The sequence below is a fragment of the Antechinus flavipes genome, chromosome 4 (genome assembly GCF_016432865.1).
Source record: "Antechinus flavipes isolate AdamAnt ecotype Samford, QLD, Australia chromosome 4, AdamAnt_v2, whole genome shotgun sequence".
Lineage (NCBI taxonomy): Eukaryota > Metazoa > Chordata > Mammalia > Dasyuromorphia > Dasyuridae > Antechinus > Antechinus flavipes.
The window spans coordinates 218,593,694-218,654,641 of record NC_067401.1 but is presented as its reverse complement, the minus strand read 5'-3'; the positions used below and the strand labels follow the sequence as shown (position 1 = coordinate 218,654,641).

At 35.8% G+C, this 60,948-nt stretch overlaps 1 protein-coding gene across 1 annotated transcript; it reads right to left on the bottom strand.

Annotated features, from left to right (window-relative positions):
* Nucleotides 1-298: 298 nt before the first annotated feature.
* On the bottom strand, nucleotides 299-33,616 carry TMEM14A (transmembrane protein 14A). The gene is made up of 7 exons (XM_051996698.1): nucleotides 33,522-33,616; nucleotides 15,697-15,793; nucleotides 15,308-15,657; nucleotides 10,564-10,649; nucleotides 6,710-6,811; nucleotides 5,164-5,251; nucleotides 299-931 (listed from the first exon to the last, which is right to left on the bottom strand). The coding sequence occupies exons 1-7, from the start codon at nucleotides 33,614-33,616 to the stop codon at nucleotides 892-894; spliced, it is 858 nt and encodes a 285-aa protein (XP_051852658.1). The 3' UTR covers nucleotides 299-891.
* Nucleotides 33,617-60,948: the final 27,332 nt, after the last annotated feature.

Here is a 60,948-nt window from a genome sequence, read left to right as displayed (position 1 = left end):
AGTGGAAAGAAATGACATTTATACTAAAACAAACAAAAAGACTTGCTTAGACTCAAAGAATATCAGAAATTTAAGGAAATTGAGGCAAACAGATTTAAGTGACAGCTAATGTGTCTGAGGTAGATTCAAACCCAGGAAGATGAATCTTCCTGACGTTAGGCCCAATATTCTATTCATTTCATCCTTTAGCTGTCCATTATTATATTTAAGGCAGAGTTATTATTTTTTTCTCTTTTTAACCAAACTCCTCTCATATTGTAAATTATAACGTATCTCATACAATAATGACAGAAACAGATTTAAAATAGAACTTTTATTTGAATATTAGTTACACTCTGTTCCTATATCCAGTGTCTGCAGAGGGTGGAAGAAAATTTTAAGTTCAGGTCAAAAATAAGTACTTCCTATGCAGTTTGTAAGACAAAGAAAGACTAGGACAACTGGTTAGTATTTTAGTCAAATATCATATAAGGCATCTTATTATCAGACAAGTTTTACTGTTATGTAAACTTTAGTTTGATGACATCAGTGTTTGAAATTTTTGGTAAACAAATATAAAAGACTTTTAAAATTTTTATGATGGTGGACAATAACTATATACCTTCTAAACTGAAAAATAAAAGATGGGGAAATAAGAGTTAATGAGGAATGATTCATTAAGTACCTTTTAGGAAACAATGTTTACCAACCGGAAAACAGTTGAAAAAAAATTTTGGCATAAAAAAGCTTGCAAACAAAAGCTAATATGAGAAGTGTCAGTTTGTTAGGTGTTATTTTTTTCCTTACAGATGCTTGAAATTTCTTGTTGAAACTTATCTTTCAAGTATAAAGCATATATTTAGTCTGCTGTGGTGGAGAGATGAGAATTATGTCCTTGGTAGCTGATGATTCTTATACAAGCATCAGGACGAGTCTCAAAATCATCAAGAGGCTGTTTCAAAAGAAAAGAAATTCAATATAAGGACAAATAATTGACACAAAACATGAAGACAAAAAAATAAGTCTAGAGACAGGTAGCACAATGGATATAATGCCAGACTTGAAATATAAAGTACTTGTCAAGGGCTTTGTAAATCTTAAAGTACTTTATACACACTAGCTCTCTATGTGTTATATATATCTAAGTTGTAATATGCTATATTATAGGTGGATTATATATAATATAGGATATATACATAAATACATGTGTATATATACATATGAGGATATAGATGTATGTGTGTATGTGACAAAATGGAAATACATAGGTGACATATACTATATGTATAGTATATTATACTAGATAGATTATAAATAAGACATATACAAAATAAATTAGAGGTGATTAGTCAGGCCTTTACTATAGATATCTTGTTGGAACATAGTTGTTTGCATGTTATCTCCTTCAATACAATATGAGCTCCTTGAAGTCAGTGACATTTTGCTTTTAAATGTTTGTTGACTGTAAACTGATAGACTGCCAAGGGAGAAATCAGGTTTCACAGACATGGAAGAACCCAGACTTCATTAGCATACTGGTATAGAAAATCTTATGGGAATTTAAAAAGATCATGATTTCAACATTTAGGAAGAAACAGAAGCTATCAACTATCTAAATCCAGTCAAGGAATTCCACAAGAATTAAGGTTTGATCCAATAGCAGGAAATGATCTCTTTTTCCTTCCTGTGAATTTACACATTATTTTGTCTCTTTTCTCTTCTTACTCTAGTGAGTGAGAACACAGTCACTATACAGTAAGTACTCCATGTCTATGAATGTCCTATCACTCACCTGTAAAACTAAATGTCATTCACCTCTCTACCTTCCCTAGCACTTGGTGCTGTGCTTTGTACATGATAGCTTCTTAGTCACTGGCTGAGAACTCAGAAATCCCCCATTTCCAGAACATTTTCTTCTACCTCACACATACCTGGACTTCCCCTAAGCCTCAGCTTAGAGCTCAGTCTCAGTTTCTTTTAATGTTAGTACTCTCCCTCTGAGACTCACCCCAACTTACCTTGTATAGATCTGATATAGACATAGTTGTTTATATGTCATTTCCCCCAAGAGCATTACTTCTTCCTTATAATCATCAATGCATAGAACAACTGGTGCAAAATAATGGCTTAATAAATGTCTGATGACTGAGAAATCCCAGCTTTTTGCTCATAAAATAAATTTTTTTATTTTAGACTATCCCTGTGATTTCCTGGGTACAGAGAGCACTCAAGTGAGAAAATTTCCTCTTAATAAAGATCAGAAACGCTTCTGAAATTCTGTAATCTTAAGAGAATTGGAGGTGGGAAGAAGGGGAAGAAGTGTTAAATGACTTGTCCAATATCCTACAATCATAATATTTAGAAGATCTTGAAACTAGGCCTTCCTAACTCTAAGGCTGGATCTCCATCCAAATAAGAGATCTTATTTTTTTAGAATCCTGGCAATTTTATAGAAGGATCTTAAATAGATTCATCCCTGGACTTCTACATAAAAATATAGTTAATTGTTTGGCTAATATGACATTGAGTTTGCCCTATTTGTTTACAAAAGATGCTCCTAAAAGGGGAAAAGGAACAAGCACCTATTATGTGTCAGGCACTTGGCTAAGTACCTTCCAAATATTATTTCATTTGATCTTCATGAGGTAGTTACTATTCTCATTTTATAGTTGAGAAAACTGAGACAAAATGATTTGGCCAGAGGTATATTGGTATTAAGTGTCTGAGTCTGGATTTGAACTTGGATTTTCCTGATCCTGGGCCCAGTGCTCTAACCAGTTTGTCATTTGGCTGCCTTTGTTCCTAAAAGAAAAAATGGAACCCTCTAAAATTATAAAAATAAGCTTGGCCAAGCAGAAGAAGTGATAAATGCATCATTATCCTTTCTCTGCAGATATAGGGAGTATAGGTGTGGAGTACTGCATATAACATAAGAAAGTTAATGTGTTGGCTGGTTTTTTATAAGATGCAAACTCTTTTTAAAAATTCACATGGGATGGATCTGTGAATCGGGAAAGGGAAAGGAAATGCTCAGAAATTAAGTTGATCATGTATAAGACTGCTTGCCATCTAGAGGAGGAGGTGGAGGGAGGGAAAGGAAAAATCGGAATAGAAATGAGTGCAAGGGATAATGTAAAAAATTACCCAGGCATATGTTCTGTCAATAAAAAGTTATAATAAAATAAAAGAAAGAAATTAAGTTGATATAAAAATGGGAAAGATGAAGGCAGCCAGGTGGATAGAGCACTAATCCTGAAGTCAGGAGAACCAAGTTCAAATCTGGTCTCAAGACACTTAACAATTCCTAGCTGTGTGACCCTGGGCAAGTCACTTAACCCCAATTGCCTCAGCAAAAAAAAAAAAAAAAGGAAAAATGTCAATAAAAATACTTCTAGTAGCTGACAATCAACAAGCTTTCAATTTTCTAAATATGGAACTTCCCAAGTGAGAATTTGAGGGTAACTCATAGACTGAACAGAGAGGTCTATTTGTAACTGCCATACAATTGCCTAGGCTAGGTGGTGCAGTAAATAGTGTTGGGCCTAGAGTCAGGATGACTCATTTTCCTTCCTCACGCATGGCCTCATTCACTTATTAACTTTGTGACTCTGGGCCCGTCACTTAACCCTACTTGCCTCAGTTTCCTGGGAAAAAAAGGAAATGGCAAACCTAATGGGGGTCACAAGGAGTTGGACATGACTGAAATGTCATGAAGTACGTAGGAATACAGATTTAAGGCTAGAAATGACCTTAAAAATAATCTACTCCATCCTGTACCTCCAACTCACGCCCTACCTTATTTTATGAGACTGAAATTATGCAGCTAGTAGGCATCACAAATGAAACTTCAACCAAGTTCTGTGACTCTCGAGGCAAAGTTTGTTCCATTGGGGACTGTGAAGGGAAGGAATGCAAAGCTATATTTCTTATCTTTTTTTTTTTTAAATTTAAAACCTGTGATTTAATTGCTGAAAGGAAATTCCTGAATTGAGAGACACTGTCTACCAATACAAAAGAGCCACTCATCTTACAGTTTTAGAAAGTGGACTGGGACTCTGAGAATGAAGTGGGTTATCCAGGGTCACACTGCCATCTTATGTTAGAGGTTAAGAAACCAGGTTCTGTTGGCCAAGGCTGACCCTCAATTTACTCCATCACTGCTGCCTCTCATACTATATGATCTCTAATGACCAACTATAGATTAAAATACTAAGTAAATATTAGGCTCAAATTATGATACTTAAGAATATAGCAGGGTAAAATCTGATCCTTAGCTGTGAAAATTGTTGATCTTTACTGTAACATATTTAACATGTATTGGTCTACCTGCCATCTAGGGGAGGGGGTGGGGGGAAGGAGGGGAAAAGTTGGAATAAAAGATTTTGCAATTGTCAATGCTGAAAAATTACCCATGCATAAATCTTGTAAATAAAAATTATAATAATAAAAATAAGAAGAAAATTGTTGGTCTTTTTCACTTCACTCATCCCTAGCATCCATGATTCTGAAAAATGTTCATGTATATTCACATCAACATATACTAAGAGCTGGCACATATATTTTGCTTTAGGGCTTCAAAATGCTTTTTATATTCATGACCTCAATGATCCTTTAAAAAAAAAAGAGAGAGAGAGAGAGATACTAGTTTGCTACCTCCTCCTCCAGTTTAATTTACAGATGAGGAAATGGAGGCAAAGATTAAGTGACTTGCCCAGGGTCACACAGCTACTAAATGTCTGGAGTCAGATTTGAACTCAAGAAAATGAATCTTCCTGATTTCAGACCTGGCATTCCACCTAGTAGTCCCTTGATCTTTATTAGTTTGAAAGATTTAATGAATGCTAATTTGAAGCTTGCATAGGCTTCTAGGCTCTTATGAAAATTACATTTAGTAACCTACAAATCTCTCAGAATGGAAATTCCTCCTACCAATGCAGAGAGGTAACTTATATGTAACCTATAGCCTTAGGGAGTTAATTAGGGCACCAAGAGACCAAGTGATTTGTACAGGATGACATCACTAGCATTTGTCTAAGGTGGGACACAAATGTATATCATTCTGATTCAAAGCCCATAATGCCTTCAGGATTACTATATTTGCAAAAATTAGAAACTTCTAATTGCCAAAAACTCATTATTTTTGAATCTCAGCAAAGGAAATTAAGGACAGAAACAAATCCTTACCTGAGGCCAGCCACAATTCCTGCTGGCATTAGTTTCTTGGACCTCTTGAACCTCATGCCCATCATAATGGCCAGAAAAAAGGTAGTGACTGTAAAAGAAATCAGTTCATGAGTTAAAATTACAATGGAGCAATTCTATAGTTACACATGAAAAAATAAGGACATCATCTCATTTGTCCAAAATTCTTCCCCTCTTATAAGTCACAGCAAGTTTTTGTTTTTTGTCCAAACTTTGAACGGCTCCATTCCTCAAAGACATAATATTCAAATACATAACAATTAGGAGGACATTTGTTTTCAAATAGCTAACCAGAAATAATATAACATTTTTTTATGAGACATTTGAAACAACATGAAAGGGACCCTGACTTACCACTCAAACACAAAAAATGATGAAGTTATAGAGGTTTTTAGGAGAATGGTATACCATAAAAAATAATTTTAATTAATTTCAATCTGAAAATGAAGAATATTGATTTTTATAATGTTATAACACTTGGAGAATTTCATGCATGGAGAATAAATAACTTAGCTGCCTAACTAATAGAATTCAGAATATCCAAGAGCCAGGTATTATATACTTTGCAGGCCAGTTGTTTAGCAACTCACATCTCCAGTAGGCTTCATGCAATGTTTATGGTACTATAACAGCACACTTGAAAAACTGCTTTTACACAATTTGCCAAATAACATATCTGTAAAATGACAGAAATATTTGGAAGCAAGTTGCTTGAAAGCACGTAGAAAGAACATTTTAGAAGAACTGCCTTCTTGCAAGGATTATTCTTTCTTTCTTTCCTTCCTTCCTCTCTCCTTTTATTTATTCCTTCTTTCCTTCCTATCCTTCTTTCTTTCCCCTAATTTATTCCTGACATCAGTCACAGCCCCAATTCTCTTCTTCTCCCTATCCCAGATTCAAATATATCATTACTGTGTTTCCTACAAAAAATATAAATTTGTGTTTCAGTTCATGGACAAATTCAGTTGCTTTTTAATGCAATTAAATTGCCATAGAATAATATTAATTCACTTCTTTTCCCAATCCTTCTCTGATTGGATATCTATGATCAAACTGATCCATAAAAGGTGTATAATTGTTTTGTCTATGGTTATGCTTCTATTTGGCATGCATATTCCCACTGGCCTGGAACCAATGATAATATTTTAGATAATTACTATTTTCTTTTTGTCTTCAGACTTTTTTTTTTAATGCCAGGAAAGGGTCTTAATCTTTTTGCTTATTTTCACTATTATAGAAAAATATTTGAAAAGACAAAGAGAAGTAGTGAAAGATTTGGTGGGAAGATTGACAAGGAAAGAACTTGAATGCACATGTGACATGGATGATCCAATTATAATTTCTGATTAGGTAAATTTGAATACTTGAGACTACTTCATGAGATTCATTATTCATACTAATTGAGACCCAACTGAGCTATGCTGATTTCTGGTTTCACAGAACTATTTTACTGATTTGTGAAATATACTGAGAGCTTGATTTTTTTTTAATACTTTCTTTTCTCAATCTAGATCAATAGAATACTTACATAGTGACATTTTGACATCTCTGGAGTCACAGGAGATACGGTAAGCTCCATAACCCGCCAATAAGCCAAAGAAAAGACCAGCAACCAAAGAAACAATGCTTCCTAAAACAACAAAGAAAGCAGAGGATTAGAAACAGAAATGCAAATCAAAGAAATATACAATATGAGGATATCACCCCACTATTTCACGAACCTCTACTGGTGTGGGTTGTCTCTCCATGGAGATAGATCGCAACTCCTTCAATGTACTATCTGATGGACTACAGAAAACAGAGGCACAATCTGTCTCCAGTCCTATTCTCAGGCCCTTTATTCAGCATGGGATAACCTGCCAAAGCTTTGTTCCAGAACAACTACTAAGATCACCTTCTCCCTCCACCTCAAGGCATAAGAATAGAAATTTTGTAGAGAATTTAAAAACATTTAAAGAAAAATAAACTTTCTTTCAAAAGTACCATGAAGAAATGATCAAGCAGCTAGTATTTATTCAATACTTGTATCACATCCATCAGTCTATTTATCACATTGTTCTATCGTCTGTATCTGCCATCTGTCTATCACATCATTCTTGCATCCTGGGTTATTGCCTGGCCACTGGACTCTGGAGGAGAGAGCAAAGGCTGATGACTTTGCACAACTCTGCCCCACTTAAATTCAATTCATGAGCAAGTCAAAGTTTCACCTTTGGGAATGGGGGAACAACAATTCAATATTTCTACAACTCTGGCAGTCCTAGGTGCTAGGGATGCAAATGTTAAAAAAAAAAAAAAATACCCGAAGTAGTTCCATCTCTCAAGAAGCCCAAACTCATCGGGCTTACAGAGAAGTAAAAACACAATATTTATGAAATAAATATAGCATAATTTGGGGAAGATGGAATACTAGTAGTTGAAGGGAATCTTGGAAGCACATTAGATTAATTTATGATCACTCAAAAACAAATGTTCATTGACATCTTTTATTTTTACATCCTCTTCATTATGATTGAAGCTTCACCATGAAGTTCTCATTTATAACAAAGAATTTAAAATAAAGAAGTTCAATAATAAATGGTCCTCATAATCTGATTTTTTAAGGAGAAAAAATATTCAGGTCTCTTGTTCTGTTGTTTCATTTGTATATGACTCTTAGTGATCCATTTGAGGTTTTCTTGGCAAAGATACTAATGTTGAGCTATTTTTTCTTCAGCTCATTTTACAGATGAGGAAACTAATAAATGTCTGAGGGTCAGATTTGAACTCATGAAGACAAATGTTCATGATTCAAGGCACAGTATTCTATCTACTGAGTCACCCAGCTACTCTTAGATCTTTTGCTGTTTTATAACTGAAACGATTTGGAAACTTTGCCGTCTGGGGAAAAAATTTTATTTTTATGAGCAATTCAGTAGAGATGACAACCTTACATTTAAACGGCATTTTAAGTTTTACATATCACTTCACATACACTTTCTCATAAGAGCTTCATAATAACTGGGTGAGGTAGGAGCTATTATTACCTTAATTTTATGGGAAATGAAAAAAACTGAGGGGGTCTGAGAAATTAAGTCAGTGCCACACATCTAATAGGGGTCTGAAGCAAGATTCAAATCCAGTACTTCCTAAAGCTTAAAAAAGTTATTTAACTTGTTTCCCTCAGTTCTTTAACTGTAAAATGGGGATAATAATAGCACTTATTGCCAGAGTTGTATTGAAGATACGATCTCAAAAATTGAGATAATATTTATAAAGTGCTTGGCACATAGTAGGTGATTAATAAAATACTTGTTTTTTTTCCAAGTTCAGCATTCCATCTGATGAGGTCTTCAAGATTAGGTGTGGGTAGCAGAGAATTGATAAAAATTGATAAAAATAAGGGATTACCCTTAGGCAAGCAGGAAGAAGGCTCAAATAAAGTAGATCAGTTTAATTCTTAGGTCCCACCTTCTAAAAGTAATCCAGTCACAAAACCAAGTTATGCCAAGACCTTGAGGCTAAAATTCCTCAATAAAATAACTTATGGCCCAAGGCTTTGCAGCTACCTTCCCTAGGGTCAGCCAGCCATAGCACTCTGCCCTGAGGTATTTTTCCCCTTCCCCTTCCCCCATACCACAAGGTATCTCCCCTAAACTACACTATGCTTCCAACCCCATTTCTTTTCTTTACAGTACTTAACTCTTTTAGGGTACTAAATCCCTTTCAGGATTTAGCCTGCCAGCTAAAGACATGTCCCAACCTCAAGAAGTGCTCCTTTTCTACTGGGTAATTGTGAGTCCCACAGAGGAATTTGTCTTTCCTAGTTCTATTTCATATTTACCATTCCTGGTGTCTATTGTATCCCTTCATTTTGTCCGTAATCTATTCCTTTAAATAAATCTACCTTTTGCCAAAGAAAACGGCCATCGTGAATTCTTCACATGACTGAACCCCAACTTTTGGTGCCTGCCATCACTTGGTGTCAAGCCCACACCATATAGCACAACACATCCACTAAGCCAGGCAAAGGATCTGATTCCTCTGAAGTTCAAAATAGATGATTATCTACGAAGTTTCAAAGTTTGGCAATCATTAACAGGGGTTACATTGGTTTCTTCACTTTTCTAACACCAAAAGAGGAGGAAAAAAGCAACTTTAATCATAACTTACAAGGCACAAAAAGGCCGTAATGGATCATTAGTTTTATTCTATCCCCTTAGCCTCCAGGGGAGAAATGCCTACATTATTGAAGACAAATAGTTTTTCTGCCTTTGTCTTCTAAGAGATCTCTTATTAAAAAGCAAGTTCTTTTTGAACTTTTTGAACTTAAAAAGCAAGTTCTTACAACTAACTTTGGCTAGTTTGTCTTTATTCAAACAAAGTTGTGAGAAAAACAACAAAACAAAAGCCTCAATTTTTCACTATATAGGGGTGAGAAGGAAAAAAAAAAAAGGAAGAAACAATTTGCCTACAAATTTCTCTCCTCCAAGACAATTTGCCTTGCTCAGTTATATACTTAACAGGATAAAAAAGTCAAGGATCTGATCAATGGAGGAATTAGAGAACGTAAGTAATTTCTTTTTCTTGAAATTAAGTAATTTGCCCAAAATCTAAGTTTCAAAGCCTACATGTGAACCCTGGTCTTCCATCTCCCAAGTCAAACTCCCAGACTCCCAACCTCACACAAGAAAGGGGATTTGGAGGGTCTCAGGCTCCCGTAGGCTATTGCTCGGGTTGGCTGGGTTAGAGGCAGTAGATCAGCAGTCCCAAACTCTAACTTTATTACCTCACAATGACTCTTCAAATAATTTCACGAGAATATAAAAAATAAAATTCTGAAAAAAGTAAATTAAAAAAAAAATCTTTAAAAAATAAATTCTACTTCAAATTCTCCAATGAGTTAGTTTTTTCTTTCTTTTGGACACTAGAAACAAGTCAGTTTTTGGCACCAAAGTACTTTTCCTTCAGTCTCATTGTTGGTCAGTGGTATCCAAGTCAACATGGCCCCATAGATTTGCCCATGAGATTTTCTTGGTAAAGATACCAGAGTTGTTTGCCATTTCCTTTTCCAGTGTCCATTTTACAGATAAGAAACTGAAGTAAATTTGAATTAAGTGATTTATCCAGAGTCACACATCTAGTGTTTAAGGCCAAATTTGAGCTCATATCTTCCCTACTCCAGGCCTGATGCTCTATTATCTATTGCATCACCATTTGCTGCACCCTCCCCTCCACCCTCCAATCAAATAACTGATAATTAGGGAACTTAAAGTGAGTTTAGTATTAAAGATGACATTAAAACTAAGAAGTTTCTAAATTTCTTCTTTTGCACAGATCCTTACATCATTCTTGAAAACTTTGATTACTAAATCGTCTTTAGATTTAAATTTTAGAATTTACCTTTGCGATGATATCCCAAAATGCCTCCACATGCTATTATGCTAGCATATCCAAAACCAATCCAGTCAATAGTCATGGTTACACGTCTAAAGAAAGAGAGAAAAGAAATAGGACCAAATAAGGTAAAACTGCAAAAAGATTTTTTTTAAACAGGGAAATATGGATCAGATACATAAAAATTATTAATAAAATAACACAAGCACAAAAAATAAAATCTGTAATTTTTCAAGTCTATTTATCGGAAGAAAAGTGTAGGGAGATGCTTAGGATCAACCCTTCTTTCCTCTTATCTGGCAACATCCAGGAATGAAGTAATGTAAAATATATTTCTTATGGAAAAACTCTACAAAACACATTCTACATTCCTCTGCCTTAATAAGCAGAGCATCCCTCAAGGATCTATGATTTCATCACTGTGGATCTCCCTCTACCAATGCAGATTGTTAGCCCTTCTATGTCTTAGCAAAAGTCTTGTGGTTGGGGAAAAAAAAAAAAAAATTGATCACCCGATGAATGGCCAACTTCAGGATGAGAAGTCTCTCCAGACTTGGTGAGGATGGACATACAGACTGTTTCCAGGTGTGTACTCAAGGCCTTTCCCACTTGGTAGGGATTTGTCAGACCTTGTATCCTACTGACACATTGTTTTTAGAAATCCAGGGTCACTTACATGCCAAAAGGAGGCGTTATCAAAAGACTTTAGTGGAAGAATATCCCTTTAACTTTTCCTTGATTTCTCCAGGCAAACCTTACAACTCTCAATTTCTACAGCAAGCCCTGACACAATAATTCGGGGGCTAAGAAAGCATGAAAGATTTCTGGTCCCTAGAGCAAATTATCCCCAAATAGCTAGATTCTTCTAAATGATATTTCTTCTATTTCCTCTCTTACAGCCGCCTCAACTGTCTGCTCTCCCTTCTCACTACCCACAGTGGTTTTTTCATTTTTGCTACTATTTCTGCTAATCTACCACATCTCTAGTAATATTGTTTTCTACTTTATCCTAGTCCAACAACCAACTAATTACTTCCCAATGTCATCTTGGATGCTTAGCTTTTCCTTAAGCCTCCTAGGTTTTCCTGAATTGAGGGTACCAGAAATCTTAGGATGAGATATAACATCAGGGGGTATTACTGAGCTGGAAAGTTTCTCTTGATTTGGACAAACTGGATGAAGTTTACAAAAGTGGGATGGGATGAAGTGATACAAAATGAAAAGAAAATTACATAGTCAATGTAAATGGAAAGAAAGAAAGAAGGAAAGGAAGGAAAGAAAAAAAGAAAGGAAAGGGAAGAAAGGGAAAAGGAAGGGAAGGAAAAAGGAAAGGAAGGGAAGGGAAAAGGAAATGAGGAAAATTAAAGTGAATGATGTATTATAACAGCCAAATCTAGCCTCTGAAAAAGAGATGTAAGAAGGCATCCTTCCATGTCACCTTGCCTCCTGCTTACTTTCCAGAAGAGGGGAGATTATGGATCCGGAATACTAGCTTGGTTAATACATTAGTTTTTAACTTTTTTAATAAATCCTTTGCATAAAGGATGACTCTCTGGATATGGGAGTGAGAAGAACATTTTGGGAAATGAAAGTGACATAAAACTAAAAGATATTAATTTTAAAAATTAAAACTCTTTAGGTTACTGCTATTATTGCTCAATCATTTTTCAGTCACATCCAACTCTTTGGTGACCCTATCTGGATTTTTCATGACAGAGAAGGGGTTCATTTCATTCTCCAGTTCATTTTACAGGATGAAGTAACTGAGACAAATACAGTGAAGAGACTTGTTAATAAATATCTGAGGCTGAGTTTGAACTCAAAAAGATGAATCTACTTGACTCCAAGCCCAGCAGTCTGTCCATAGTGCCATTTAACTGGGTATTCCTAAACTTTTCCAAATGACTTAGAACACTTAGAGAGCCTTATCAGCCTCTCCACATCTTCTCTACCTTCTGCCACTTATCTGCCATAAGATCCCAAATGGGGATTAAGTGGCCATTAGTACTGGGCACAGATAAAAACTACAACAAACACACTTCCAGGTTCCATTAGTAGGCCCCTAATGTATCTTCCAAGTCTGAAATGCTCTGATTGCATTAAGGCACTAATCCAGACTACCTTTTACAGAAGCTCTCTCAAGGGATCTCCTTCCTCTTCCTACCCAACTTCCAAGGCTCCTTTAAGGCCTATCTAACTCCCTTTCAACAAAGGGTCTTGAAAGAGTGATAATTGTATTCACAAATCCAAACTCTATAATTTCCAGTTATCAGAAACTCTACCAAAAAAAAGTTTCAAGTGCCAATAATATGGCTGAATCTTGGTATATTTAAACATTCTCCCTAAAAATTAACTTTTACTTTAGTAAGGTCAGTCTCATTAGTAAAATATGGTAGGAAGAGGAAAAATATCAAAAATGATTGTAAGGTTTTGAGTCTGGACAATGGTGTCACTGAAACTGGTAAACTAAATAAACTAGGAGGCAGATTTTGAGGAGGAATTCTGATTTAGTTGTATTTAATTTATAAGTAGATTATCTGGGAGGAGATATACAACAGGTTACTGCAAATATAAGACTAGAGCTGCTCAAGGGAGAGGTTGGACCTGAAATAGAGATTTTGGAATTAGCTGCATTATGATGATAATTGAAGCCTTAATTATGGGCTAGATCATCAAAGATGAGAGATGAATGGACAAAATGACATTCATATTTGGGCTATAGGAGAAGACAGAAGTAATGAAGGAAAGTAAGGAATTTTCAGACAGGCCTTAAGAAAAGCAGTATTACAGTGGTCAAAAAAAAAAAAAAAGATAGAATCCAGGAAAAAAAAAAAAGTAGCAATCAAAGGCTACAGAAAGGTCAAGAATTAGAACTGAGGAAAGGTCATTGGGTTTGACAATTTAAAAAGTCATTGACAATATTGGAAAAAAGTATTTCAGTTAAATGGTGGGGATAGAATCTTTGCAAATCTTAAAAGCACTATATAAATATAAGTTATTATTATGATTAATTAGATTAGAGATAATCTAATACATACAATTAATAGAGAAACAGAATTGGAATCTAGGATTGTTTCTTGACCTGTGGTACACAGGGCTCCTTCCATAACACTCATTTATTAGGCACTTCACTATGTATAAAGCACTGTCCTATGAGCTAGGAAAATAAGGATAATTAATAATAATAATTAAGACCTTTCTCTAAGGAACAGAAAGATTATACTCACATTCTCATTCCTCTACCAAATTGGCAAGCTCAACATATTCAAGGCCATTATTTCAGGCAACTGAACCCTATTAGGGTGAGCCTGAGGAGTAAAATCAGGAACTTTCAACATCCTCTTCCTTAATTTAACATTCATATGGTTAAATGCATCCTTGAAGTAAGTTTCGGGTTTGATGTTGAATCTGAAAGCTAAACTTGGGAGAAATGCTGCAAAAACATTTATCCAAAGCGAAGCTCACTTACTCAGTATACTCAGTAAGATCTCTCCTTTCTGGCTCCCAACTATATGGCACCTAAGTGATTTGGAGAGTGATGGAATGGAGTCAGAAATACTTAAGACCAGACACTAGTTATGTAATGCAAGCAAGTCACTTTTACTTCTCAGACTCAGTTTCCTCATCTATAAAATGGGAATAATAATACCTACTTCAGAGTTGTTGTGAGGTTCAAACGGAAAAAAGGGTGTTCTAATAGTCTTAATACAGCTCAAAACTTTAATAGCTTGCAAATTAAACATTTTGCAAATTTTGAATCCCTTTGTAAATGCTAGCTATTATCATGAATGTCCTATTCTAAAGTACAGAGAAATCAAAACCACTGAATTTACTGTTTATTGACTTGGGAACAAAAAACGCCACAAAAACAAGCATCAATTTTCTCCTGCCTTTTTCCCAGTGAAGGGTCACCTGGATACATGTGATTTGCCCAGCAGGCTGCTTTCAAGCATGGTGTGCCTCACGGAGCCAAGTCACCTAAAGAAGGGAAGTTCTGGCAGCACTTTTGTAACTCGGATGCTTTCAGGGAGACCACCTACATTTCTACTGGACGGGAAAATTAAACGGAAGGGAAATTGTTCCTGAAGCTATTTACTTCCTCACCCCTGCAAATCGGCTCATTTCTGCAGAGAACACTCATTCCTTTAGGAATGAAGTTTGCTGGCTTTTTTTTTTTTAATGTCCTTTACACTTTCCACAATAATCCAGCGCAGTTTAGGGTGTGTCGCAATTTGGCAGAGGGAAATTAGCCCGAGGAGGTCTAGTTAATCCGAAGGTGGTTCGTGTCTGCTCCCAGAAGGGAGGGTCGAGGATAAAAAACTAGGAGCAACTAGATTTGCAATAAATGAGTAAGCCGAAGGTCCCCTCTCTGGAAAATAGACCAGGTGTGAAGCTGCTCCCAGGCTGCAGCCGGGAATGGAGGAGCTGGAGGGGACCCTGGAGAACATCCGGTGTGCATCCCGCACAAATCTTTCCGTCCTCCACAAGGGCAACTGCCTCGTTTGCTCCCCACGGAAAAAGCGAGGGGCCGATGCTCTAGGCTCCTTCATTTAAGTCCATCGGCAGTAGAATCAAAGGCTGCATCCCCAGGTGAGGGAACTCTAAGGGGGGACTGGTCAGCTTTCCCAGCCGCTCTTAGCTAACCCCCAAGACTCACATCCGCAGAAGGGACGGGAGCTGCAGTCAGACAGCAAAGGGGCTGCAGAAAGAAAAAAAAAATAATAACTCAGGTTTCCTCTAGGTTGCTTACCTGCCACCGTCCCCGCCTCCGGTACCCTCTGAACTCTCGTCTCCCTTCCTTCTTTCCTCCTCCCGCCGCTCCTCCCAAGCTGTGCGCACGCTCACTTTCCCTCTCTCCTCTGCTTCCTTCCCGCGTGCCTGTCCAGTCAAGGCAGCCCCGCCCGAGAGCGTCCCGTGCCAACGCACGGTCTGTGGAACGTCCCGGGCCCACGCTCGGTCTATGGAACGCTCCGGGCCCACGTCCTGTCTATGGAACGCTCCGGGCCCACGCACTGTCTGTGGAACGCCCCGGGCCCACGTTCGGTCTGTGGAACGCCCCGGGCAGCGTGCTAAGTGTACGGGCAGCCGCGTGCCCACAGTCTTCTCTCAAACCGTGGGAGAAGCTCCAACACATCTTACCGTACTCGACCCTCCAGTCTCGCAGTCAGTCCCGGCCTTCTGGGCCTCAGAGCGGGCGGCCGGGAACAGCGGAGGAGGTGGACGCCACCTGCTGGACCTAATTGGGAGTGGGAAAGAATTGTAGAGGATTATATGGGATTTCTGTGAAACGCAACCGGGACATTCATGAGGGAACTCTGGTTCCAAGTTTGTGCTATAGGCTCTTCCCTTCTCTTATCATAGCATCATGGATTTAAGGCCTTTAGAGATTAGCTAATCCAATTCACTGGTTTTGCAAATGAGGAAACTGAGGCACAGAGGTCACATGAGAGTTTCAAATAAGCATTCAGACCCAGGTCCTCAGACTAGCTGCAGCTCAGGAGGTAGGCCGGGACTCATAGCACAAAACAAAACAAAACCCAACACTCTTAATAGCATGTAGTGCTTCTTTCATCACAGCCCTAATAATGATTTTCATCATCTCTGTCCCCCCTCCTCCCTCCCCCTCATCCCCTGAGAGAGAGACTGACTGACTAATAATGAGTGGAATGAATGACACTCACTTTTAAGTCTTCTTATTCCAAACCCAATGTTCCTTCCCTTACAACCACTCTACCTCTGCCAATGAATTGGTAGCCATTTATTCATCCTAAAGTGGTTCACATAAGCTTCCTAATGCACAGGCCAGCCTATGTCACTTCCTGATTAAAAACCTTCAGTGAGAAGAATTGAACATGTTTCACATATATTAGATTATTTGTGGTCTAGGGGAGGGAGTGGGGGAAGAGAGGGAGAAAACAAAAATTGGAAAACAAGGTTTTGCAAGGGTGAATATTGAAAACTATGCATATGTTTTGAAAAAAAAACTTTAAAAAATAAAACATTCAGTGATTCCTTGCTGCCTTAAGGAGATAAAAACTCTTCAACCTAGCATCTTTCTTGGGGAAAGAAGGAAGGAGGAGGAAGAGAGGGAGGGAAGAAAGAAAATGACAAAGAAGAGGATAAAGAAAAGGAAAGGAGAGAAGGATAAAGAAAAAGGAAGAGGAAAAGAGGAAGGAATAGAAAAAGTAGAGAATAAAGAAAAAAGAATGAAGAAAAAAGGAGGAAGAAAGAAAAAGCGAGGAGGGAAGGACAAAAAAGGAAAGAAAAAGAAAAAAGAGAGGAGTGAAAAGACTATTGCTATCCTACTTGCCTTACTGAGGCATTTCCTTTTTGTTAGGATGACTGTTTTGACAGAAGCCTACATTCCTCATCACTGCCTTTCCATATTCCACACATTCTTTAAAATATGATTTTTTTTTAATTGGCAGAAAATAAATACAAGTGCCTTTCACAACAATGGACAATGGCAAGAGGGAGAATTCTCACTCAAGCTAAGGACAGAGCAGAGCACAAAAAAATAAATCAGATAATTTTGGTTACATGAAGTTGAAAAGCTTTTGCCCTAACAAATCAATATAGTGAGAATAAAAGGGAAACTATTGAATAGGGAAAACCTTTGTCACAAATACATCTAACAAAGATCTGGCATCTAGAAAATGAAATCAAATATGACAGATTTCAAAGGACAGTCTCCAATGGAAATATGGTTAAAGGATATGCTCAGATTATTCTTACAAGAATTGCAAACTATTAACAACCATAAGAAAGACTACTGTAAACCACTAATAGTAAGTGAATGCAAATTAAAATAGTTCTGAGCCTTTACTTCATATCCAGCAAATTGGCAAAGATGAATTTATTGAAGCAGTTCCAGGTATACTAATAAACATTGGGGGAGTTCTGAGTTGATGGGATCATAGGATACATTGATCCAATTATTCTGAAAAACAATTTGGAATTAAGGGCTTTTTTAAAAAGATATTTATATCCTTTAACCTAAAGATTCCATAGTCATATTCCGCAAGGAAGCAGAGACAGAAAGGAAGATCCCACTTACTCCAAAATACTCAAAATAGCATCATTTTTTTTATGATAGTAAAGAACTAGAAACAAAGTAGGTATCTATCAACTTGAGAATGGCTAAATTAATTGTATATGAAAAATTTAATAGCAAGATAGCTACATGAACTGATGCAGAGTTAAGCAAGTAGAACCAGAAAAATAATATATACAATGAGTCCAAAATAGAAAATGAAAAAACAATAAAACAGAATGATATATGATTGTAATGATCACGTTTAAGCTCCAAAGAAAAGTTGAGAAAATATATCTCTTCTTTCATTATAAAAGCAAATTGAGAAAATATGTTTCTTCTTTCATTATAAAAGCAAGAGAATATGATATATCAGTATACAATAATGTCTTGAGTCCAGAAATCAATTATACACATTTAAATGTTACTTTTTGAAGTTCTATATTGAGTTTTTTGTAAAGGCATTCCTGTTTAGTTATGGGTTGAACTAAACAGCCAGTGATCTTATGAATTGTGATTTCACTGTAAGGATATTATTCGTACTTTTTCACATGTTCATATCTTGTTTGCCAACTAGTCTGTAACCTTTTGGAAAGCAAACATCATAACTCCTTTGCTTACCCATAATGCTTTACTCAAAAAACAAGTATTACAAATTATAGTTGGGCATATGCTGAGTTTGAGTTGATAATCAGACAAATGAATATTAATTCATTGGGGAGTTGGACAGAGCAAACTAGAATGTAATTAAAAATTAGAGCTTGGGAAAAAGAATCAAATCATTGAACAAAAATATTCCATACAATGAGTATCTTTAATAAATACAGAATTTTGATGAAGCAAAGAACAAAGGGGAAAAGAGATATGAACAAAAGGTTCGAATCTCAAAGGCAAATTGCTAACGGCATACTTAAACCAAATTAAAGTGAAAAAATTCTAAAGGGGGAAAAACATTTATTAACCAAAAAATACACTACCATTACAAAACTGAATATAGTAATAAAAGCAAAATTGAATTTCCAATTCAGTAGTTTAAATGAAGCCACTTGTTGACTTTCTTGCTTTCCTTTTCCTTGACAAGACAGCAGGTGGCACTGAGATCTCTGTTTTAATACCCATGGCAAGACGGGGTTGTAATCAAAGCATCGAAACATTGCAATAAAACTTAGGTATGGTCTCTGAAAAAAGCGAGGACAAAAGAACAGCTTAAACCAAACTTGAGCAATGAATGGGAAAATTTGTTTATGATTCCAGGTATGAAAAAAATAATAATTTTATGTTCTTTTCCAAAAAATGTCTGCTTCTATACCACAACCTATAACCATAATCATATGCCCTGCTCTAAAGAAGTATCTCTGTCCCAAGTGGATATCAATCAATATATGAACCCCCTGACTTTGATTGAGTAGTACCTATTATGTGCAAGACTCTGTGGTGATATTCTTAAAATACCAAGAAATGGAAAACATGGTTATTGTCTTCAAAGATCTTATCATCTGGTTCCATTCAATTCAACAAACATTAGTACCTACTGTCTAGAGCATTATGTTAGGTACAGGGAGTACAAAATTTGCAACATTTGCTTTGTGATAAATAATCCTTTCAAAAGTACAGATTGTAACCTATCCATACCTTTTCATTGTTTACTAGCTAGCACAAATGGTCAGCCAGAAGCAGGTAAGAAAGCCTTTAACATGCCCTGTGGCATAAACCTATATAGAATAAACACAAACTAAATAAAGATAGTTAAATGCAAGGTAGCTAGGGAGACAGTACACTGCCAAATGAAGAAATAGAGAATATTATGAACAGAGGCACAGAACTGGGAAATATTTGCAGGGCCTGTTCAGTGAATATGCCCATTTGTCTGTTCTCAGTGGTTTCTCCCTCATCTAGTAATTTAAAAAATATCTCCTTTGGAAAAGGACCCACATGTGCAAAAATGTTCAGCCCTTTTTGTAGTGGTAAGGAACTGGAAACTGAGTGGATGCCATATTGGAGAATGGCTGAATGGTCTATGAATGGTATGGAATATTATTGTTCTGTAAGAAATGATCAGCAGGATGATTTCAGAGAAGCCTGGAGAGACTTACATGAACTGATGCTAAATGAAGTGAATAAAATGAGGAGAATATTATACACTGTAACAAGATTATAGGATGATCAGTTCTGATGGACTTGACTCTTTTCAACAATGAGGTGAGAGCCATCAGCACCCAGAGAGAGGACTGTGGAGATTGAATGTGAATCACAAGATAGGATTTTCACTTTTTTGTTGTTGTTTTCTTGCATTTTGTTTTCTTTCTCATTTTTTTTTCCTTTTTGATCTGATTTTTCTTGTGCAGCAAGATAATTGTGGAAATATGTATAAAAGAGTTGCACATGTTTTGCATATACTGTATTATTTGCTGTCTGGGGAGGGGGTGGAAGGAAGGAGAAAAAATTTGGAGCACAAGATTTTGCAAGGTTGAATGTTGAAAACTATGCATATATTTTGAAAATAAAAAACTTTAAAAAATATAAAAAATTTGTCTCCCTTGTCTTCTTGTTTGGCCATTAGGGTGATTTACTGTTCTTTGAGTTAAATATGGTGTTGATTAGGCTTCTTCTAGTTTTTCTAAGTTCTTAGTCTAGCTAGAAGTTCTAATTCCTTCTTACTTATAATGGAACTTATATCTCTGATGGGGCATGGAGATGCAAGGTAGATGCTCCCTCTACAGACCACTACAATTTGGGGGTACAGCCAGATTTTTCCTATTTAAGCCACCAAATGATGAGAAATAGAAGTTCAGAAATGCAATATTATATGATGATCAACTGTGATAGACTTGGCTCTTCCCAACAATGTGGTGATTCAAGACAATTCCAATAGACTTGGAATAAAAAATGCCATCTGCATCTAGAGAGAGAACTATAAAGACTGAATGTGAATCAAAGCATAATATTTTCACTTTTTTTTGTTTGCTTGTTTTTTCTTTCTCATGGTTTACCCACACACACACTTTGGTCTGCTTTTTCTTGCATAATATGATAAATGTGGAAATATTTTAAAAGGATTGTATATATTTAATTTGTATAAGATTGCTTGCTGTCTTGGAAATAGAGGGAGAAAGAAAAATTTGGAACACAAGATCTTCCAAAATTAAAGTTGAAAATTATCTTTACCTGTATTTGGAAAAATTAAGTACTATTGAGATAAAAAATAAAATAACTTCCCTTGCTTGGTAAGCTCTCTGAGTCTCAGTTTCTTCATCTGTAAAAAGAGGCAGCTTTCAAGCCTGAAATGTATACTTTTCTCATTGCTCTCTTAAAATTGCTAGCTTTTTAAAAGACTCAATTCACATGCTACCTTCCGCAAGAGGTCTTACTGATTCCCTTCTGCTGTTAATGTTTTTCCCTTTAAGAAAATCTTGAACGAACCATATATGTATTGTTAAAGGAACACTCTAGGACCCTAAATGAAGAAGTCTGATCCCAGATTACAAAAGTGTTTATTGTCTGAAAAGAGCTTACAACAGGAAATTTGCAAGAAAGCAAAAAGAGAGTTCTCAGTAGCTTAAAAAGGAATGGAAAAAGATGAGATAATATAGTTTCTAGAGGCTTTTGGGCAGGTAGGGAGCAGTATGTTAAGGGAGAAGACATTTGTAGACATAATAAACCGGGAAGCAGGATATTTAGAAAGTCCTGAGCAAGGTCTTGAGTCTGCAGCTGGTGTTCAAGGTTGTCCTTGAGCTGGTCAAGGTTGGTCCTGTGGTTTGATTGCTGCAGGGATCTTCTAATTTGGCCAGAGTTTATTCACAAAGGATCACTGCTAAGTGAAGCAGTTTGGGGCTTCAGAAGCCCTTCTGATTGGCTACTTGTTATAGAATTATGACAGATTAGTAGTCATTACAGAGCTCATATTAACGGTGTCCTGTGTGTAGCTACTTATTGAAAAAGACCCTAATATAGGGAAAGATTGAAGGCAAAAGGAAAAGGGGATGGCAGAAGATGAGATGGACAGATAGTGTCATGAAAATAATGAACATGAAAAATAATGAACATGAACTTGGATAGACTTCAGGAGAATGCTATAATTCTTGGGTCATGAAGAGTTGGACACAATTAAACAACTTATATGTGTATTTTTCCATATTAGAATGTAAACACCTTGCGGGGAGGTACTACTTTTGCTTTTTCTTTATGAATCAATAACTAAGGTGAATTTAATTATATCTTCTTAAAATTTTGTTCCAGAAACACAAAAAAGTTACCAATTTTATATAATAATGGAAACTAGGTATGTCACATGTTCACACACCATAATGAAGATCCCAATCAATCAGCAAGCATGAATTAAGTAGCTACTGTGTGCCAGGCACAGGATGGGGAGATATAAATACAAAGAATGAAACAATTCCTTTTCACAATAATCTTATATTCTAATGGGACAGACAACAACATCTATCTATCTTTCTCTCTATCCATCTGTCTTTTTTTCTTTCCATCTATCTACAGAAAAAATATAAAGTGAGTAAATACAAATGTATACAAAATAGTTAAATTTAAGGTAATTTGGGAAAGAGGACGTTGGACCCTGGTGCTTGAGCTGAATCTTAAAGGAAAAGAAAAATTCTATGAAGCAGACATGAGGAGCAAAAACATTTTAGGAAGGGGAGAAAGCCATTGCAAAGACAAAGAATAGAAAAAATGTTACATAAGAGGAACAAAGAAGATCAATTTGGCTGTGTCAAGAGTGTGAGAAAGGAAATAATATTTAAAAAATCTAGAAAGATCAGTTAGTGCCAAGTTATATATAAACTTTAAAAGCTAAATATATATTTATATTATATATGTTTATGTTTTACATATAAAGTATGTATTTATAAGTATGTATTAATATGTTTTATATATATTTATATACATATATTTTTATTGTATATATGTATATTTTATATCCATACCATATTTATTTTATGTATGTATACCATGGAGCATGATATATAAATAAATAATGCTTATTAAAAATCAACATAGTTACTGATGCCATATAAATTTATTCCATTTTTATCCCTTGATACAACTCGGTGGTTTAATAATTCCTTGTTTGTTTTTTACTTCTGGCATAACAATTGAAGCAAAGTAAGTTTGTGATCATTCAATGATTCTGGACAGAGTAGGACTTAGCTGGGTTCTTAGTTCATTAATTTCTTTTTTTATCACCTCTGTAATGTGCTTTCAGATGTTCAGCATTTTTTTTCCTGATTGAAGTTGCTCTTCATAGTAACCTATGTTTGTACCTAGGTTGTTGTTGTTGTTTTTTTTAATTATTATTCTTAACTGACATATTATATCATGTTATACATTGGTCTAGTCAGTTTTTGAACTTTGTAAAAACTTTCTCAGGGGGTAGCTAGTTGGTGTATTGGGATAGAGCACCAGCACTGAAATTAGGAGGACCTGAGTTCAAATCTAGCCTCAAACACTTAACACTTCCTGGCTGTGTCACTTAACCCCAATTGCCTCAGCAAAAACAAACAAACAAACAAAAACAACTTTCATTGGCTGCTGCTCAGAGACTAAAAGTATTTCATTTGTAATCTTAGCCTTAAGATCATCCAAGAAGTAAATTTTAATGTATACATGACAGTTTTGATGTGACCTCACAAGAAAAAAAATCTATAAAGATACATCAAGTAATGGAGGGGACTAAGCAAAAAGACCTCTTCTATTGAGAAAGTATCATCAAAAACATCAAAAAACTGAAAATACAAGGTAGAATGACAAGATCTCCCATCTTATTAAACTGAAAAACACTTTAAATTTCTAAACTGAATAAGTATAAAAGAGATGAAAATAATCAAGCTTTTAAATGATGGTTGTAGCATTTATTTATACATTGAAAAGTTATTTCAAGGGGATCTGATCTGGGTGTGCTTCTAACATCCTATCTTTTCCTACTATGTGGTGTAATTGCTTCTTTTGATTGGTTGCATCTTTAAAATTGGTCAGACTGATTTAGTCTTTCTTCCTCCTGTGCACTCTTTCTTGCTGCTCTCATGAGGTGAAGATTACAATTTACTCCCACCATAGGTGCCATGAATTGAATTGAATGAAAGGTTTCTCCTTTCCCCTTTCTCATTTTAATCCTTCTGGCTGAGGTATTTGTTTTCATTCTGTGACATTTGTCCTCAGTTTCAGATGCCAGTGGTGATTATCCTAGACCTGGGAGTTCAAGCCATGGTGATTTTAGAGGCAGTATTCCAGGTAGGATATTGCTGATAACTCAATGATCAGGGAAGCCTGGAGAAGCCAGAGTACCTGAGAGTGGGTCCCCAGAGTGGTTTTGGATTTGGAACAGTAATTTTGCTATATAAGAAATGGGCTAGGTTACAAATGTTGCCCTCCCAGGAGAGTAGGGTGGTACAAAAGAAATAGGGATTTGGTCCTTTATATTGGGAATAATTTGTGATTATATCTTTTGTAAAAGGACTGTTAGTGGTTTGCTGGAACTGGGGTGGAAGCGTGCATTCCTTGTTCTTGAGGAAACATTATCAAAGAGAGCTGGAGTCATTTGCAGAGAGCCTGATTATCCTGAACTTTAAAAGTGTTAAGAGAATCCTTGGAAAGGAGTATAATATAACCTACTTGGTTTTCAGAAAGTGAGGGTTAGGATAATTATATTACAAAAGCTTAAAATTGTACTAAAATTTTTACATTATTATGTAAACTTTTTGTGGGCAAAGATCTATTTTGCTTTTCCTCTATATCTTTAAAGTGTAGTACAGTGCTTCTACATAGAAAATGCTTAATAAATGTGCATTAATTGATTAAACCCTGATCTGCCTGGGTTTGAAACTTTAAGACCATCTCTCTATCCATTCCATCACTTTGGAAATTACTTAACTAAGGTGAATTTAACCACTTTGTGTCAAAAACACAAACGAAAAATGAATAATTTTATATGAAAAATTATGAGTACCACTTATTCAGATACCATGAGGATCTCAATCTATGAAACAACATTTCTTTATATATGGGCACCATACAAAGCACATAGATACAAGTACAAGAAATAAAACAATGCCTACTCCCAAGGAACTTATATTTTACTGAAGAAGACAACAAACACATACATAAAAACACATAACATAAAACATATTGAAAGAACAGATAAGATGGCCAAGTTTCTATATTTGTGCTCCTTAAGTTTCTTTTTATGGGAACACCTGGCAACTCAGCAGACATAGTCCACTTGAAGGAATCATTGATTTTCCTGAGCTGATAAATCCACTTCAACTTCATGCTAATGTGACTTTGCTGAATACTTCAGAGATCTATGATTTTAGCAAAGTGGCTTGGTTCTTTACTAATTCAGCTCACAGCTTTTTTTTCTAAGCTTTCTTAGACAATGTTATTATCAGCTGCTCTAGTGGGGAAAAAATTCAAGGGATGGTCATCTTTCAGTTGATGAGAATTTGCTAAAAAATAATTCCTAATGAGACAAGTCCTTTAATGATAATTTATGGCCTTCACTCAAAATTTTTTGAGCTTTGTTGTTGTTGTTGAGATGTGTCTACTTTTTGTGATTCTATTTCAGATTTTTTTGGCAATGATACTAGAGTGATTTGCTATTTCCTCCTCCAGTTAATCTTGTTTATGAGGAGCTGAAGTAAACAGGATTAAGTGACTTGTCCATGGGTACATAGTAAGTATTTGAGACTGGATTTGAATTCATGAAAATGAATTTTTTTTATTCCAAGCTCTAACCATTCTGCCTTTTAGTTGCCCAGAATGTATCTTTGAGCTTTTACTCAAAGGTTTTCTGATTTAATAATGTTAGAACTTGGACTCCTCAGATAAATTCAAGAGTGTTTTTTGACTATAGAGTGAACCTCCAAAATGGGATTTTAGTAGAGGTATCCCAGAAAAGCACTTATGAAAAGATGAGTTTCTTATATATTGTATACAAAGTACTAGCAAAATTGTGGGATGATCAACTATGAATAACTTTGCTATTCTCAGCAATACAATGATCCAAGACTACTCTGAAGGACTTATGATGAAGAATGCTATCTATACCTGGAGAAAGAAGTGATTGTGTCTTAATGAAAACTGAGATATACTCTTTTTGTTTTATACTTTATTTTTCTTGAAGGTATTTTTTGTGGGGAGAGATCTATATTTTCTTTTATAGCATGACTTTCATGGAAATGTTTTGTATAACTTCACATGTGCCTTCTTAATGTGGGGTATGGAGGAAGGGAGAGATTCTGGAACTCAAAGTTTTAAAAACAAATATTAAAATGTTTTACATATAACTGAGGAAAATAATAAATAATAATAATAATAACTATAATAAAAAGATGAGTTTCTTAGTGATAACAAAACCTCCATAATGCATTTTTCAGGGAGACTCAGACAAAAATAAATATGAGAAGCCAGAAAAACATGTTAAGAAGAGTTTGAGGGAAAAAGCTGAGACCAAAACAGGGCATGATACTACATGAAAACATGTAAATAAAGATGTTAAAGATTCATTTATTCGAGAATGCATTAAGGTTGACTATGAGAGATAATATATACAAATTTATTTAAAATTATGAGTCATTGGAGATATTGAGAGACCTTAAAAACAATTCTGTGCCCCAATTGATAAATGATCAAAGGATATATTTGATCCTCGCCATTTTCAGATGAAGCTTCAGTGAATGCTATTGCCAATTCCAATCAGTCCTGGAACCTTTGTTGAAATCCTTGAATTTCTTATATTTAATCTTGCTGCTTCTTCATTCCTGAAGCGAACCAAAATGACATCACTATGTTAGCGTCAAATTAGTGTGTCCAACTTGGCTGATTAGACCAATATGGGCTCAGAATGTTCTGCCACAGGTTGGAAACAATTAGCCAGATCACTTTAAACATCCCCATTTCAACACTCATTTGCCTAAAATCAGAAATAGCAAATACAAAATAAACACAAGTTCCGTGTGTTCATGGACATATTTTGCCCTAATGGGACATAGGCCATCTGCTCTTTCCTGAACCTTGAAGATCAAAACAATCTTCCTCACTTGAAGCAATTCAAGGAAAAGAGCAAAATTGAGAGATAAGCACATTCAGTTCTGGTTTAGCACCTGCTGGGTTATTGATTCTTCCAATTCTATAGTCAACCAGAAGACTTTTCATTATCACACAGCAACAGCCTCTGAAACATTATATCTAAAAACTAACTTTCAAAGTTTTCATATAGTTACTTGAACAAAAGCCAGGCAGGTAATATATGAGCATATTTTAAAGACTAGGCCATCATTGGACAGTCCTCCTATTACATGGTTAGAAAATCAATCCCAAATGGTTTACTTTAAGGAAGGATATCTTTTTAATGAACTTTTATAAAAAGATAAAATGATTTTTGGTATCACTATAATTAGTCACATTGCCAAATGTCTTAGCTGTTAAATGAATGGTTTCGACTTGTTCAGGCCAAAATTCAATCTGTCACCTATTTTTATGCTGCTCATAAGCTAAGAATAGTTTTGACATTTTTAAAAACAAAAATTAAATTATATATTAAAATTATACAATAAATGTCATATATCTTATTAAATTTATTTTATATATTTTGTCATAGAGCATATGTATTACACAAAAGACCACTAGATTAGATATCTTTAAGATCTCTTCTAACTCTGAATCCTACAATACACTGATCTCTGGGGAAAAAAATATGTATATATATATATATATATATATATATATATATATATATATCCTTGTAAATTAAATATTCAACAAGTAGTTATTAAGTGTCTACTACATGCAAGGCATTGTATTGGGTCCTGGGGACATAACATTAAAAAAAAAACAGCAATAGCCACCTTAAATGGTACCAGCACTCAAGAAGTTTACATTCTACAGAGGAAAAACTATGGAAATGGATAAGTGTGAGCGTGATTTTCTAGATTCCTTTACTCTATCTACTCCACCCCACTTAAAGTAAGTAATAAGCTGCTAATCATAGGCTTTAGAATAAGTTCAGAAAGTCTTAGTGAAGTTACATAACATGTATATTCACATAGACTTGGGGAAATTTGGCATACCCCAGGAGTTATCCATAAATTATCAAATTAGAGAAATGGAGTCATGAAGAAACTGGAGCAAGCATGTCTTTCCATTACATTTGTAAGGAGGAACCACCTGGGAGAGAAGGAGCGGCTTCAGCTTTAGTCTCAGCCAAATGTTTCTTACTAATCCCTAACCCCACTCCATCACCTCCTTTCCTGGTGTAGGATCTTTCCACTTTAAAAGAATCAGAAAGATGCTATGTTCCCCATTTTCCTACTGGTACCCTAGCTACATATTGAGATCATATGAAAGCATTATCTATCAAAAAACAGAAGGATGCCGATTTATTATATATAAGGGACCTTTTTAAGGATCTCACAAATGAGGGGAAAAGGAAGTGAGAAGCTGTTCTTCCTTTTGCTGTTAGCTTTCTATTCTTGAGTCCATTTTCCTCAGAACTCTATAAATACTTGTGTGTCCCCAGACTTTTGGAGAAAATATTTTATACCAATTATTTTTACTACACTGCCTGAGTAAATACCCTTTTCTAAAAGCTGCTCAGAGTAACAAACTCAATTATTTTTCAAACGATAATCTTGGGGAAAAGCATACCACTGGGTGTTTAAGCCATTGACCCTAGAGAATTGCTCTTGATTTTTTAGTGATATCCCTAAGATCCTGCAGAAGAAATACAGGTAAACTCTGGAGACATGATTTATCATTGAGAGTAAGAGTTGGGAATGAAATGCTTAGAGTTTAAGCAGTCTACATGAGTAATTAAACATTTCTATAAAGTAAATGCAAAATAATTTCAGAGGAGGATAGAAACATGGGGTACTTTATCTCTGAGGTGGTTCTTGTATTAAACCTTGAAGGACAGTAATTCTAAGGGACAAAGATAACTCTATTCTCTCATCTTTCTCCCTACTTCTTAGAGGAGCTGCTTGTTCTAGCAAGTCTTTTGTGGTGGATCCAAAAAAAAAATTCTTTTGAAAAAGACTATGAACATTAGTGGACTTGTGAGGTAAGCTAAGTGAGGGTGGGGTGAGAGTTTTAAGAGAACGTGTGGCTTAGCCACACTCTTGGCTAAGTCTGCCTTTTTGGCTGGCTTTAATGTGTCATGTTTTTATGTGGAGAGAATTTAGATCAGGAATCTTTTTTGCATATTTCTCCAGTAGCCAAGTAGTTAATGTTGTTGGCTTTGAGGCTTAAGCTTTCAATTAGTGAAGGTTTAAAAGCTCTGAGGCTTGATGAAATGAATAGGAAATGACTGCAGTCTCTCCCTGTTATTGGTCTAGCCTGTAGCCAAGCTGTAACAGGATGCTTCTGTGTCATTCCTTTTCTCAAAGATGTCCCTTCAGACACAACTCTAGCAAACTCCATAGAGACTTCTGAGTTGTCTGATTCTAAAGTCCTGTCTTGGGTTACTCATGGACAGAGATGCTGGCTTCGGATCAAAAGTACAGGCTGACAGACTGGCATAGGATGCCGTGCTGGTGATTTCCATGTCTCTCTGCATTCTCCCCCTGCCGATTTCCATCAATTTGACCCATCACTTCACATAATTAAGTGATCTTCCATAGACAGCTTCAACTGAAAATACAGAATCATACATCTTGAGTTAGAAGAAACCTTAAAGATAATCTATCCTACTCTCTCACATTTTACAGCTAGCAAAACTGAGACTGAAATCTTTCTTTATTCATAATAACTTTCATTTTAAAAAAATAACCTGTGGTACTCTGTTTTGTTGCTTTCCTTTTTTTTTTTTGGTAAAATTAATGTAAAATTAGAGTTTGTGCTAAGAGGGGTCCTGGATTCTGAGTTCCAGTAAGAGACCAATTTGACTTAAACAAGTCAAATAATAGAACTGGTTTTCCTCATCATCCTTATCCCTTTCACACGCTTATCATTCTGAATAAGATTCTCAGAGAAAGTTCTTCTCTCTAGATACATGCCATAACACTATTCTGTCATAGCTTATTAAGGGACTGACTGCAAAAATGGGTCATTGGGCTAGCTGATGCCTTTAGTAAAGCTACCATTGACTACAGATTAACTCTATAGATCAAAGGCCCATCTGTGTAATAGTGGCAAATATTCTAAACAACTAATGGGGAAGCTTTTCTTCTGCTGAATATTGTCTCTCCCTTATCCATTCCCTCACTCATTTTCTGGGCCATTCTCTAGAGTGAGAGAACTATTGGAGTGTGTTAGGTAAACTGGTTTTGTTGTAGCATCTTTGGATCCAGTTGACATCTTTCTCACAACCATTTGATGTCTCACTTTATATCTTTTCCCCCCAAAATTTTATTTTACTTTAAAATTCCTTTTTTATATTTTACTTTTTAAGACATTGATGTTATTTTCTAATATTTCTCCCCCATAAAATGCTCTCTAAACTAAACCAATCAGCATACTGGCTGTGTTTGATGATATATGCCAGGGATTCTTAATCTTTTTATAAAAATTAATTAATTTATTTAATATTTTCCCCCAGTTACATTCAAAACAATTTTTTAAACTTTTGTTTTTAAGATTTTTGAGTTCTGGGGTCTCTCCCTTATCTCTACCTACAATTAAGAAACCACATGTGAAGATAGGCAAAACATTTTTATAAAAAGTAATTTGTGAAAGGAAATATAAATCTCCCACCTTAATAAAAATTAAAACCCTCAAGAAAAATTAAGTTAAAAAGAAAGAGAGAGATAGAGAGAGAAATAGAGAATGTTTTAATCTCTATGCAAAAACGATCAGTTCCTTCTCTGGATTTGGATAGAATTTTTCATCAAATTCTTTCAGAGTAGTTGTGGATGGTTGTACCACTGAGAATAGCAAAGTCATTTACAGCTAGTCATCTCAGAACATTGCTATTACTTTGTAAACAATGTATTGCACCTTGTTCAAGGAAGACTTTCCAGATTTTTTTTTCCTGAGAGCATCTTGCTCATCATTTCCTAGACAACAATAATATTCTATCACAAACACACCACAGTTTATTGAGCATTCTTCAATTAATGAGCATCCCCACAATTTCTATTTTTTTTTTGTCTTAAGAAGAGAGCTGCTATGAATGTTTTTTGTACATATAGGTTATTTTCCTTTTTTTTTCCCCTGTTTTTTTTTTCTGAATCTTTTTTATTATTCAGGCCAAATAATGGTGTTAGTTCAAAAGAGATGCATAAATTTGCAGCCCTTTACGCACAGATCTTTTGATAATTTTTCAATTGGGGCATGGCTCTTTTTTTATATATAAACTTAACTCAATTCCCTATTTTTTTTATAATTACTATTGATAATTGTATTTCCCCCATTTGTTCTCTCTCTCCTTTCATCTTGTCCCTCCTCAAAAGTGTTCTGCTACCGACCATTTCCCCCCCCCCCAATATGCCTTCTCTTTTATCAACCTTCTCTCCTTACCATATCCCATTCCTCTCCTATTTTTCCGCAGAGTTAGAGAGATTTCTATACTCATATTGAGTGTGAATGTTATCTCCTCTTTGAGCTAATTTGGATGAGAGGAAAGTTCACTCACTCTCCCTTTCTCTCCCTCTTACCTTCCACTGTAAAAGCTTTTTTTTTTTTTTTTTTTTTGCCTCTTTTTTTATGACAGATAATTTGCACCATTCTACTTCTTTCCTTCTCTTTATCCCAATACATTTCTCTCACTCCTTAATTTCATCATTTTTTAAAAAGATATTATTCCTTCATATTCAACTCACACCTGTGCCCTCTGTCTATACATATTTCTTATAACTGCCATAATAATGATAACCCATTCTAATGAGTTAACAAGTATCATCCTCCCATATAGAAATGTAAACAGATAAGTCTTTTATGATATCATTTTCCTGATAACCTCTTTATGCTTCTCTAGAGTCCTGTGTTTGGAAATCAAATTTTCCATTCAGTTCTGGTCTTTTCATCACACTGAAAAACCTTCTGTTTCATTGAATGACCATCTTTTACTCTGAAGGATTATATTCACTTTTGCTGGATAGGTGATTTTTGGTTGCAATTCTAGCTCCATTGCTCTCCAGAATATCATATTTCAAACTCTCTGGGCTTTTAATATAGAAGCTGCTAAATCCTGCATTATCCTGACTGTGGTTTCATTACACTATTCTTTACTATAATTTTTTCTTTCTGGATTCTTGCAACATTTTCTCCTTGACCTGGAATTTCTGGAATTTGGCTACAATATTCCTGGGAGTTTTCATTTTGGGATCTTTTCAAGAGATGAGCAGTGAATTCTTTTAATTTCAATTTTATCCTCTGGTTCTAGAGTACCAGGACAGTTTTCCTTAATAATTTCTTGAAAGATGATATTCAGGCACCTTGAAATTATCTCTCCTGGATCTATTTTCCAGGTCAGTCATTTTTTCCAATGAAATATTTCATTTTTTTCCTATTTTTTCATTTTTTGGTTTTGCTTTATTATATCTTGTATTATATTGTATTGTATCTTCCTTACTCTCCCTTTTCCTCTCCACTATAAAAGTTTTTTTTTTCTTCTTTTTCCTCTCTCCTGGATCTATTTTTCAGTCAGTTATTGTTCCAATTAAATATTTCATATTTTTTCCTATTGTTTCATTTTTTGGTTTTGCTTTATCATATCTTGATTTTTCATAAAATCTTTAGCTTCTATTTGCTCAATTTTATCTTTTAAGGAATTATTTTCCTCAGTGAGCTTTTGTACCTACTTTCCCAATTAGCCAATTTTGCTTTTTAAGACATTTTTCTCCTCATTAACTTTTTGTATTTCCTTTTGAAGCTTTTAAAAATTCTTTCCCTAATATTCCCCCCTCTCTCTCTTACTTGATTTTCAAAATCCCTTTTGAGCTCTTCCATGACCTGAGACTAATTCTTGGTTTTCTTGGAGGCTTTGATTATAGGAGTTTTGACTTTGTTAGCATCTTCTGAGTATGTGTTTTGATTTTCCTTGTCACCATAATAACTTTTAGTAATAAGAATTTTTTTTGTTTGTTTTCTTCTCTTTTTCTCAGTCTATTACTCTGCCTTTAACCCTTTGTTAAAGTAGAGCTCTATTTCCAGGATGAAGGGTGCACTGTTTTCAGAAATACTTCTAGAAATCTGATCACCAGTACTCTTTTCTGCACTGGAGCTGCTAGTTATGTACCATCCCAATTGTAGCTGTAAGATCTAGTGTGCTAGTCTGGCCAGGGCTCTACTGACCCAGGTTGTGCTGGGACTGCACATCAGACTCCCATCCCATTGCCACAGACTCTCTCTACTGACCTTCTGGGCCCTCTCTGGTGAATCTGGGCTGAGAGTCTAGAAGCCTCTAGCACTGCTGCTGATTCAGAGGTCCCACTTTGCTGATGCTGGGGTCCCAACTGGAGCTGGAGCTAGGGCTGGAGCTGGGGCTATGGCCAGGACTGCACTAGGATTTTGACTTGGGCTCCCACCCTGGTTCCACAGATCTTTTCTGCTGAGCTCCGAAGTTGATGGAAAATGTTCTACTCCATTTTTTGGGGTATTTTGATGCTCTAAAATTTGTTTAGAGTCATTATTTAAAGGAATTTGGGGGAGAGGTTGGGCAAGTTCCAGCCACCTTGGCTCTGTTCCTATTTCTTAATCTTTTTTTGTGTCATAGGCTTCTTTGACAAACTGATAAAGCCAATGAGCCCCTTCTCATCACAGTTTTTTAAGATACATTAATTTTTTTTTAAGTTTAAAGACCCCAGATTAAGAACCTTTTCTGACTGCCTTATTCTGTCCCTATATTCTATCACTTCTTTTATGAGAGGTAGAAGACATGCATCACAATTAGTGTTCTAATAACAACTGGTTATTATGCAGATTAGGATTTTGAAGTCTTTCAGTGTTTACATTATTGTGGTCATCATATAAATTGTTTTACCTGGATTTGCTTACATTGGTCAGCACCAGCTCATTTAAACCTTTCCAGGTTCTTTTGAATTTTTCATATTCCTCATTTCTTCCAATCAATGCCATTTATTCACAAATCACCATCTGTTCAGTCATTCTCTTTGATAGGAAGCTACTTTTCTTATAGTTCTTTTCTACTATAAAAAAGTGTTGACGTGTGTATGTATATGTTACATATGCATTACATATAACACACACTATACATAGTATAAATATGTATATATATACACACATATATATATATATATACATAAAATATATTTGTATCTTAAAAATATGGGCTATTTCCTTTCCTCCTGGATTTCCCTACAGTTTATGCTTAATAGTGGAGTCCCTGAACCATTGGCCTTTAACTTCTTGGTTTATGTGTTCTGATCAAGCCTGATCTTGCTGCATGTTTCTAGTATATGTTTCCTCTTTCCTTTCTATCTACTGTCCCCTATATGCCAGACCAAAAGAGGTAGTTTTCTAATACTAATTTCCAAGGAAAAACAGAAAATATAAATTAACTAGTTCCCACCCAGGCAGAATGAAGGAGGGATCATATGATACTTCTGGGAATACAAATGGAAATATGACTACATGATAGAGAGAATGCTGAATGAAATTCTGGATACCTGAATAAAAAATTTACTTGAGTCCCTGTTTCTAGGTTCTTATAACCTCAAAAAAAATTATAGTAGATAGATACCTAGATAATCCCTAAAGTTCATGAAAGGCAACCTTATTTCCTTATATTCTAAAAGAAGGAAGACAAATGAATTCACATATCAGACTTATAGTACAGTGAAAACAGTACTGGATTTGGAATCAAGGGCTTTCTTTCAAAATCTATATCTGCCACTTATCACCAATTTAACCTCAGACAATTCATTTTTCTTTTCTGGGTCTTAGTTCTCTCATCTGTAAAATGAAGAGTTTAGATGGCTTCTAAAGTCCCACCCTGTTCTAAATCTATAATTCTAGGATCTTGTAACATAAGAGGGTGAGAAAAGTCTTACCACCAGAATAAGGGTAGATTACACAGGCACATCTTCCCTTGGGAGCTTATCTGCTGCTTCTGTTATGGCTATCACAGTATAATTTGAAGGTCTATGTGTATTTCTGGAAGATTTATAAATTCTAGCCCTGGATGGTGGCTCTCTAAATCATGAGGTATCCAAACCACAAAAAGCCATGAAATACTGTCATTATCTTACCTGCAAATCTGGGGAATAAGGTGATACCAGCTAAATATGATCAGTATATCTTAAATGCCTATAATTGAGAGGCAGTGTGATGTAGCAGACCAAGAGTTGGATTCAGAGTCAGGAAACGCAGATTGGAGAGCTGTATTCTGTGCAATGGTGGACAAATCACAACTTCTCAGTGACCCCAAGCATCTCTATAAAATTATAAATTGTACAATGGATACTTCTTTGCATTAGAAAAATGGTATTTCCTCCTTGAGAGTTCCCTGTACTGATTAACTCATGGATAACATCTGTTTCCCCACTCCCCCCATCCTGAAAAATGAAAAAAATATATAAAGATATAAAGGACCCTAGAGATGATCTAACACAACAGTCACAAAATTAGCAAGAGGCAAAGCCAGGAATCAAAGCCTGTTCTACTGTTCCTAAATCCAGTGGGTTTTCTCCCTATACCATGGTTTTCTTTTTGGTATACACATATATGCTCTCTTCTTCATATGGAGGAAATGGAAAGAATTTTGGACTTGGTATCAGAAAATTCACTTTCAAACCCCAGATCAGCATTATGTGACTTAAAGGAAGTAATTTTCCCCCTCTGAACCTCGATGTCCTCATCTATAAAAGGAGACTTTTGAACTCAATGATCTCTACTTCTTTTCATTTCTAAATCTGTGATACAGTTTTATGTACTTTTAAAAAAAGACTTGATCTTCCTATCTTTTAACCTGCAAGTGCAGGGGTAACTCAAGAATCTGGTCACATATTGATTAGTATAGGAAAATTTACCTTCTTTTTCTGACCTGGAAGATTTCATCTGTCCTAAGGCAACCTGATAGCTCCCTATTTCAGGGGACTCATTGAATCAATGTGAAACTTAGTGGGGACACTTGATTAACTTAGCCCATTGGAGCACAGAATAGATTTTAGACATTGGCTACCACCACACCTGACTTATAAACTCTTTTTCCTAGAAATCCAATATATCTACAAAATCACCTATGAAAGTCAGATTATCATGAACACTTGGTTTCAGTACTTCATCCTGAACACAAAGGAACCAAACCCATATCATGGATAACTGTAGACATTAGATTGTACCTGTCTGTCCAATATGGCAAAATTTCAAGATAAAATCATACTCATAGAACCCAATGATATGTATAAAGTTCGCTAAATTTTAAAAATCATCACCTTATTTTCTGTATTGTTTTTCTCAAAATACTTTAAAATAATGAGAGAAAATGAGGACTAGACAGTAAGATCTCCAGTTTTATTCTATTCCCTTACTTTATTGAAGTGTACATCTTCATCTTTCTGGATGCTAAACTTGCAGCCGAGAAGTCTCAAGTTTAATCTTGCCTTAGGCACTGAGTTTTCTTATCTGTATAACCCAACTCTGGATTAACATGTTGACTGAATTAAAACTTTTCAGAAAGAAGGATCAGGCTCTTTTTTTTACAGTCTCTGGTTCATTATGCCTTTACCTTGTAGCTTCAGGGAAAATCACTTGTAGTTTATGTAAATTTTATGTTTAGGGACTGGGAATAAGTAAAATTTTGTTTGTGGTAGTTTTTTTTTTAATTCCTTTCAACATGTTCCAAAATAAAATATTCAAGGTACAATTTAGACCAGATATAGAGCAGCCATTTATTTTCTCATGGGGTATAGGCTGCATTCAGGAAAGACTAGAACCTCTGATGTGAGAGTTACTGAACCCTTTTCAAGGATGCTTTCCATCTTTGGTGTCCACCTGATCCATTTAATTCTTACCTGTGGCTCTAAGAAGCTGTAGCATGGCTACACCCTAGTAAAAGATTTCAGTAGATGGGCTAAATCAGACTGAGGGGAACCAAGTAATTTCAAACCCCTTGATGAATTAGGCGGAGTGTCTACCTTAAGCATGTTTAGACTTTCCCTGGTGGAATGGGCAGAGGGAAAAAAAATTGTTCCAATAGCCATGAAGGCAGCTGAAGTGGGCACAATGCTTGGTTAACTAACCATTAAAGACAGCAAAGTCACCCATTACATCTCAAGTTGTCACCCTTGGCTTGACTCTGCCCTGCCAATGTTTTATGAGAATTCACACAGGGCAAGAGCTCACAGGATGGTCAGAAAAAACAATGTGAGGACACTCTCAAGGTCTCTCTTAGGAACTTTGGAGTTGATTGTGTGATATGGGAGACACTGACATAGGATTGCCCGGCATGGTGTGCCCTGATCAGAGAAGGGACTGTGCTCTATGAGCAAAGAAGAATTGAAGTTGCTCAAAAGAAACACAAGATGCACAAATTTAAAGAATCCACCTCAAATGTTCACATGGATTATTTGTACCCCACCTTTGGTAGAACATTCTGATATCATAGTAGTCTCATCAGTCATAGATGGACATATTGTAACTTGACTTAACATAGTGATGTTATTTTGATCCTCCAAAAACAAAGGACAACAACCATTCCCCTCATGAAAAAGAAAGAAATTATTGCCTGGAAGAGAGAGAGAGAGAGACAGAGAGAGAGAGACAGAGAGAGAGAAAGGGAGAGACAGGGAGAGACAGAGAGACAGAGATAGACAGAGACAGATACACACACACACACACACACACACACAGACAAAGAGAGAAAGACAGAGAGACAGAGAGAAATTGCTCAACTATAAATTTTAAGAGGAAAAAGAGTAAAACAGAAGTTGTCTTTTCTTTTAAATTTTATTGAGTGAGCAACTCTTCCTGCATCAGTGACCAGTTTTCTTTGCAACCCCCTCTTCCTTCTGCCATCAGAGAGAAAACTCCAAATCCCTGAATGTTGTTGAGTCAGCCCTTGTAGCCCAGGACAGAAGTTATCCAGGGGTGTCCAGTTCAACTCCAGTACTCAGTGCAGAATGGTGTGAGGCAAAAGAGACATGCTGATCGCATCCATTATATCTATAAAACAGGGACAATAATAATACCATCTACTTTACGAGATTGTCACAAAACTGAAATGAGATACTGTAAATAAAATGTTTTGCGAACTTTAAGGTACAATGCAAATATGAGCAACTTGCTATCATCTATAGCTATTATCATCACTTTTGCAAACCTTAAAATACCTAACTGCTCAATGATGCATTTTGAATGGATGAATGAAGAGGGTTCCTAATGATGTGTTAAGTCAAGAACCAGGTAGTCCATTCCATAAAATAATAATAGCAACAAAAATAGGAAGTTTTTTTCTATTACTTTACCCTTAGGATGCAATCTCTTTCCCTCATTGTTAAAATTTTTGATCAGAAAATTCTGTTGTGATTTGAAATTGAACGTATTTCAAAATTTGGTTCTTGCATTCCAGCCATATCTTTCCCTTTACTCTCAATTATCAAAATCGACATTAAGAGTCACTAGGTGACCTATGACAATAAAAGTTGTCAACCTGCCAACTTTTGGACTAAAAGAAGAATATACATTTGAGTACAAGGGAGGTAGCCAAATATATTTCTCTTTGTTGAGAACAAAGGAGCATGCATATTTTATCTACTCAAATAAATGAATACATTCTTAGACACAAAATCTACAATCTAGGTTAGCACATAAGTCCCAGGATAATTTTGAAAAGCCAGAACTAGTCCAAAAACTTAAATTTTCAGAGCTGAGGTTTTGCTGAAGCCCTTTCTTATAGAATCAGCCAAGCAAGAATTAGGACCAGTGCTGCTAAAGTACAAAATTCCTTTCTTAATGAAATTTTCTTATGAATATGAAACCTAATTCTATTTTCACAGGTCCAGAACAGATACCACCTTTTCTTCAAAGCCTTCCTGGTTCCTCTAGCTAACAGTAATGTCTCCCTCCTTCAAATTCTCGTTTTATTTTGCTTACACCACTCCTATAGCATTTATCATATACTGTGTGTGTTTTAGTCTATTGTCTTACCTATCTTATTAGATTATGAGCTTCTTGAGGGCAGGGGCTAATTAAGCTGCTTTATTCATCTTTATATTCCACTAGAGAACCTAGTATATAGTGGACTATATGCTTGTAAAGGAACTAGAAAATACACTAAAAAGAACAAAGATGGGAAAAATAATCAAATTATACCAAATGTGTGTGTGGGCATGTACACACTTGAAAATTCTGGAGGGGAAAATTGAGGAATTGATATATAATGTATATTAAGGAGGAGAAGATATCAAAAGACATTGGAACAATCTCAGACCTCAGTAATATACACACACACAGACAGACACACACACAGAGCCAAAAAAAAAAAAACTATCAGTAACTATTGAACTGTATGCCTTCCCTCTCATTCTCTCTCATCTATACAAAGTCTTTATGAAACTCTTCTATACATGGATTCAGAACATTCTTTATGGAGCTATTATTAGGGAATAAGCAGGCTTTCACAAGTGACATTCAATAGCAGACCACATCTTTATGATCTCACAATTAACTGAAAGATGTAGCTAATATAAGATTACATTGTGCCTGAAAACAAAATAAAAAAAGCACTTGATTTGGCAGAACAAAAGTCCAACTTGCAGACTCTTTTTACAGCAAAATATCTTCCATCCATCCATCCAAATCATTCAAGAGGATATATATTGGGGTGTGAGGGAAATAGATAAATTGATTTCTTTTTGTTGAGAACAAACAAACATGTGTGCTTTATTGTTTGTTGTGTTTTCTTCATTTCTTGAAGAGGATTCATTGATACCATGACTTGCAAGTGAATTGGATTTAAGTGAGGAGAACTGTGCAAAATCACCAGCCTCACTTTCTCCTCCAGAGCCATCTGGGTCCGGTGGCAAGATGTAGATCAAGAAAACTGGAGACGGCTCCAAAAATAATGGGCACCAATGGCCTTTTTAAGCTAAGGTCTTTTCCAGGTTTAACTATCCAAATAAACTAATACATTCATAGATACTAAATGAAAGATCCAGTTTAGCCCATGAGTCCACTTCATTGATCCATTCAACATGCATGCTTATGTACTCTGTGCCAAGTTTTTCAAGGGTTACAAATATGATAAAAATAGATACTAGACCACATTTTAAAATTTGTAAACTCTTTAAATACAATGTCTCATTTGATCTTGATATATTTGATATAATGGGTATAATCAGAGCTTTCTGTTCTTTCTCTTGTCCTTTCCCCTTCCTTGGAACTTCTGCCATCTGTTAAAACATACACATTCAAAATTCCCTAGAAGACATAATAGAAAAATCCTGTTCAGTGACCCTATGATCATATACATTACCTCTGATTAAAAACATTATGAAAAAGAGAAATATATACTTGTTAAAGTGTTAACTACTGTGATGGGAAAAAATCCAGTATAGAGGCCAAGTTCAAGTAGGAGTCCCTGTGGATGCTGAGTTTCTCTAGATGTACCTGTTTGTAGATGACATTGTTGTACTAATTACATTAAACTCCAGAACATTGCAGAGCATCTTGGAAGAGATTTATAATTAATCAAAGGAATTTAGCCTGACTATGTCAAAGACAAAGTGAATGAAGAATATCCATTGCCCAGATTTTTTAACATTCATTTGGAAAGAAAACCTATAGCATGCTGACTCTCAGTATATATGGATTAGTCAACACAAATGGCCAACAAACTGGTTGGGCCCAGAGTTGAATGGGAAATTGTCTTCTTTATTGACCCTAGCTTCTGATGAAAGCAAAGTCCATCTTTTGAATATCAATATTTTATTAGTGTTACTATATGGCAGTGAGATATGGGATATCACAATAACCAAAAAGTAAAATGAATATCACACAGAAAGTAATGGAGGGATGCATATTGCCTATGAAGCAGACTGCAATGTATAACTAATGAAGACCCCTGAAGGACAAGAGTAAAAATATTGGTAAGGCAATGTGACAGAAGAAAAAAATGTGTTGGTTATATTGCAAAGGCAAAGAACATCAGGTGGATAGACAGAATGCTCCAATAGTAATCTTTTAGTGTCTGGAGAGATAGAATTATCTTCCCTTCAAAGAGGACATGGACAAAAGTTACACTAGAAGTGTAGATGTGGGTGGGATGCAATTAATATCCTTTGAGGGAACTTCTAAACCAATGAAATCACAAATCATTTGAGTTGCCATTTCTATCATTTTAAGATTAGTAACCTCCTTCACATACATCTCAATTGTTCCCCACAATAGTTATATAAGATAAGTACTATTAAGAATTATCATTTCCATTTTAGAGATGAGGAAACTGAAGTTTATAAGGTCATGTAACTTGTCTATGGATACACAGGTAATGACAATGTCAAGATTTGAACCCAAATCTCACTCTCCCTCACTCCATACCCATTGTGCTTTCTGAAGCACACTTCAAATTACCTCTTAATTAATAAAAAGGTCAACCTTAGTAATCATCAATTTCATAGAATCTTAGATTTGGGGCTATCTGGTTCAACTCCCTCATTTTATAGACGGGGAAATTGAGGTCCAGAGAGTAAATGACTTGTCTAAGATTACACAAGTAGTATGGAAAAATAGAGACTTTAGCACTTTAATATATGACTTTTAATGGAAAAAAATGACTTTTATTTTCCACCAACTTATATGGTACCCAGAAACCTCAGGCCCCTCAGATTTTTTCATTAATAACTGTAATTCACTTAATAACGATTTTCAAACATCATAACTCAGCAACAATGTTCCTGCCTGTAGACAACCTTCAACATCAATGCATTCTCAGACCAATTCTTTTGATTGTAATGAAATCTATTTTACATTGGGGAGGATTTAAAAGAGGATGCATTATATAGGTAGACTGCATTTGAACAATTTTATTGATGGAGAGAAGAACCACAAACCTCACATCTTTGCTTAAACACAGTCCTAATGGAGAGGGGCACGTAGCCAATTACAAGCACGTAGAGTCGATCAAGACCATTTTAGGAGAAATATCTTGTTTAACCTCTCAATTGTTCTGACCAGCTTCTTGAATCTAGCCTGTCCTCGGTCCAGGTCTTTGTCTTTCTGCTTCCCTGAAAATACCATGCCCCTTTTTTAGTTCTAAGTCAATATCTACAAGGCAATATGAGAGTACTAGCTAGAGATCTGAATCTGTAGAAGAAATTCCTTCTCCAGGAATTCCCAATGCAAAAAAAAAAAAAAAAAAAAAAGGAAAAAAAATACTTCAAGGTATCAATTCCTATCCTTCAACTCCTCTCTACTCACACACCTACAATCTTAGTTCAGACCCTGATCACCTTGTCTTGATCCTTGCAACAGCAAGCAATTTGATCTCCCTAATTCAAGTTTCTTACCACTGTAGCCCCTCCAACACACTGCTACCAAATAATTTTCCTCAAGCAGATCTGATTATGTGTTTTTCTTCTTTGACCAACTCTATTGATTTCCTATGACCTCTAGGATAAGATAGAAATTGTTCTCTTTAGCTTTTAAAACTCTAAGCAACCTGATTTCAACCAATCTTTCCAAACTCATTAGGTTCTACTTCCCCTCCCAGCACTCTGATCCAATAAAACTATATTTCAGTCTGTTCTTTACTCAGATGGAGTATCTGCCATTTTCGTGCCTTTGTATCCAGTCCCCCATACTTAGAATATTCCTCCTTGACATCCTTTCCCTTCCTACAACCTCATAGAGTCCTTTTTCTCCTTTAAGTTTAAGCTCAGGAATACTTTTCTTCATGGAGCCTTTTCTATATAAGCATAAGAGACACATATTAACAGTTGTTGACTGACAGATTTCTCCAACTTCTAGTGCCCTTCCTACCAAATTACTTTTTTATTTAAATAATTTGCAATAATTTTTATATATTCAGTTTATATTTATGTTTTGTATTTCCCTTTAGAATGTAAGCTGATTGCCCACAGGTATTTTTTTTTCATTCTTTATATTTGTATTCTCAGAGCCTAGCATAATATTTAGCACATTTTTAGTTTTGGTCAGTCATTTTTCAGTCACGTCTGACTGTGTTTACCCTATTTGGGGTTCTGTTGGCAAAGATACTGGAGTGGTTTGCCATTTCCTTCTCCAGCTCATTTTCTCAATGAGGAAACTGAGACAAAGTTAAGTGAATTGCTTGCTGGAGATCACACTGCTGGAAAGTATCTGAGGCCAGATTTGAATTTAGGAAGTTGAGTCTTCCTGACTTAAAGCCCAGCTCTCCATCCATCAAGTCACCTAGATGCCCCCATCTAGCACATAGTAGGCATTTATTAAATATACCATCCTATAAATATTTGGAAAGTTCCATTAAGACAACTTCTTTGTATAGACCTCAGCTTTCCAAATGGTCTTTTCATTCTTCGCTAACTATTCTATGCTTTGAAAAACATGGATCCTACTTTCAATATTCTATGGGAACTGGAACCCTCAGTCATTTGTCTCTCTTAGGGCCTCTCTTTTTAACCCATTTCCAAGTAAACCTTAGTAATTAGTTAGAGGCGTTCCCATATATAAAGTCATTTAACACAAATTACAATCCAAAGTAGGGCTTCAGTTTGCATTGGATTGAAATGTATGTTAAATGATTTTATATATGCTAATGATACTAATTGTTCAGGGTTAATTGGACTGGATTGCATGGGGAATATGATGCAGTGCTTTTAATGACTATCAGGCTTCTGTCTGAAACAAAAGCCTAGCTTTTTAGCATCAATATTCATCTACTGGAGCTGTAAGGCTCTGAAGTGGGTAATAACCACAGCCCTGAAAAAATTAATGTTACAGTTCACTCAAAGGCCAAAGGAGAGATGCAGGATAGGCATGAAGAAACTATAGCATATTATCAACAAAGAGCCTTAGAGGAGAGACCTGTGAAAATGATATTATCATAGAAACAAATGGGCAGAAAAGGAGTCAGGTAGCAGAATAGAGGGACAGCCTGTGGAGGATTTATGCAAAGACATAGTCAGACATGAGTCACATGAGAGGATCCTTGAGATCACATATCCATCGACTAGCCAAGTCCAGCCCAATAAATATAATCTCTCCCTTTAAATTCCATTTTAGGGCTTCAACAGAGTAGAAATGAGTCTGGGCTATGCCCATGAAGCATCTATTAACTCTGACAGGTCCTATCAAGTTGATAAAGCTTTGAATTGGGGCCCAGCAACAGACTATGTATCTGTTGCCTAAGGACTGAACCTGGAGAAAAGACTCAGTCAAGAGGTTCAGCAGCTGGAAGTTGCCACCAGATGAAATATATTTATATATAGTCCATAGCCACTCATGGAAAAACTACCTACTAAGCAAAGATAAATCATAGAACTGGAAGGACTCTGAGAGACCATCTAGTCCACTCCATTCAGTTCATGAAAAAACTGAGGTCCCCAAGGTTAAGTAATTTGCCCAGAGTTGTAGCTCATGTAGTGTCAGAGGAGGAATTTGGACCTAACTCCTCTAACTGAAGAGCTAATGCAATATGTATTAGGGGAAAGACCACAATGATAAAATCGTAGATCAAAAGGCTAGACCTGAATAGGAATAATGTTGTTCAGTCATTTCATTTGTGTCCAACTCTTCATGAACCCATTTGGGGTTTTCTTGGTGCAGTGTTTGCTATTTCCTTCTTCAACTCATTTTACCGATGAGGAAACTGAGGAAAATAAGGTTAAAATATTTGTCCAGGATCAAATAACTAGTAAAGTGTCTGAGGTCAAGTTTGAACTTAGATAAATCTGACTCTAAGCCCAGCACTCTTTAGTTAGCATTTATAGAGCACTTTAAGGTTTACAAAACACCTTGCAAATATTTCATTTTATCCTCACAATAGTGGAAAGTAGGTGCTATTATTGTCCCCATTTTACAGATGAGTTTATTCACCCACCCAAGATCACATAGTAAATTTTTGGGACTTGATTTGAACCTAGATTTTCTTGTTATCAAGTACAGCATCCCATTTACTGTAGCACTCAAAAGTCAAGTGAAATCTAGAAAGGTAAACTTATTTGAGGAGCTGGAAAGGGCCATATTATATTATAATATGATTATAATATTATAAGTGCTACATTTGAGTAGGAAGAAAAATAAGCATTCTTTTTGAACTTTAATTGCTTTATAGGGTATTGACAGAGTTCATTAAGAAAAACAGAGGACCAGAGAGTAGATTATCTCTATTCTGAAGACTTTCAGAGGAGAAAGAGAAGAGAGAACAAAAAGGAGTACATTAGTGCAGGAAGAAGGGGTAGAACTTGCTATTTTTCATAATTAAGATAGATGAAAAGAAGAGTTAGTTTTCTAGTCAGTCAGTTATAATTTATTAACTGCCTACTATGTGCCAGGCAATCTAAGTGCTGGTACCGTAGTACAAATACAAAGAAATCCAAAGGAATGAAGCTGGTTGAAAATGAGGCAATAGATGACTCAGGTTTCCTCATTAAATGGAAATTTTAGAGCTCATGATTCTGCCCTCCAATCAGGGGTAAGAGGGTACTGATGAGGGATGAGTACCAAGACTTATTCAATCTTGCTGGAGGATGAGATTCTCAGTGATGAAATTCCTAGGGACATGATTGAGAAGTCCAAAGGATTACAAAAGGAATGCTGATGAGTGGGAAAACAAAAGAAAAATATACAAACATGGGGGAAGAAAAGAGGAGAGCAATTATTAGAAGAACCTCCCTTTTATCAAAAATGGACAAAGGAAAATTCAATATATACACATTTGTAATGTAGAAATACATCAAACTCAATAAAAAACCAAACAGAGATGCAAGGATGGGAATGGTATTAATAGAGACTAAAATAGGAAAGAGACAAAAACAAAGTAAAACTGCCTAATCTTGAAAGAGGAATTAATTTTTTCTAAATTTAATTTTTATTTTCAATTTTAAATTCTTTCCCTTCCTCCAACCACCCCCCCCCACTTCACCCATTGGGAAGACAAGAAATATGATATTCATTATACATATGAAGTCATGCTGAACATATACCCCTATTAGCCATGCCCCTGGAAAGCTAGGTATTATGAGACAGGCTGCTGGACCTGAAGTGAAGAAGATTCATCTTCCTGAGTTCAAATATGGCCTAACTATGTGACCCTGAGTAAGTCACTTAATCCTGTTTGTCTCAGTTTCTTCATCTATAAAATAACTGGAGAAGGAATACTTAAGCCAAGCAAAAATTTCCTGGCATCCTTCCTCTTCCTCTGCTTCCATGCTCATTGCTCCATATGCTCTGGCAAACCAGGATACACATAAGAACTGATATTAGTATTAGTGGCAATCAGTAATTTACAATGCAGAAAGATTACTTGCCCTTAGTCCTTCCTCTTACCTTGTAGCTGAAGGGATACAGCTTTAGGTAATTTGAATAAGCTCAGGGTCCAAAAAAAGGACAGTTGGAATAGAATTTACCTGATCTGTGGGAAGTATTCTCACAGACAAGAGAGATACTGTTTCTTACATGTTAGAAAAGAGAAGATATCAGATTGTGGAATCAGCCTGACCCAATCCTATATGAGAATGTATAATTGCTTTGAGGGGCTGTCCTGGAAAAATCCCTATGATTAAGCCCAGAAGTTACAGGATTTACCTGTAAAGGCAAGATTTCAATAGGATATCTGAAGATATTTCCCTTCTGATATTTCCTAAGCCATTTCTCTTCTGAAGCCTATTGATAGAGAACTTTTTGTGGTTAATTAATGTCTGACTCTTTGTGACTCCATAGATCATAGAGTCAATGGGTTTGTGTGTGGGTTTTTTTTGGGGGGTGCAAAAATACTGGAGTGGTTTACCATTTCCTTTTCCATGTGGAAATATGCAGGTTGATCAGTGAGCTGGATAGGAATGTGGTCAGTGAGACATAATAACACCATACTAAAGGTAGCAGCCACTGAGATCTCCCCCAATATCCCCCCAAAACCTCCTACTTCAGAAAGGGAGGCTTCTGGAAGGGTAGGTTTGTTGGTGGTGGTATTTTCCATAAACCCCAATTATGAGTTCTGTTTGTTTTCATTGACTTGTAAATAAATCTTTTCATTGTTTGTGTCTTATGAACCATGTATTTACCAGGGAGTTGATGACAACACCCACTGCTGAAGTTGCCAGGTTATTTGAGTAAAGGCAATGAGCCAGAGATGTAGAAGATTCCTCCCTCCTATCCCCCAAGGTATATTTGGGCTCTGTGTCAGGAAGGAATTTCTGACACAAAGGCTACACTTTACTGTTTTATACAGTTTTCTCCTATTTAATATTAGAGCATTTATACAGCTTCCACAAGATCTCAGGTTGGAACCAGGTACAAATTGGTACCTAAAAAACAAAAGAAAGAAAGAAAGAAAAGAAAAGAAAAGAATAGGGTGTAGGCTTGCCTGGAAGGCTTTGGAAATGTCTTTGACTTTTAAATACCTGTCTCGCTTGCTTGAAAAGAGAGAGGAAATACTAGTATTCTAAATATAGCAGCCTCTGTGACTGGTTACACATTATTGTCCATGTAGTCATCTTATCCCCTTCCCATCTTGGAGGCCTGACATGTTATTCTTTTTTTTTTAATAGTATTTTATTTTTTTCCAATTACACATAAAGATAAATTTTAACATTTATTAAAAAATGAATTCCAAATTTTCTCTCTCCTTCTTTTATCTTTTCCCTCATTAAGATAGTAAACAATTTTTAAAGGTTATTTATCAATTGTGTAAAATGTATTTCTATATAAGTCATTTGTGAAAGAAGAAACAGAACAAAAGAAAAAAAAACCATGAAAGAAAGTAAAAATAGTATACTTCAATATGAATTTAGACTCCATCAATTCTTTCTCTGGAGGTGGCTAGCATTTTTCATCATGAGTCCTTGGGAATTGTCTTGAATCACTGAATCTCTGAGAATAGGTATGCCTGACACATTGTTCTTGAGCAAACTGAGTGTTACCTGGAATTGAAAGATTTTGTTGTTGTTGTTGTTAGACATTCAAATTAAATAACTTGTAGCACAGTGAATTGCACATAGAAGGTACTCGCATATTTGTGGAATGAGTGACCCATCCAGAGAATATGGCAAGGATTTGAATGGTAAAGGTCTGAGTGACTTTTCTTAATTTGTGCCCCTTCCCTACAATTCTAGAATTAAAATAAAACAAAACGATACTATGAAGACTTTTTAAACTAGCCCTTCCTTTAATTACATATGTTTATGGCACAGTTACTCCCATAACAGACTGAAGTATTTTTAAAAAGCATCCAAGAACTCTATGGTCCACTTATTTCCATCTGAATGGTCTGCAAATAAACTCCTAGTTTCCCTTACAAACCAGGAGGTGCTTGTTGAGATGACTTAAAGGGGGTGTCAGTGGGAAGAGTGGCTTCTCTTCAAAACCAGAGAAGTCCAGCCTAAGGATTTAAACACTAAGTTCTTTTATTTCTGCCTCTCTGTTCCAAAGCAGTTAAGAAATTAGAGATCAACAGAAATAGCTTGTCAAAGTCAACTTCCCCCAGAGTTACACAGGAGATCCCAGCTCATCTTTTCCATAACTGAATTTGGCTCTATTAAGGACCAGGGCTATCAATGGGACTTCTGTACATGGAAGAGATAGCCAGGAGAGCTGAGAAGTGAATGATTCAGACTGATGATTCCTGATACTCGCCTAGCCCAAGGGGACTTTTCTGACTCTTTTTTATGGGTTAGGGAGGTAAGGAGAGGAGGAAAATTTTGAAAACTGACACGAATGGGGACAGAATTCCCATCATGAGCTAAACAAGGTCATTCACAGAGAGGAAACTTTAGCTTCTGAGAACCAGGAGCCTGTCTTTTTTGCATAAAGGCCATACTAATAAAGGGGGGCACTCAGCCAATTAGAGTGAATACACGTTTTAAGTGTGTCAGTGATCTGATTCTGTAGTAAACGACCTGTCTTTCATGATGTCTGAGTTGCTGAGAAGCCATCTGGTTATCTATCACCTGCCATCAAGTGGCGTTTTTTGTTTCCAATTTCCCTATGGCTTTTTTCTGCTCCCAAGATAGTTTGGTTTTTAGAGAGGTTTCCCCCCATATTTTATCACAAAGCCTCGTGGCATTAGTATCAGGAGTTGGCCACTTGTGGCAATATCAACATCATCAAGAACTGTTAAAATCCTAGGTAAGCACATTAACTTTAAATGAATATGTCAATCTTTTTGTTGGTCTAGAAGTGGTTGTTAACTAAAGTAGGTGGATCATTTCCTGATTCTAGAAATGTTTTTTATTATATACATATATATACATATACATATATAATAAATATACATTATATATAATAAAAACATTTCATTATGACAAATATATACACATATTTGTCATAATGAAAATTGAACTATGCAGTCAGTACTCTTGCATAGATATCAAGGCATTTTAAAATTACTATTAAGCACTATTTGTAAGTGATAAAAACTGACTTGGAGACAGTGTGAATAATGGATAGAAAATTGGACTCAGTGGTGGTATGGTGCATTAGAGTTGTAGGCAGGAAGACCTGAGTTAAAATCCATCTTCAGATTCTTACTGGCTATGGCGAGTCACTTGATTTCTGTCTGTATCATCTATAGAAAGAAAATAATAACAGCACCTGCCTCCCAGGATCATTATGACGATAAAATGAGATAATAGTTGTAAAGTACACAGTAAACTTATGAAACCTCTAAGCACCATATACATGCTAACTATTATTATTATTATCAAATATCTCTGTCACATACAAGTTGTGTGATCCTTTAACAATCTTTAACCTTTCAGTGACCCAGCTATCTAAAACTGTAAGTCTCAGAGCAGGCACCAATATGTATTGGTAGAAGAAGTTTTCTTACCAAGAATTCCCTATACCAATGAAATCTAGTTTAAAAAGGAATACTCATGCTTTGCTTATTGTCTTAGGGAATGGGGAGGGGAAGAAGGAATGAATAGAATTTATAACTCAAAACTTAAAAAAAATCAACAAAAATAAAAAATCGGTTACATGTAATTAGGACAAAACCATTTTTAAGTTTAAAAATAGGAAATGCCCCCAAATTTAAAAGCTATTTAAAGTTCACAATATGTTTTATCTAAGTAATGTCATTTAATCTTCACAAAGGTATTGTTGTTGCAATTTTAAGCCCCTTAGAATGTAAACTTCTTGAGGGCAGATGTTATTTCTGTTTTGACTACTTGGCACGTAAGTGAATATTTTTGAAGTTGAAGTGACTTGTTCTTGGTCACAAAATTAATTTCAGAGGTAAGATTTGAATCAAGAACTTACCTGATTCCAAGTTAGGTATATTTTCCACTATAGTATATAACCTCTGGGGGATGCTATGGGCTTTTTGATTCTTGAGTTTGTGAAATAAGCACTGAAAATTAGTGCATAGATAATATATAGAGAAATAATATTCAAGGGACTATAGCAACATAGTCCCCATTTGCTATGATTTACTTCTTAAAAAGATCAAACCATTGAATGACCAATTGTATTGATAACATGTTAATAATGAGGATGAATAAGTTACTTAATCAGGAAAATCTACATAAACCATAAATACAGATTCAAACAGAAACAGATACAATTTTTTGGTCATTGAAAATGACATTAGTGAAATATTAAAATTTGCTTTTCCCTGCACTCTAAGAATCATGGAACTTTTTGATCCGACTTGTAGTCAAAACTTTCTACATATGTTGTCTTTTATGAGAACAGGGCCTATTTAACTTTCCCTTTTATATCCCCAATTATATTCTCTTTTTATATCCCCAATACTTATCACAGTGCTTTGCACATAGTAAGCACTTAATAAATGCTTTATGCATTCTTTCAAATTGAGGTTATTTAGTATCCCTGACAAAGTGACAACCATAGCATATATATTTTACCTTCACTAGGCCCAGGAAGATGAGGTTCCAGTCCTGCCCTTTCTCTGAACGTGAATGTAGAGGTTTCTTCCCTCTAGAATCTACTGTGTATGTAGAACTAGTATCTGCTATGCCTCATTTCACCAAAATGACTGAGAAAAATAATAAAACTTTATTCCTTCCACTCCAGACTGAAAGGACATTGTCTCAAAATAATGGGATTATCTTTAACCCTTGCCTTGTAGCCTACCCTGTAGGAAACTTTGTCTAGTAACAAAAACTGTTTTTTTTTTGGGGGGGGGAGTGGGCAAATGTGACTTTGTTAACCAGGATCTTTGAAACCTGTAAGCACAACCCAAGCTCCCTGTACCTGGGCAGGGTGAACAATTGCATTCTGTATCTCTGTTCTTTGTGATTAACTATCCCCATAAAAACTAATAGCCCATGATACCTGGGCCAGAAATTTGTATAAATATGAGACTCTCTAGCTTGCTGATAATTCCTTAAGGACTAAACCCATCTCACTGTTCAGAATTGACTGATATCTGATTTGTTCCCTAAAAAATTTTTCCCAAGACCTCAATTGATCCTGATTGGTCCTCATCACCAGCCATTTAATTAGACTAGACGAGAAGCTCAATACACATTTCCATGTCTTCTATGCATACATGACATATTCTCCTTCCACACTGGGATGAGACAGAAGAAATGAAGTTGATTTTGAATTCAGTCAGGGTTCTGGGAACCCAATCTCCAAGTATCTTTTCTCTTTTATAATCGAAAAAAAACATCTATTTTCTTTCTTCTTCATTTAAAAAAGAAAAGAAAAACCCTTGAAACAAATGTTCAGAGTCAAGCAAAACAAATTTTTATCTTGATTGTGTCATTATGTACTGTGATGTATATGACTTCTCAATCAGGAAGTTAAATATCATTTTTTTCCCATTGGTTCTCCAGAACTGTGGATGGTCATTGTATTGATTAAAAGTTCTAAAGTCTTTCATAGTTGTTTGTCTTCACAATGTTGCTGTTATTGTATAAATTGTTTTTCTGGTTTTGCTCACTTCTATTCTCATCAGTTCATACAAATAGAATAGCAGTCACCCTGGCCCCTACTGCCCGAAGGTAGATATGTTATATTTACTCTTTCCTCTGGGTTCTCTGGTGCCCTTAAGGAGGTTAGCTTCTGGTCTCTTCCATTGGCTAAAATCTTCACTGATTGTGCTCTTTCAATTTTAAGGGGCCCCCTGCCCCTTAGTTCTATTTAACCACTTAACAGATTAACTAGAAGGTTCAATGTGTCAGGTCTGGAGTCAGGAAGACTCATCTTCTTGAGCTCAAACGTAGCATCAGGCACTTACTAGCTGTGTGACTCTGGGCAAATAGCTTAATCCTGTTTCCCTCAGTTCCCTCATCTTTAAAATGAGTTGGAGAAGAAAATGGCAAACCATTCCAGTATCTTTGCCCAGAAAGTCTCAAATAGTATCACGAAGAGTCGAACATGACTGAAATGATTCAACAAACTTCCTTCAAAAGTATCATAAGAACAGATTTATAAATATCCCAATATGGAGGGATGCATAATCGCCCCTTATACCATCTCAGGCTCTGGGGAAGATGATTAGGTTTGCAGCTTAACTCAATTTCTATATGACATAGCCCCAAACCCCTGGACTTGAGTCCCAAGCCCACACTGGCTTCTCGGGGCTTTGCTGTTGGTCTGGCAGCAATAACCAGCTTAGAATAATCCTCCAAAATTGCCAATATTTGAGTCCAAATTTGAGGAATCCACTGTTTGCAACTAGAATTGAAAGGGAAAATGAAACAGACCTGACCAAAATCCCAAGCCCATTTCTCAAGCCACAGGACCTATAAGGGAGAAAGGGGAGAAAATGTAATCCTTCCTTTCTTCTAGCTTCATTCGTTGTGCCCATGATATGTTTGCATAGGACTTTCATCCTTTGGACATTGCTAGGAGAAGAGACTATCCCAGTCTGGTAGTTTAAAAAATTCTATCAGTTCTGGTTGTATAACCCAAGGAAAAAAGCTGCTCCCACCCATGGGGTAGAGAAACAGAATTTCTTCTCCTGGTCTGTCATCTCTCATATGGATTTCTCCATATAGGATAATCTGAGCAAAAAGCATAGCCTCATTATACGTCTTCTCCGATTTCTTTGAAACTATCCTTTTCTTCATTTCTTACCACACAATGGTACTCTGTCACACACATATACTATAATTTGCTTAGACATTTGCCAATTGATGGGCACTTCCCTTTAGTTTCTAGGTTTTGCCAAAACACACACACACACACACACACACACACACACACACACACACACACACAAAAGCGGCTATAAATATTGTTTTTCATGTGGGTCCTTTTCCTCTTTATTTGATCTCCTTGCCTAAGCCTAGTAGTGATATTGCTACATCAAAAGCTTAATAACTTTTTGGGCATAATTTCAAATTATTTTCTGGAATAGTTGAACCAATCCACAGTTCCACCAATGGTACTTTAACCTGCCTATTTTTCCCTAGTTCCTCCAACTTTTTCATTTTCCTTTTTTGTTAACTTTGCCAAACTGACAGGAGAGGGTGAAATCTTGGAGTTATTTTCATTTTAATTTCTCTAATTATTAGTGGTTTGGAACTTTTTCCATGTGACTATTGATAGCTTGGATTTCTTCTTTTAAAAACTGCTTATTCATATACTTTGTCCATTTATCAATTGTTGAATGGCTTTTATTCCTACAAATTTGAATCAGTTCCTTATATATCTTGGAAATGAGACTCCTAACAGAGAAATATGCTGCAAAGAAATTTTTCCAAACCCATAAAGCTAATCAATCTTGCTGCCTGCATCTCCTATTCCCTTTTACTGGAAGAGAGAATAGGCTAATATCACCGCTTAGCAGTAGGAAACACAAGTCCTGGAGTGAGAGGATAAAAGTTCATATCCTGACTCTGATGCTTGCATGACCTTGAATCGTTTAACTTCCCTGGGTCTCTACTTTTTCATTTGTAAAATGAAAGATTTGGATTAGATGTTCTTTGAGGTCTCTTTAACTCTCCATCCATGATCTATGATAATCAAGCGACCTTGAAAAGTTGGACCCAAATTGAATGGTACTTCCTCTGCCCTATATCTAATAAAAACTCGATTTGTCTTTCCCTATTTCCTACAATTCAGAATCACAACTTGCCAAGGTAAAAAGCTTCTCTCCCTACTGTAACTTTCACCTTAACTTCAATTTTAATCATCCCTACTTCTAAGCTTCTTGCTCCACATAGTTCCATTATATTTTGTGGAATTTCAGTTCCATTGTTAACAATATTTTCATACTTTTTCCTTTAAGACCCTTTATTTTCTAGTGATTATGGAAACCTGGCTGCATCCTAAAGACATTGCATATCTAGCTACTTTCACCAGTACTACTGGGTACTTTGATGTGTTCATTTCTTTGTGATTACATTTGGGGTTTTCTTGGCACAGATATGGGAGTGGTTTGCCTTTTCCTTCTCCAGTTCATTTTAAAGATGAGAAACTGAAGCAAATAGGATTAAGTGACTTGTTCAGAATCACACAACTAGTAAATGTCTGAGGTCAGATTTGAACTAAGGAAGAAAAGAATCTCAGAATTCCATAGGATCATTGAGTCATAAATCTAGACCTGAAAAATATCTCATAGGACATCTACTGACCTCCAGCTTCTTAAACTGTGGATTGTGACCCCACATGGGGTATTGTAATTGAATGTGGGAGTCATGAATTTATTATCTATTGACATTAAATGTTTGATTTGTATATCTACTTTATATACCTATATATAAAATATATAGAACAGATATATAATAATAAGATATAATATATTTTAACCCTCAGTTTCCTCATCTGTAAAATGAGCTAGAGAAGAAAATGGCAAACCACTCCAGTCTCTTTGCCAAGAAAACCCCAAATGGGGTCACAAAGAATTGGACATGACAGAAAATAACTGAACAACTAACGAGTTGAAAGAAAGCTTTGTGTAGAAGAAAGAGGAATCAGAAACCATCTAGGATCTAGCTTTTTTCACCTGGAGTCACATAAAAATATCTCATAAAAAAAAGGGATTGAGAGTGGAAAAAGTTTAAGAAATTCTGATCTACTCTAGCTCTCTCATTTTAAAGATGAAAAAACTAAATTCCCAGAGATTGAATGATTTGCCCAAAATCATTTTGAGGAAGGGGTTGGTGGGAAATCATAATGTAGAAACTCATCACATAGCTACAAATTATCAAGTCTTCTGTGACTGTTAATATAAAAGACCTGTTTGGAGCATTTGAGAGATTTAATGACTCAGCTATGGTCATGCAGCAAAGATGGATACGTGCAGAACATGGATACACCCTAGATAGTTCTGATTCCTTTTCCTTATCTTAACCATCACTCATATTCATATTATACTGAATGGAGCTGGAGCAAATCATAAGATTGTACTCAGTAGTTTTTTTTTTTTGTTTTGTTGCATAATCTCAATTGGGCTCTCACTGCAGTAAGGCAATCAATTTTATGTCCCTTTAAATAGTTTTCTATTTTATTAACTATAGCAGGGATTTCAAACTTTTTCATCTCACCTCAAGCCTTCCACCAAATCCCCTCTTCTCTTCCCCCTACCCCCATCTCAGTGATGAAGTATCTTGCCACATACTTCATCAAAAAATAATTAAAGCCATTTCTAAGAGTTCCCTCTTCTTTCCTCCTTATCATGAGATTATTTAAATGCTTTCTACCACAATCTCCTCCTTCCTTCCTGTCTCAAATGAAGAAGTAAACCTATACTTACGAAGGCAAAATCCTATACATGCCCCCTTGGTCCCACCTCATTCTGTCTTCTCTAGCAGTTTGCCTCAATTATCACACCTACTTTTCTCACTAATCTTCTCTCTTTCCTTCTATACTCTTTGCTTCTCTGTTGTTTGCTACAGACACTCTTGTTTCCCTCATACTCAAAAAAACTTACTTGGTCTGACCATCTCTGCTAATTTATATTTCTTCTTAGTCTTATATATTTTATATTATACTTATGTTACATGTTATATTTTCTCATAATCTCATATTTCTTTTCTCTTGTAAATAGCTAAGCTGGAGCCTCCACCACCTCTCCTCTCCATAATAGGTGAGTTCTTCCTAGAACTTCCATTTTGAGGAAGGACCAGACCAGACATTTTTTCATTCTCTAGGTTTTATTGCCATTCCTCTGCATGGGTACACCCACCCTTTCCTCCCCACCTCACCCCCAAATTCTTTCCAGTTCTCTTTTGTGTGTTGTCTTCCTCCATTAGAATATAAACTCCTTGAGAGCAAGGACTAACATTTTGCTTGTATTCACATCCCCACCACTTAGCACAGTACCTGACACATGGTAAGTACTTAGTAAATATTTATTGACTTGACAACACTTCTCATATTTCACCTCTTTTCTCCACTCATATGGTTATCATTCTAGTACAGGCCCTGATCATCTCTTTCCTGGACTATTACAATAGCCTCCTTAAAAAATATTTTTTATAATTTATTTTTTTTCAATTATATATAAAAACAACTTTTAATATTAGCTTTTTAAAAAATAATTTTGAGTTCCAAATTCTCTCTCTCCCTCCTCCTTCCTTGACAAGGCAGACAATTTGATATAGATTATATGTCATGTGCAGTCATGTAAAACATTCCCATATTAGCCATGTTGCAAAAGAAAACAGAGACCTAAAAATAAATAACAAAAAAAATTTTTTTTTAATATGCTTCAATCTGCATCCTCATCCAAGGGTTGTTGCTCCTCTCCCCTCTCCCCCACTGGAGATGGATAACATTTTTTATAAATCTTTTGGAATTATCTTGGATCATACAATAGCCTCCTAATTGATTTCCCTCTTTCCAGACTTTTCTTACCTTCAATTTATCCTATCCATAGTTACTAAATTATCTTCTTAATCGACAGTGACCATATTCTTCCTTTGCTCAAGACATTTCAATGGTTCCCTGTTCCTGTTTAGACTAAAATGTTTGGCATTTTAAAGTCCTCCATAACCTGACTTCAAATTATCTTTCTAAATTTATTTCCTACTTTGCTGGTTCACCTGTATTGTGTTTCAATTAGCTGCTCCGCTGACTTTAGCATTCTATATCCTATCTCCAAACTTTCACAAAGGCTATAACCCATTCTGGGAATGCACTTCCTTCTCAGCCTTACTTTTTAGAAGCCTCATTTTTTAAGACAGATTAGTTACCACTTCCTTAGAGCCACCAATTGTTAAGGCTCTCTCACTCCTCAAATTACCTCTTATTTCCTTTTTTGTCTTCATGTTGTAACCATTTTGCTCAAGTCAACAAAAACTTCTGAGGTAGTATGATAGGAAAAAGAAATAATTTTAACCCATCTCTTACTGTTCTTTATGGGTGACAGGAAACTAACCAAACACATCTATTAAAGATGTCTACTCCCTTTGAAATGTATAATCCATTGCATATATATAATCTCTACCAGAAGTTTGCTGTCTTGGGGAGGGGGAAGATAAGCGAGGGAAGGAGAAAAATTTAGAACACAAAGCTTTGCGAAAATGAATGTTGATGTGAAAGATGTACCTACTCTGATTAAGAAGATGATCCAATACAATTCCAAAAAATTTAGGAAAAAATTATATTCCTCTCCCAGAAGGGAACTGATGAGTTCTAAGTGCATATTTAAAAAAAATTCTTTATTGTTTCTTGTTTTCTCTATGTATATGTTTGTGTGTATGTTTTCTTTTTCAATATGGCTAATTTGGAAATATGTTTTATATATATATATAATCAAATTATAACATTTATGTAATCAAAAAATGAATATTGAAAACTATCTTTACATGTATTTGGAAAAATAAAATACAATCGGAATTTTTAAAAAATTAAAAAGAAATGTGTAATCTAGGCCTGAATTGCTATTGCTTCTGGGGTAAATGCTATGTTCTACTATATATAGATGTGGATCCATCATGCATCTCCCACTCTCCTGAGCTGTCCTCATGTATGAAGGATTACACACCCAAATTAGGAGGGAGTCAGTGTTGATGCAACCTCCCAGATTATATTGATTTTTTTCTTCCAGGGGTGTATCTTTGGCTGCCTCTGCCCACCCTTTAGTGTGTTATTTCGAGCTTCGACTCCTCCCTGGACTGAATGAATACAACAAAGATCTATTGCTTTTTTTTTGCATTACTGGAAGTCTGCCTCTTCTGGGAACCATTTCCAAGTACTCAAAGCAATTGCAATGGATTGGGACAGTTAATTTTTCAGGTGGCTGAAGCTTACCTCTGCAAAAAACAAAACAAACATTTAACCATTTTTGATGGACATATTTTTAAAATATATTACAAACTTCCTTCCCTAAACAGGATTTTGAAAATCATCTCATGTTTTCTCAGGGTCATAGGGCCATTTACATCCATGTTTTTCCTCTCCCCTCTAAGTGCCAAAATATCAGCAATCACTACCTCTGTCACTCACTGCCATGCCCTCTCTTACCTTGTATCCTCCACAGATACATACTCTTCCCTTTTCCCTTAGAATTTATCATTTCTAATTTTCTGTGGGCTCAGCAAGATAACCAGGCTTTCTTAATTATATCTTACATGTCTTTGGCTCTGAATAAGGACCTGAGTGTCTGTGTATCTACCTTTGGGTTTTTGGAGCATCCAGAGAACACTTTGGGTTATTTCTAGGTCTGGAGCTGTGATCTGGATTGTTGAAGATACCAGAGAGATATCTCTTCCCCCTTCAAAGAGATGAAACGACCCTCTACATAGTTTCATGCAAAATGGCTTCTCTATCTAGATCTATATAAAAGTGTTTAATTCAACACGTGTTTGAAAATAGGTGTATATAGTGGACAGAGCACTGGATTTGGAATCTGAGTTTCAATTTTGCTATCAATCTCATTCCTCCAGAAGCCACAACTGAGACTTCCTCTTCGACCTGAAGGTCCATCTAGCCCTGTAATTCACACATTGGATAGTCTCTCCTCTCTAGAAGTCTTATCTTTTTACCTTTTTTTTGTGTGTTAACTTCCCCCAGTAGCATGTAAGTTCCTTAAGGACAGAGACTCTTTTTGTTTTTGTATTTTTTTTTTCTTTTTTTTTGCTAAGGCAGATTAGCAACTGTTTTTTTTTTTTTTTTAATTCATAGCTTTAGAGCTTTAGGTATTATCTGGGGCAATTTAACTGAATGATTAAATGATTTGCCCAGCTCAGACTACTGGATATGTCAAAGACAGGACTTGAACTCAGATCTTACTCAAGTTCTGTTCACTACACTATAGTCCCTACTTTTATAGCATTATATGATTTTTTAATGGGAATAATATATATTAAGCACATCTTTCATTTATTTATTTTTTTTCCTGAGGCAATTGGGGTTAAGTGACTTGCCCAGGGTCACACAACTAACTTTCTGAGGCCAGATTTGAACTCAGGTCCTTCTGACTTCAGGGCTGGTCCTCTATCCACTGCACCACCTAGCTGCCCCTGTTTTTATATTTTTATCCTCAGGTTTAGCACAGTATTTGGCACATAATAAATGCTTGTTAACTGATTAACTAATTGATCTCTGTGGCCATGAGGAAGTCTATTCTAGAGAATCTATAAAATGAGAGGATTGGATCAGATGGCCTCTAAAGACTTTACCAACTCTAAATCTATCCTCCTATGAAAAAGCTAATTTTAGAAATTCCCTATTCACTCAAGGGTAAAATATTAAATTCTTGTTTGGCCTTTAAAATATTTTACAATCTGGCTGCAATGGGTCTAACCTCACTATATATTACTCTCCTTTTCATATTCTACAATTCAGCCTTCTCTCTGTTCCTCACACACACAAACACCCCCCCCCCCCACACACACACAACTTTGATCTTCATACCTTCCCAGTGGTTGTTCACCACACCAGCTTCTCTATCCCCACTTAAGCCTCATAAAGACTTCTTTCAAGATGGAACTCAAACATCCTTTGCTACATGAAGCTTTTTCTGACCATCCCCACTCCCACTGTAAATATCTCTCTCACAAATATCTTGTATTCTGTATATTTTTATTAGTCTTTTTGTTTGTCCTTCATTCTTGAAGAAGACCAATGATATTTAAACGGGTCTCTTCTCCAGAACCATCTGAGTCCAGTGGCAAGACAAAAGTCGAGATGACTATTGATGGTCCAGGATACAGTAGGTGACCTTAGCATTTTTAAATTAAAATCTTTGTCTAATTTTCTTGGGATATTTTTATGTACCAAGTTATTTACATGTTGTCTCTCCATAAGAAAGTATGATCTTTGAGGGCTGAAGATCACTGCAAGATAAGGTACCAGACACTCTTTTGTCTTCAAGCTACTGCTGAGAGCACAACTCTGATGGGCTGGCCACAATGCTCCAATGTCAAACTCACATTTGCCTAAAAGACTAATTTACAGAGAATTCACGAAGGGCAAATGTTCACCTGAAGAAGAGAAGAAGCAGTACAGGGACACTCTCAATGTCTCTCTATAGAACTTTGGAATGGATTGTTTGAGAGACTCTGGCACATCATGGTGGGTCTGCAGCAAAAAAAAAAAAGTGCTTTTCTCTATGGACAAAGCAGAATGTCAAGGAAGGAGTATAGGAGGTTGACCCCCGCAAAATATATTGGAGTTTCAGGCTGATGTCATGAGGTATCTCAAAAGAATTTTATAGGTTTAAACCACCTTTAAATCAGAAGGCAAAAATGTTATTATGTTATTATCAGTGACTAAGTGCCAAAAAGGAGTTTAGCCATTACATGGGCTAAGTTCTCCAGTGAAACTCTCAATTAACAAGGGGAAAGATTCCATAAGGTGGGCTAAGTTTCTAATAAACTAGCAATTGTAATTCCTAATAAATAAATTAAATTCCTGATGAACTAGCTATAATAAATAATATATCAGATTATATACATATAATATATAACAGATATATAAAAGATGCCATAAGGCAGGCAAATTTCCTAGAGAACTACCATAAGGAGGACAGTTCCTAATGAATCCACAACAACAAGGGGAAAGTTGGGGGTAATGACCTGAGAACAAAAGGCAGGCAAATTCTTGATTAGCAAAGGACAGGGAGGACTTTATAAAGTAGAGAAATAACCTATCATCTGTAGAATGGCTTTCTGATTGGATACAATAACTATGGGAGTCAAAATAATTCTATCAATTCAAGGAATTCAACAAGGGCCCAGTTAAGGAAAAGATAATTCTCTCAATGAATGACTCTTCCTGCTTGCCACAGAGAGTATCTATAGTTTGAACAGTAACTGTGGAAATTCAACTAGGGCCCCCTGCAATAAAGACCCACATAAAGACATAAATTCCACTTAAATTCAACAAAGGCCTTCTCCAGTCAATGCCCTGTGCTTTGACCCACCTGA

Coding starts and splice junctions, on each gene's coding strand:
- TMEM14A (XM_051996698.1), bottom strand. CDS start 33,616: ATGGCATTGATTGGAAGAAATGAGGAATATGAAAAATTCAAAAGAACC. Junction 10,650..15,307: donor GGAGGCGGGGACGGTGGCAG/GTAAGCAACCTA, acceptor CTCTTTCTTTAG/ACGTGTAACCATGACTATTG. Junction 5,252..6,709: donor AGATGTCAAAATGTCACTAT/GTAAGTATTCTA, acceptor TTTCTTTTACAG/TCACTACCTTTTTTCTGGCC.